The sequence below is a fragment of the Lampris incognitus genome, chromosome 19 (genome assembly GCF_029633865.1).
Source record: "Lampris incognitus isolate fLamInc1 chromosome 19, fLamInc1.hap2, whole genome shotgun sequence".
Classification (NCBI taxonomy): domain Eukaryota; kingdom Metazoa; phylum Chordata; class Actinopteri; order Lampriformes; family Lampridae; genus Lampris; species Lampris incognitus.
Window position 1 is genome coordinate 17,971,947 of NC_079229.1, and position 72,089 is coordinate 18,044,035.

Here is a 72,089-nt window from a genome sequence, read left to right on the forward strand (position 1 = left end):
CCTGTGTAACATGAGTTTGGCCAGGACTTTTCCAGCAACAGCCAGTAGTGAAATGCCACGGCTGTTGCCACAGAGGGACTTGTCTCCTTTGTGTTTATATATGGAGATGATGTTAGCATCCCTCCACTGCTGAGGGACAGTTTCGTTCTTCCATACGTGTGAGATGAACAGGAAAAGTGCACGGGTGCAGAGGTAGCCTCCCTGTTTAAAAATCTCTGCAGGGATACTGTCAGGGCCAGGGGTCTTGTTATTTTTCAGCGACCTAACTGCACAATGAACCTCTTCAAAGGTTGGTGGAAGGTCAAGGTCTTGGATGGTGGGGCGGACAGGTAGTTCATCCAAGATCGAGGGATCTGTTGGGGAGGGCTGGTTCAAAAGGGTCTCAAAATGTTCTGCCCATCTTTTTGTGATGAGTTTCTGGTCCTTTATGAGGGTGGTACCATCATCAGACTTCAGGGGGGAGACAGAGCAGTTTCTTGGGCCGTAGATGGTTTTCACTGCATCATAAAAGTTGTGCATATCATTTCTATCGGCATGGGATTGTATTTCATTTGCCTTCGATATCCACCACTCATTCTGCAGGGCACGCAATTTTGACTGCACCTCTCTCCTGGATGCTTGCCATTGTTGCCGGAGTGTAGCTGATGTGGGATTGTTGAGGACAGCACTGTGTGCTTTATGCATGCCTTTGAGTATGGAAGTTATTGTGCCTGTGTTGTCATTGAACCAGTCCTGGTGTTTTCTGCTCTTGTGACCGATGGATTGGGATGCTGCCTTGTAGAGTCTGGAGCTCACGGAAGACCATTTCCTTTCAATGGAATCATCCGTGCTCAAGAGAAGCTCAATGTCTTCCAGGTTTTCAGCCAGAGAGAGGCGGAGATTGTTCTGGACCTTAGCCTTTTCTAGCCGGGTACAGTCAAGCCTCTTCTTTCCTGACCTTTGGAGACGAACAGCAGGGCGTACCTCCACCTGGAGCCTGGTCATGATGAGCCGGTGATCTGTCCAGCACTCAGCACCTCTCATTGCACGAGTGAGTAAGACGTCTTTTGTATCAGCACGTCTCACAATGATGTAGTCCAATAGGTGCCAATGTTTGGAGCGTGGGTGCATCCAGGATGTTTTGTGCTTATTTTTTAATTGGAAGAGGGTGTTTGTGATGGTCAAGCCATGCTCAGCACAGAGGCTTAGGGGGCGCAGTCCATTTGCATTGACTTTCCCAATGCCATGCCCACCAATGACACCACTCCACACCTTGTTGTCTTTCCCCACTCTGGCATTGAAATCGCCCAGCAAAAAGATCTTGTCTTCCTTGGGTATATGACGGAGAGCCTCATCTAGTGACTGGTAGAAGCGGTCCTTTACGTCATCCTCTGATGGCAGTGTTGGTGCATAGGCACCTAGGAGGGTGGCAAAACGTTTCTTGGCCAGAGGGATCCTGAGCGACATGAGCCTTTCACTTATGCCAATCGGTGTTTCAGTGAGTCTTGGTAGGAGGCTGTTTTTTATTGCAAATCCCACACAATGCTGATGTTGTTCTCCTGCAGGGTATCCCTTCCAGAAGAAGGTGTAGGTGTCCTCCTTCAGGGAGCCTTCATCCAGGAACCTGGTTTCACTGAGTGCTACAATGTCAATATTGTAGCGATTGAGTTCCGCTGCAATTAGTGCAGTCCTTCGCTGAGGTCTTTCGGCATTAACGTCCAGCAGAGTTCTTATGTTCCATGTTGCCAGTTTAAAGGGATTATTTTCTTTTTTTATTTCGACCGCAGAGTGGAATGTCCCGATAGGTGCGGTAGCCTATCCAGGATGTTTTGAGTGGGCAATGTTTAGGCCACCTTTTCTAGGCCCCTCCCCAGTTGGGGTGAGCAGTGTGGCTCCTAAATAGGGCTGCTCAGACACACAGGGGTCTGCCGAGAGCAGCTGCCACTTAAGCCCAGCTGCTGGTGACCATGAATAGCCCTGTGCCGCTGGCGTGCAGGGGTCTGATTAGGAGCTTCCAGTGCATTCATACCTGCTCCCGTCACCAGACACCCCATCGCCGCCAGACTTTGATCCATATTCCGGTTGCTGGTCTCACCGAGGCAGAGGTGGATACCTGCGCAAAGGGATTATTTACAGTGCCGCTGGGGGTGCGCATGTCCCAGCAGCACTTCTTCACTGTGAGAGGGTGGGATCTGGTGGCAAGGGGGGCCCAAGACGACCAGCACTCTTCCACAGCTGCAGGAGGCTGCCGGAGCTCCAGTCTGTCAGAGGACCGCCTATCGTGCGCCGCCACGCACATTGCTTTTCTCTCAGGGTGTGTTCCCCTAGCCTTTGTCATCCTAGACTTACCCACAAGGCAGTGGGACAGTGGTTGGTCAATGCCAGGGCGTATCCACTTCACATGGGCCTGCGCATTAGACCTCTGGGGACCACTGTAGCTCCGAGATCCCCTACAGTTTAGCCAGGGACCGCAAGGTACCCAGTTACCGTGTGTGGCCACGAGGAGGCACTGCAGGAGTCTTGGCGGTAGAGAGGCTATGTACCGGCAGGGGAGACTTACGCACTCGGCTCCTCTTTTCACCCCCACAAAGAGGGCCAGCCGGCGGCAGTAGCTGAGAGCAGAGAGTAGCAAGCAGAAGCAGCATGCAGCATGCACTAACTACAAGCACTACTACCCCAGTAATACTGCACTGACGCATCACACACGCCCTGTGCATCACACACACACACACACACACACACACACACACACACACACACACACACACACACACACACACACATTCATACCTAGAGACAATTTAGTGTGGCAGATTCACCTGACCTACATGTCTTTGGACTGTGGGAGGAAACCGGAGCCTCCGGAGGAAACCCACGCAGAAACGGGGAGAACATGCAAACTCCACACAGGACGGCCCGGAACAACCCCCAAGGTTGGACTACGCTGGGGCTCGAACCCAGGACCTTCTTGCTGTGAGGCGACCGCGCTAACTACTGCGCCACCGTGCCACCCCTAATAACAATAAATTAATCTTATATATCACTTTTCTAACACTCAAACTTGCTTTGAAATAAACAGGGTGACAGATAAACATACGGGGGTGGATGGGAAGGGGGGCTACGGGAGGGAGAAGCGGCAGCCACACACGACGCCAGCGGTACTCTCCCACGTAAACACACACAAAAGGGCAAGGAAAACCTTAAGGGCTCAGGGTGCAGCCATGGTTATGCAGTGCCATATTGAGGCGGGGTTGTGAAAAGAAAAATACATGACACACGTTCATGCAGTCAAAGAGAGAAGTTGTTCGTTAATGTTTTCTCCCAACTTCCACAATATACAAATTATGTAGTGCTGTATAAAGACCCCCTGTCCATAATCCATAATATATAATGTTTCTTATCTGGATGTTGTGGATGTCATGGTGCCTGATGTGATTCTTCTCTGTTCCAACAGAATATTTCAAGGGCCATATACGGCACTAAAACCACATATGCAATATACATATTAATGTATTGTCAATCATATATATCCTACATACAAGTAAAACCTCATAAATTCAGATATGTAAAAACACTGGAAAATAAGGCTATTTAGATGTGAATGTCCTTCACATCTTTTGGGCACATGTGGTTTAAGTATAACGCTGCTTACCAATCAGTACAAGGCCATACTTCACTCATTTGCCCTTGCTAAGCGGAGCCCTAAGCTGCTTTAGCCAATCATGTAACAGCATACCAGAAAGCTGAATCAGTTCGTCTGGGCACAACTTTTACTGGGAGACATGTTTCATCATTCATCCAAGTGACCTCCTCAGTCTCAACTGACTGCAGGCATCCCCACCCTTATAAACAACACGGTTGCATAGCAACCGCAACCAACGATTGGTTTCATATGCAAATTACCCCCACCTTTCTCTCCCTTTACCCCCCTCCACCCGCTAGCTTGCTAGCTAGCGATGACTGAGCTGCCCGGCATTTGGTGTGTGAGTAGGCTTATCTCTTTCTCACCAACCATGGCTACCCCCAAACTGCTTCATTTTATCATGTGTTTGGAGTCAGTGGCGTGCTCAGTCCTCTCTGTAGTTAAGTAATATATTTGTTGGGTGCTCTTTGGTCCAAGGTTAGTAGTTTCAGATGAGAAAAAGAAAACAAATCTCTCTGACCAAGGCACTCCGTGTAATTAAAACTGTCTTTATTGAAACTTAGACATATCCACAAAGGACCTAAAAATGCCCACGCGTAGCGGCTTGGGCCTTCTTCAGGGCATAGTGGCCTACTATGTCTAAGTTTCAATAAAGACATTTTTAATTACACGGAGTGCCTTGGTCAGAGAGATTTGTTCTCTTTTTCTCATCTGCTTCATTTTATCTTTGTGTTTTTCTCAGCATTCTCCTCCACACAAGCACGGGTCAGTGAACTTTACAAGTTCGTTGGCACTTCTGACCATAGAGCAAACATTGTTTGTTTACACCCAGGGACACTGGCTCACTTTTTCCTACAAGGGCTTTTGGTTGAAATCTCAACTTGCTCTATTTCTCGGCATCGCTATTATCATGTCACATCTTGAGACTGTTTTTCCTAGACCAGGTCACTGAATATAAAGACTTGGGTATCTGGGTAGGCCAGGGGTTGGGCAATCTTATCCAGAAAGGGCCAGTGTGGGTGAAGGTTTTTGTTCCAACCAAGCAGTGACACACCTGATCCCACTAATCAAGCAGTAGAGTCTTTGCTGAGGAACTTGATTAGGAGACACAGGTGCGTACTTGCTTGGTTGGAACAAAAACCTTCATCCACACACACTGGCCCTTTCTGGATAAGATGGTCCACCCTTGGAGTACTCTGTCCTTCTCACACCAAATCAGCAGGTTAAAGTTTAAGGTCAAATCTAAAATCGGCTTCTTGTACAGAATACGCTCCACCTTGTCTCCCTCTGCTAAACTAACTCCTGTTCAAATGACCATTCTTCCAATGGTAGACTATGGTGATTTTATATATATATAGGTCAGCATGTAAGGGCATATCCGGCTTGCTACAAACGCCCCTTTCAAAACACACCACTGCACTCTTTTACTCCTCTGTCAACTGGCCATCCTTACACACCCGCCGTAATATGCATTGGTTCATGCTTATCTACAAAACCCTCCTTGGTCTAACCCCCCACCCGCGTCACTTGTTGCAAACGATATCTGCTGCCTACAACACCCATTCTGCTCACCATAGTCTTTTGAAAGTTCCCAAAACAAATACTGTATTCGGTCTGTCGTCATTCCAGGCTGCTGCAGCCAAAGACTGAAACGATCTGCAAAAACAATAAAACTGGACAATTTTGACAAAAGCTGACTTTAAACTTATTGTTGTCCCATGTACAGTCTTGCTCACTCGCTGCTGCTGTTTTGCCTTGCCTGTCTGTCTTACTTATGTATGTTACTCTTGTTCTGTTGTTGTATTGCATGATGCTGTTGTCTGCAAGCTACCTGCTCATGTTTGTGTGCTAGATTGCATGTCATGCTTGTTGTGACTGTATAGTATATAAAGTACTGGGTGTGCTGGAACCGTTTGCACGTGTGCTGCTGTCTTTTTAACTTTTGACGTTCAAGAGGCTTTGCCTTTTGCCAGGCCACCATTTTAAATAAGAATTTGTTCTTAATGACTTGCCTGTAGGTGTCTAAATGTTCAAGAGAATCTACCTAAGCAATGTAGTATAGGCCATACATGGTCAGCAATTAAAAGTAAGCAAACATAATATATGATATGGCAGACACGTGATCATCTCAGTACACAGGTCCTATATTCCTAAAGTTGCCTTCACAGATGTAAAATTTAATCTTGGGGAACTTCACATGACAGCTGAACAAGAAGGGGCTTGTTAAACCAGTGAAGTCTTTTGATTTTTTTGGTTTTCCCTCCAACATCGTAAGTGGTGTAGTTGCTTTGATTGCACCAAATTATTGCATTTAACCACTGAAATGTAAATATTTTCATTTCAATGTTTTATTACTTTGTCAGGGTTTAGCCTCCCAGAGAGAAACAGGGTATGTGTTTGTGTATGTGTGTGTTGAAGGGGGCAGTAATCGCCACACAATTGATGTTCATATGCTGATACAATGTTGTTATTGAAACAGAGAAAGTTTCCTCCTTGACTCAACCAATAATCAGTGTGGTACTTTATTAAACGCCACAGTGAATGATAACGACAGCGTAGCCTCCCTTGTTGGGTTACTCTACTCAGCTGGCTTTGTTTACATAGTGATTTATCAGTTTGTAATATATTGCCCAAGTCTATTTTGCCTACATATATATTAATTCTGTAAACACTACGGTACACTGAGCTGTTCTGATTTACATAAAATGTTCATATATAGACTACTGTCACCAAAATGACGCTCATCAGCTAATCCAGCTACGGACAACATCACATTTCCAGATTTAGAAAATAAATGACGGTACCCCATCTGTGGTGCCGTATGGACAAGATTTGCCAAATTAAAAATCAAAATGGATCACCACTTCTGCAACTGACAGAAAAAGGTAAAACTGAACCATTTCGTTCCCTGAGCAAGTTAAAACAAAGTTATAGCTGCAAAGGAATCCAAGTAATCCGCAAACAAAGGCTCACACCGCTTCAGCGCTAATGCAGAACAATGCTGCACCCTAGTGGCCGGTATAAGACACTACTAGTTATAAACCTAAAAGCGTCACATCGGGCCTCTTTGCCAAAGTTCTTGCCTTGCATCACAAATGCTCTCCTTCAGATTCAATAAATATTAGCTTTTCTTTTTCTATAAACAGTTTTTATTTGTGAATTTGTACTTGTTCCTTGGAGACTTTGTAATAACAACACAGATCAAGACAAATGAAAACTAGCGAGGTGGCCGTGCACAAGCAAGATGCAAGCAGATATCCACACAGTGGGCACAAAACACTGAGGCTGTTTTTGGGTTACACCGTCATCGTGTCAAACCATGGACTTAGAAGCGAGCCAGAGACAAAAACAACTGCAAAAAAAAAACAACCACACTAATTTCACTCTAAATATTTATTGACACCGAAAAATATTCTGCATATTGCTTCATTGAGGCAAATGGTATAATGTGAGTAAAATTAAGACAAATGCAGGTGACTTCATTTTCTCCTTTAAAATAATGGTTGGTCGGAACAGTTTGGCTCTAATGTAAATGTTTCCCTTCGCACAAATATTCCTGTAGGATACTGAAATCAGCATCTATTGGTTTATGGGCTCAATTCATTCAGCATCTTACACGTCCCTCGAGACCTCAATTCCTAAACGAGGATCAGCCTGGGATGAATTAGAAGGGATAGATGAAAACGTCATCAACCAAATATTTTCCCTTCTCCAATACATTCACTGGATGGGGGGGACGTACAGGTGACCTGTGACCCCCGCAGCTCAAACCTCAACTCTGCAAAACATTGAAAACAGAAACTATGCTGTAGCACTGACCCGGCTGGTAATTGCAACATGCTCTACAATCATGTCACCCACAATCTATCAACCCCTTTTTTAGTGTATCATTAATACAATTAAGTATGCATACAATGCAAGATGTTAGATATTGATATTTATTTGCGTCGTTCAAATTGTTATAAACTGCGCTGATTAGTATTCAAGTATCACTTCCCTTGCCAGACATTTGTATGCTGGGTGTTAATGCTTAACGTCTTTGCTCTATTATCACGTTCTCCCTCACCTTTATCTTCACGAGCTCCGTGTTACATTGGCGGCAGAGTACAAGAATACACTTAAGTTAAACATTATGTACATGTACCCAGAATAAAAAATAATTTAAAAAAAATGTAACAAACAGAGGAACAAAATACAACTTGCAAATAAATGTATGTTATTTTTGTTTAGTGCAATTCCCATGCAATACCACATGCAGCTATAGAGGGTGCATGAAGACCATATTCCATGCATGACCTTGTAAACCCTGCTGATCTCAATCCCTTTAAACGTCGTCCTCGTGGGTTTTTAATCAAACATTGACCGGACATCACATCCGCTGATATCGTATCCTGAGCATTTTGACTAAAATATACGTCTGTGGTCGAATCCAGCCGTTAGATGACATCCACCCCACAGGCCTGTTATTTTCCCAAACACATTTGCTTATAATCAGTCAGCGTTACTGAAAGGGGTCTTTCATGCTGCTGTACCTGACCAAACTGAACCGGGCCTGGGCGTGTTGGGCCGATTTAGTTAGCCGCAACAAGTGGGAACAGAACTGAGCTGAACCGTCTATGGGCTTGACAAGGAAACTCATTCGGGGAGTGCCACGCCATGATGGCACCATCAAGACAAGTCTACAGCACTGAGTGACTTTATACTCGCATACTGGCACAAGATTTATCCTCATTACCTCTTCAAATGTTTAAAGTGTAATCCTAAAAAAGACCAACGCAGTAGTACAGACACCTCTCCTCAGCAGGCTTGTTTCATAACTATGCCATCAAAGGCCTGACAGGCCATGTCAGATGAGCGTCTGAACAGGAAAAAGGTGAAAAGATGATTATAAAAGCGGCACATCTTTTCTAGCACTGTGAGGAGTAAGACGCAACAGAAATGACACGTGTGCAATCGAAATCCTAAAAAGGCAACAAAGCAGAAAATCAAATACTGAAGGCATGACCTCATGACACGAGTTCTTAAATTCCTATTTGGATGCGTTCAAATGTATAAAAATAAAAACTGAACGTGTGAGCATTTATAAAAATAAAAAACTTGAACCAAAACTCATGTCATAAGTTAAAAGCTATGAAAAAAAACTACTTTTATGACCAAACTTCTCTAATTCTGCGACACATTTGAACTGAATTCTCTTGTGCCCACTTCGGCACAAGAGAATGGGTTTGTTCAGCACCACATTGTGCAGCGATAATGGATGAAAAAACAAACAAACAACGGTTTGAAATCTTTCCCACAGTTGTACTCGATGCATCCTGACAGTTATGCGTTGATGCGACGGTACAGCCGTGCAACTGAATCTCATTTGGTGCAGATGCCGTATGCGTCAGATCCCAACAAAACATTTTTTTTCTCCCTTTTTCTCCCCAATTGTATCTGGCCAATTACCCCACTCTTCTGAGCCACCTCGGTCACTGCTCCACCTCCTCTGCCGATCCGGGGAGGGCTGCAGACTACCACATGCCTCCTGCGATACATGTGGAGTCACCAGCCGCTTCTTTTCACCTGACAGTGAGGAATTTCGCCAGGGGGACGTAGCACGTGGGAGGATCACACCATTCCCCCCCAGTTCCCCCTCCCCCCTGAACAGGCGCCCTGGCTGCCCAGAGGAGGCACTAGCGCAGCGACCAGGATACATACCCACATCCGGCTTCCCACCCACAGACACGGCCAATTGTGTCTGTAGAGACGCCCGACCAAGCCGGAGGCAACACAGGGACTCGAACAGACGATCCCCATGTTGGTGGGCAACAGAATAGACCACTACGCTACCCGGACGCCCACAAAACATGTTTTAGAGAAACGCAGCGATCGTTTGTCATCTAGAAGCATCTTTAAAGTCGGGGTTTTTTTTTTTTATTTAGATTTTCACATCTAAGCTCCAGATGTTGACTCTGAAGTGAAATTGAATATGCTTGCTAAAACATCCAAAATATTCAACATAACAATTAAAAAACAAACAAACAAACAACAGCAAAGAGCATGCAGCTAACCGGTGAACATTGCATGGGGGAGAAGTGACAGCATGTACCCGACAGTACCTACGTCAGGCCTATTTAGAAGTACTGACATAACAGAAGAATGTGTTATGCAAAGCAATTGATAACGTGAGATGAGGATTTTTATTTCATTTTTTTTGCAGTTTTGGAATATATTATAACCTGGGATCTACGACGCAGATTCTGAGACAGCACTTAAACTCAGTTTCACCCCGGAGCATGCGTTGCACAATTTTGCAAAAAGTAATGCCGAGTCCCTGTCGAAAATACAGAGTCCGTACTGGGGGTGCATACACTGACATTTTGTGATTTGTATGTTCGTTACATGAGATATCCGACTGTATACACTTTAACACCAAGTGGATGTATGAAGCCCGTTCAAATTGTTGCGGTAAAATCGGTCTTGGTCGAGCACTTCTTGCATTAACTCCGTATACAAACACAATGTTGACATTCAATCGCACTTTCAGAATTCTCATCATCGGACCACCGGATCAGCCTCATGACCCAAAGGTACAAGATACCAGAGAATTGCACATCGGTCTCCTTTTGATTAAAAACGGACATCTGTAACTGCCTGAGTCTTTGTAAAAACAATTTTTTCCTGTGACTCCATCTGGACAAACAGGAAAGAACTACATATAGAGTATGCTGATGCTCTTTCATCGCCACAGTATTCAAGTTTCCCCATATAAGAGCGTCGGAGGTAGGGACACGCATGATGTAGTTCAGCAAACTTCTCCGAGACTGGCTGTTGAAGAGAATATCTGGATGACTGTAGGCAAGTGATGAGTGCATTCGTTTCAGTCAGGCCTACTCCTTTTCTGTCATTCGTGCTCGATGTAATCCAGTCATGTCCAAATGCCTAAATCCCAAATTGCAATCCAGTCCCTGTTCTCTGGATTTCATGAGTGAAACTGGGTGCTGGGCCCTTCACCCCCAACAGGCATTTGAGAAGCATGATATGGCATTGGGCGACATGGTTGGTGTAGTGGTTAGCGCAGTCGCCTCACAGCAAGAAGGTCCTGGGTTCGAGCCCCGGGGTAGTTCAACCTTGGGAGGTCGTCCTGGGTCGTCCTCTGCGTGGAGTTTGTATGTTCTCCCCGTGTCTGCGTGGGTTTCCTCCGGGTGCGCCGGTTTCCTCCCACAGTCCAAAAGACATGCAGGTCAGGTGAATCGGCCGTACTATATTGTCCCTAGGTGTGAATGTGTGTGTGTGTGTGGACCCTGTGATGGCCTGGCGGCCTGGGTGTCTCCAGGGTGCTTCCCCACCTGCTGCCCAATGACTGCTGGGATAGGCTCCAGCATCCCCGCGACCCCGAGAGCAGGATAAGCGGTTTGGATAATGGATGGATTGGATATGACACTGTCCATTGTTGTTGGAATCATGGTTTTCCCAAAACTAGGTAAATTCGAGGTCCCCGGGAATTTTTTGTTTTGTCATGAACATGTCATCAAAGTATACATTACATAATTCAAACTCTGGGACTCAGGCAGCAGTAATAATATGAAAAGAAAACTAAATTCAAGCAAGAGGTCCGTTATGTTCTTTCTGGAACAATTTATTGTCTAACGTCTGTTAAAAGAATGGTAAACCTTTTGACATGTTGTGTTTGGGATCGAAGAACCCATTGTTCAGGCCATCGCTCACATTGAGTGGTAAATTTTTAGAAAAAGAAAGAAACTGGCCATGTGTACAGTATTGCTATTAGGCCATTTGATGGCTTAGAGATGGCCAGTGTGACGGTCCATCAGCTCACATTAATCAGTGCACTGCTCCCGCTCTTCAGAGAGAAGACATTCCCTCTTCCTCTCACCTATGGTTTGATGTAGGACTTCTCAAGTTTGCTGCCAGGGAAAGAAGGTGGTGCCCGCTGGTACACCAAAGTGTGCCATCGTATCGGCTCCATTGAGGCGTTCCCTCAGAACGCCTCCTGGTTCTCTTAGTCCGTCTTCCCGTTCTCCTGAGGCGCGTCGGCTTTGCTCCGTCGTCCTGAGCGCAGCACCTTGTAGCAGCCGCGGGTGATCTTGTGCATCCACATGACGTTCATGACGTCCAAGCAGATACTGGAGCAGATCCAGGCGACACGGCCACCCCAGGGGACCAGGTAGAAAGCGTCGGTGCCATAGACGGCGTACATGCGGCTGTAGTAAACCGGCATCACGGCGATGCGGACCAGGAAGAAGACTGCCGCCATGGCAACGCCGTTCGCCATGTTGGGCCGCGAGGACTTGGGGTAACCCAGCACCTCAAAGAACCAACTGAAACATGATGTCAAGACACCGCACACATCAGGATAAATGGATAATGAAAATTAGCATAATACTAATAATGTACTTGATATAATATCAGTTATACTGTATGCAAACCTGCTGACAAACCCATCAGTGAGTTTATGCTATCTATCTGTCATGACTGACACATTTCCTGCCAACTGCTTGGGTACATACAGATCATTTAACATTTTCTTTGTTAAAAAGAACTGGGGAGCTTTTTTTAAATATGCACTTGTGTTTTTTCACTGGCACAATAATGACTTCTAAAGCACTAGTTAGGGAAGGAGACTCCAAGTGAAAACAAAATATACAACACTGCAGACAGCATGGCAGGCTGAATAAACAAAGCATCTTCAGCAGTTAATATCTTTCATTGACATCATTTTTTATACATACATCTTGTTATCAATTTTATTTTCTCCCAAATTGTATCCGGCCAATTACCCCACTCTTCTGAGCCGTCCCAGTCGCTGCTCCACCCCCTCTGCCGATCTGGGGAGGGCTGCAGACTACCACGTCTCCTCCGATACATGTGGAGTCACCAGCCGCTTCTTTTCACCTGACAGTGAGGAGTTTCGCCAGGGGGACGTAGCGCGTGGGAGGACCACACTATTCCCCCCAGTTCCCCCTCCCCCCTGAAAAAGCGCCCCGACTGACCAGAGGAGGCACTAGGTCAGTGACCAGGACACATACCCACATTCGGCTTCTCACCCGCAGACAATTGTGCCTGTAGGGACACCCGACCAAGCCATAGGTAACATGGGGATTCGAATTGGTGATCCCCTGTTGGTAGGCAATGGAATAGACACGCCATGCCACCTGGACACCCTAGAGTTTCATTCTTAAAAATATCACTCCTGACCTGCCCTGCTCAGGAAATGTTGTAAACTGACCAACCCAGAGTATGATGTGACCCCAAGGCCACAGTTTGGGGGTTACCTACCGCTGGTTCACACATGGAGTGGAGAACTCGGCAAGCAGACGGAAGTTAGCAAAATAAGGCAACGTTCCTTGGCCCTGGAAGAACAAGGTGAGAACAGGGAAACAACAAAAACAGGAGAGGGACAAAAAGAAGAAAAAAAAAAACAAGACAGCAAGTCACTTGGGTCAGGAGCCAGTAGGATGACTAAGAGGCCGTTGAGGCATCTCTGCCTCACAGGAGAACACAAACACACAAAAACACAAATGCAAGAACCAACTAATCAATCGATCCCAGCAACAACAACAACAGATTTCATTTCACATGAAATTTGAGAATGAACATGGGCAAAGGAGCCTTGTCCTTTATTCCACTGCTTCTGGGGACATCACCTCATGTCATTTCATATTTCCTAATGCGGTGCTGAAGATTAAGGAGATTGGGGCTGTGCATGTGTGTGTGTGTGTGTGTGTGTGCATGTGTGTAGGTGGAGGGGTTGAGTCAATGCTAAATTTAGAACAGGCCCTGACTGGATATAGGCTTATGTTTTTTTTTCTTCAGATCTTACAAAAAAAGCTCCCTCCCTCGGGACACCAAATTATTTATTCAAGTTTGGCAGAGCCAAATTTAGATGGGCTCTCATAGCGTTCCCTACTCTAGCATCATTTGAGGAGAGCGGTGGAGAGCATTGAGGGAATCTGCAGGCATATATAGAGGGATCACACGAGGAATCGGTTACCTGCAAAGCAGTTCATTAGGGTTAAGATTTTAGAGATTACTCTCATTGACAAAACAACGGTGACATCACTTCAGATTTAAGCTGCTGTTTGTTTGTGGTCCAGGCTGGTGAACGGTCACATATTTATCCCAATTTAGGCTATCAAACCGATTTTAGGATGGGAATCAAACAGTGCTGATGGTATTTGCTAAGAGGCCTCCTTCCTTCCAAAGTGAAGTTTGTAACTGAAGGCAATTTGGCTCCATTAAGAATGTCTTAGAAATCTGAGCCCACCATACAACACATCAGCACAGCGACCCGATTTGCCCCCTCTTGCACCCAATGACACTCCCCAAACAAGCATGGAGCAAGAAAGCCAATATATACATGAAAGTATTTGTACTTTTAATGGAGAGTGAACATGAACTATCAGGGAAATGTGTGCAAAAAACAATACTGTCATATGGAAAATTCTCAGAGAAGACAGTGGACAACACATTTCATTGCCTATCAAAATTCAATTATAAAAAGGGAACAAATGTCAAGTGTCAACACAGCACAGACTTTCCTATTCACATAACCAGCCAGATACTAGTTGGGGGAGCAATTAATAGCCATGCAGCATAAAAGCATCAAGTTAAACTTTGAAACGTGTCATTGCTTTGAGGATCAAGGCTCAGTTTCCAGAATTTCTTAGGTGGGAGATCATGTGTGCAAGCAACTGGAAAAATTTGCAGCAGGTTTGTCTTCAATTAAGGCTGGGACTACACATGAAAATGGGTTGCCTAGCGAAAATAACCACTGAACCCTAATCAGCAACGGTCATCTTAAAATGGAGGTGCTATTAGCAGTGGCGTTTGCAACATGAAGAAAACACCACAAAAGCCTTGCAGCCTGCCTACCTTGGCCAGCTTACTAGACAGGCTTCATTTCCGCTGCTTGCTTTTTTCCTGCACTTTATCTCACAGTGAACACAGGAACAATAGGAGCATATAATTTTGGGCGGTGCAACTGTGACATTTTCAGGTCAAATTGCAGCCTCGCTGACGGCAAAACTGCCGGGAAGTCCTATTCTGTAAAACCGAGATGGTCTTAACACCAAGATTCTTTGGAAAACCCACCCTTGTTCTGCATAGCCAGTTTTTTTTTTCTTCTCAACCTGGCCTGCCTTGCCAAAATAAATAGACATTTTCAATTCATCAACACCAGACACACAGGCTATACAGACTTAGGCTTACCTTGAGGTGCTGAAACAAAAGCTGGGCATTGAAAAATACTTACTATGTGATTACAGACAGGTTACATCTTGGCTGGAGTGTTTAATACCATGTGATATGTGAACTTTCCACTGAGCATGAGCATGCTAATACGTCTAGGTACTGGTAAGTCCATACTGTGACTGGGCATCTATCTGCTCAGTGCAGCACAACAGCAATAACAGCAGACAAGACAGGAATAAAGAAAGTCCCCATCTAGGTCACAACCTGCCCTGCTTTGTTACACATGAAGTGTAACATGACATCATTTTTGGTAGTTTTTGCATGTATGGGGATGACACAATCCACCTTGAATATTGGTAATTTTTGCATGAAGGGTTTGAAAATGTACTATTAGGTCATATTAGATACTGTTTAAGTCGTATTAGCAGAGGACACAGAGACAGACAGACAGACAGATATATTAGAGAAATAAAATGCCACCACAGTTGGAAGCAAAGAAGAAGCAACAATGATCACACTGAAAGTAGAGCATGCATTTAATAATCACACAACAGTCCAACATTACATCTTCATCCCTCTTGACTAGTCTTGATCACTTTAAATGAAACTGGTATTTAAAGAAAAACGTTACAGTTGGCATAAAAGCTCACAAAAACAGATGATACCAAATTACGTAAGATGCCTCTGTGTGTATTGGTCTGACTGACAGACAGCTCTAACATGCCAACAGGTTTACTGAGGGTCAAAAAAATATATTAATAGAGAATTTTCGATATACATTGTTCAGTTAACTTCATCATACTTGCACACAGCTAAATCCACCTGAAGAGTTTCGAACTTGGTATAAAATATCTTGATGCATGCTCAATAATCCAGGTAAGAAAACCAAAGAAGGTTGCATCAGTTCATCTGGACACAACGTTTATTGAGAGAAACGTTTCATCGCTCAACTAAGTGACATCTTCAGTCTAAACTGACTGCAGGTATCCCCACCCTTATAAACAATACAGTGGCATAACGACCAAAACCAATCATCAGTTTCATGTGCACATATGGACATGACCAATAACTAGAGTTTCAATGGCCATGTGTACTATTCACAGAGGATTTGGGAATGTTTGTAATCACCACATCGTAAGATGGTGACAGATGTACTCTTAGCCCCCCCCCCCCCCCAGTTCAGGGATGGTCTTTCCCTCTTAACATAGATGGCCTCTTTGACTCCCCGTTCAAACCAGCGTTCCTCCCTATCAAGCATGTGCATATCCTCATCCTTGAAAGACTGGCCACTGGCCTGTAGATGGGTGTAGAGCGTTGGTTTCAGTCGTCATACATCTGTCGCCATCTTACAATGCTGTGATTGCAACATTCCCCAATCCTCTGTGAATAGTACACATGGCCATTGTAACTCTAGTTAAAGATCACACTTATATGAAACTGGTCATTGATTTCAGTTGTTAGGCAACTGTATTGCTTCTAAGGGTGGGGATACCTGCAGTCAGTTTAGACTGAAGATGTCAGTCGAGTGACGAAATGTATCCGTCGATAAACGTTGTATCCAGATGAACTGATTCAACCTTCTTTGATTAGTATAAAATAGTTTATCGGACCATGGACATGTCCACAATCACACTTAACACATTAACTAATGAGAGACTATGACAACAAATGACAAGTAGACTGGATACGAAACCAAATAGAAAGGGGAAAAAAAAGGCCTTTACGCAGCGTGTAATCATCATTAAATCTCTGCCAATCCGGTTTCTTCTACGGCAACTAGGCAACATAGGTAGCCCAAATGATTTCTTAATATTAGACTATCACAAAATATCAGCTCTGTATGCGGCACGTACTTGAGGCCAAGTGTGAAGAAACAGTGGGTGTCCAGTAACAGTATGGCCTACATCACAGACTTCATCTATCTTCTAACATACAGCCACGTCTTGCACCAATTCCACACTTATAAGGCTGGATTTACATGGAGATCTTTACTTCACCTCGCTGACACAAACTCAACGCTCTTATTAATGTGTAAAATGGAAGAGAAGTTCTTTTTCTCTGTGACATTAAAATCAAGGGACAACTAGATCCAAAATTGATGTGTCACTTTAGGGAGGACGGGGTAAATCCAGCCAGTGTCTGGTGAGAGGGCAGAAAAGAAAGGGAAGTGATGCGAGTCTGCACCGCTATACAGTTATAACTGAAACAAACCGTTCTAAACAATACTCCACTGTATTCTGCAGCTTTTTATCCGAAGATATCCATTTCTTTGCCAATGGCTCATGCTTGCTTGATTGAGCACAGTGCACAATTGTTCTTTTCTCCAAGAACACTGGGAAGCGCATTGAAATTGAAAGGAAGCGTTAAGTAATTTACACTTTAAACCTTTTTGTGTTGTTCTACATGAAATACATCAAAAATACAAAATAGACTTTAACAGCAGATGACTTGAGTAAAAAAAAGGGTTAAGGTGAGGGGTTCTGCAATATTAGGTAAGTAATAAAATAGGTGTTTTATATTTGTTTTGAAGCATTAAAGCAATTAAAGATACACTGGATGACACTCATTGTGTAAGAAGGACTTCATCTACAGCTCTATCTGAGAGTTAATGCACTTTTATCATCATGGAATCAAGCGGGAAACAATATTTGTCCCGCTCTGTCTGGGCCCATGTGTGGGGTCATTACTGTAGCAGAATCATTTGCAAATGTTTGTGGAGAGTTGTGTAACTGTCTCGATCCGTGTGTAAGAATCTCTAAATGCGTACTGAGATTTGCGAATGTGTACAGGAATCTGCAAACGCGTGGATGAAAAGTCAAAGTATTTCGCTCCAAGGACTGGAAATACAGGCAAGCCATCGGCTACAACTCAGGCGGGCCTCTCAATTGGCTGTCTTTTTTTTTTTTACACGTGATTTTTGCTTCACTTCTGCTGTGGCAGACCTCCGGCTTGGTCGGGCGTCCCTACAGACACAATTGGCCATGTCTGTGGGTGGGAAGCCGGATGTGAGTATGTGTCCTGGTCGCTGCACTAAGCGCCTCCTCTGGTCGGTCTGGGCGTCTGTTCGGGAGGGGGGGGGGGGGTAGCGTGATCCTCCCACGCGCTACGTCGCCCTGGTGAAACTCCTCACTGTCAGGTGAAAAGAAGCGGCTGGTGACTCCACATGTATCGGAGGAGGCATGCGGTAGTCTGCAGCCCTCCCACGATCAGCAGAGCGGGTGGCACAGCAACCGGGACGGCTCGGAAAAGTGGGGTAATTGGCCAAGTACAATCGGGGAGAAAAAGGGAGGAGAAAAAAAACAACAACAAACTTTTCCTCTCCATTGACACCCATTATAATTACAATGGACCTTATAATTATAAGGAAAAAGCTTAACGTGGCTTAATGTGCCAAAACAGCAGTCAATGATCACCAAATTTCTCTTGGACAGCTCTTGTCATAAAATCTTCCACCAGTCAAAAAAATCAAGACCAAAAACCCGTGAGTATGGACGTTATCTTACATTAAGCGTTTTCCTCTACATGATCAATAATTAATTATACATATATTATTTATACCTTACATTACACATTATTGTTATTTAGAAGAACATTATAAAATATAGGAAATCTATGCAGTTCAATTAGATTTTTTTTAAGATGGGAGAGAGCTCATAACAAGAGATCCCATCAGTAGACAAGACTGTTTCAAGGACGTCCTCTCTTATGTCAACTCTGTGCACTGCAGTCTGCCTACACTGGCCCCGTCCAGCAATGTCACACTTAAAATCAGTGGGTGCTACCGCCAGCTAGTGGTATGTAGGCTGGGAAGCTACCGAGGCACAGTGCGGGCAACGCGGTACGCTCACAGACAAATCTCCACACACATTTGCAGATCGCCACATGCATTTCTGCAAATGCATGTGGCAAAAATCACATGTAAGAAAGACAGCCAATCGAGAGGCCCGCCTGAGGTGTGACTGACGACTTGTCTGTATTTCCAGCTCTTGAAGCAAAATACTTCCAACTTTTCAGCCACACGGATTCCGAATAAACATTTGCAGATTCCTATACACATTCACAAATCTCAGTACGCATTTAGAAATTATTTTACACGTTTACAAATCTGATTACGTATACACGGATTGAGATATAGTTGCACAACTCTCCACACACATTTGCAAATGATTCTGCTGCAATAATGGCCCCATACCCATGGTTCAAACTGTACTTGCATGGGAGGAAAGCTCAAGAAAAGTGTAAGGAAGAGAAAGAGGGGGCAGAAATCAGCCATGGCACAAATCTGATAAGACGGTAGATAAATAGGCAGGTAGGTAGTTAGGTAGGTTAACAGGCGTTGGATGACATGCACAACAAGAACGATGGACCCCATCTGCTGTCCATAACCACTCAAGAACTTCACAGAAATGTAAGCATGCATACAGCGGTTACAGCTCAGCATTCAGCTAAGCTTAGCCCAGAACATAAATAAATAAATAAAGGTTGTTCAGATTCATTCAACACTGAATGGGTCAGTAGAACAAAATAAAGCAATAAAAGCACAGGATTTGTAAGGGCAAGGTAGGGTGGGGTGGGAGGGGACAATGGCCATTATCACCATTGAGCATTCCATGCAAAAAATACCATATTCATTCATCTCCATACTATTCTGCAACAGAACCTGGCAACCTAGAGGGTTACAGATGCCTGGAACCAAGAGTGAACAGCACCGGCCTTAAATGCTAGGCATACACATCTATTTATGAATCTGGATAAAAGCCTACTGTGTAACCTTCTACAAGTGGAACAATGACCATGCAACAGCTTGTACTAGCAATTACATGCTTTGCAAAATTAGTCTCCCTCACACAACATGGAGACACTGTAAGCAGAAGTAAAACTAGTATGACTGCCTTTAGTCTGACTTTACACTAGTAGGTTGTTAAGCCCCGAGCTTGCAAACCAAGACTACTCCAAGATGGTTCTTGGTAGTGCTTCATTGATTGAAATGCCATATTATGTAAATTATCCCCCTGTAAGGTCAATAAGGAGGTCTACTGTAACAACTGAACTCTCAAACTCAAACTCAAAATATCTAGAAAGACCAGTCCATACTACCATGCCTCATTATTTAAAGGAGTGCTCTGAAATTTTGTACTTGGTGTCAGCAATATGAGAAGAAAACAGAGACATCAACCAATTTCCATCTAAGTCCTCGCCTCCCTGGAAATACCAAGGTCTATAATGTAATTGAGACTAAATACTACATGAGAATGCTCACACAGACTATACCTACAACCCATTTACCACTGAGATGCAATGCAACAACAGTGGGTGGTGCGGACACTTCTCCTCAGTGTGGCCAACTATTGCTGTGCTTTTAACGCCCAGCCTCACCGGACACTGCTGTTCACCCTTGGTTGTCTCCTTCCCATCTTGCCTGTATGTTCTGCTATTGGACAATAGGAAACTCACCAGTACATAGTAGTAAGCATACAATGCTGCCAGATGGTGAACTACAAAAAACTTGTCGCCTATCGCCCTCCAATAGTAAAATATTAGCAGCAGATCTGAAAAAAATAGGGGAAAGAGAAGGGAAAAGAGAACATGTTAAAAGTGAATTTCTTCATCCACCAAAATATTCAAAAAGACTTATAACTTAAAACAGACAAGATATTCATACTACTTTTTTTTTCCAATGGATACTTTTCTTTATTACTTCAAACTTATTGGCTCACAATGTTAGATAATGGTTTAAGGTTTCAGCCAATCTTGCAAGCTTCACTTCCCTTAACAGCCGTCCTGATGAAGACGTATTCAATTATTTTCTTCAAACTGTATTATAATCAATGGTTGGCATGTAACGCTGACTGCATGGTCCTTATCTCGGATCACTGAGTGTACAAGACCCACGGTTGGCCTTTTTTTAGTGAGAAGGTGATGAAATCAGAACAAAAAGTCTTTTTTGGAGGACCCAGTTACATTACAGTATATTGTCAGCCTGGATTAGACAGAGGTATGGATCAAGTGATAAAATATTCAAGATTTGTTCCAGCACTTTTTCATTTAAATCCACTTTCTACACCTCAACATTTTTACTGTCTCGTGAAGAATTGACTTGACTCATTCGATATATATATATATATATATATATATATATATATATATACACACATACATACACACACACACACACTCTCTCTCTCTCTTTCACTTACTGTCATCATGTTACCAGGCAGTAAAAACTTGAGCGATTAAAATAAATGGAAAGTCAAGAAACCCATTCTGTCAAGAACTTGTGTGTGTGTTGTTTGGTAATCACACCAGTGAATAGACTATTTTCACCTCTCTTCTCCTTATCAGAGTGCTAACAAGCTAATCGTGCCGACCATCTTTTAGTTGGTCGAGCTTTCTCAACAGTTCAAGGCTAAACCCTCAGCTCCTCTCACCAGATATGAGGTAGCCTGTCGTGATGGCAACATTAATCTTCACAAGTGTAGGATCTCCCCTGTGGACACAGAAGCAGGTTGATAGCATTGAGTTATTACTGCTGGGCTACCACCAAAACACAATCAGACAGTCCACTTGGGGGGCTCATTGAACTGAGATTAGGTGAGAAAAACTTTGACCGAATACAATTTTTCTATATGACCCCATTTACACGAGATTAGAATGCGACTTGAGTGATCAGATAGCTATCATTCACAGAGAAATCCTAGCGTAAATGTTCCCAGGACCTATTGTGATTGGACTGCTTTCTGATCTAACAGCAACTGCAAGTTGGCTTGAGTATAAATTGATGTTTCTTACCATCAACATACATCAGCTCTTTACACCTTTCAAAACATTATGTCCCCTACTGTTGGCTTCCCGAGGACAAGTTTTCCTTGTCACTCAAAACAGGCTGCAGTTGCTCACAGATGCATGACAACATGTCCAGAGGTTAGTCACCCAATCACTGCCAGTGAAAATGCAAGCACTATGCCATCACACCAATCATAACCCTGCCCTCACACCCAAGTTGCTCTCCGAGACCTTACTGCAGTCAGCATAGCACACACGCTACTATGATAGCTGTATAAAACAACTGTCTCCCTGCTATCCTCTATATCGAGAGAACTGCTGGAACCGCATTCTCCCTCTGGCTAGTTCAAGACTCAAGAATGCGAAGAGCATTTCAGTAATGTCTGCAATCCCTACACACATCTCTACAATTCACCCCTGTGCATGTGTAGTCTGTCCTCCTCCCAGGTCTTCATGGTGCTGGTGGTTGCCAACTGGACACTGTTTGGCATCCTCCTCATCACATTCTTTATATATCTTATAAATCCATATATGCTTGTTGTCCTGTTTCAATGTTATATCCTTCTCTCACTCAGATGTGTGACTAATGTTTTTTTCTTTTCTCTTCTCCCACGTATGTGAATGATGCGATGTGAATGTTTTTTTCTTTTCTCTTCTCCCATGTATGTGAATGATGTGATGTGAGTCTCCCCCGTGTGCATGTGTAGTCTGTCCTCCTGTCAGGTCTACATGGTGATGGTGGCCGTGTGGCTCAGGTGCTAGGCTGTTCCGGTGGCATCTGGACACTGCTTGGCATCCTCCTCATCATATTCTTCATATATTATATAATTCTGTTATCCTCTTTCAGTGGTGTATTCTGCAAATTGTGTTCTATTCTGTACACACAACATCCATTGCATGTCTGTCCATCTCAGGGGAGTGATCCCTCCTCTGTTGCTCTCCCTGAGGTTTCTCCCTATTTTTTCTCCCTGTGTCTCAGGGGGGGTGTCCGCTCACCTCTGCTCTACTCATTATACACCAGTGACTGTATTTCACTCTCTGACATCAAAAATGACTAAGTTTGCTGATAACACAACACTGGCAGAACTGATTTCCCGTAATGATGAGTCAGCTTATAGAAAGGAGCTCTCCTCTCTTGTCCACTGGTGTAGCAATAACAATCTGGGACTGAACAAAACTAAAGAAGTCGTGGTTGACATCCATAAAAATCAGGGAGAGCTACTACCACTGGCCATTAACATCCAGGTGGTAGAGAGAGTGGATCACTTCAAATTCCTTGGGACTACAATCTCCTCCTCCCTGAAATGGGAAGACAACTTCACCACCATCCAGAAGAAAGCCCAGCAAAGACTATTCTTTCTGAGGCAGCTTAGGAAATTTGGAGTTTCAAGGGTTAAAATTGTACAGTTCTACAGGGCTGTAATAGAAAATGTGCTCGCTTTCTCAATAACTGTATAGTATGGCAATTCTACAGCCCACAAAAAAAAAAAAACTGTTGGAAAAAACGACTGGCTGAAAACTCCCCACCATTTCTGAATTATACAATACCCACATTCAGAAATGTCTTAAAATTTTAAAGGACTTCTCACACCCAGCACGACAACCCCCCATTCAATCATCTCCCCTCGGGTAAGAGACTCCGCAGCATCAAGACCAGAACATCTCACTTCCACAATAGCAGCTACCCTGAAGCAATCCGCATCCTAAATCTTTCACTGGCTGAACAAGTATAGTCTCCTTAAGCGCATGTACTTTAATTTGTCACTTTAAGGGTCTGTTCTTTATCTGAAGCGAGGGTCTAAGGACAGGATGTAATATTGCTGTAAAGCACCCTGAGGGAAATTTTTAATTTGTGATACTGGGCTATACACAGTGCACACTGCACTGTGTACACATTAACTCGGCAGATATTTTTCCTTTTCAGTCATCTGCTTGTCAACTTCCTGTTCGTTTAGATTGTATTATAGATGTTGTCACCAAATGATAATTGTTTAATGTTTGATTTACAGGTTTGGGTTTTGCTGCATGGTGTAGCAATAAAATGTGTGTGTGTGTGTGTGTGTGTGTGTGTGTGCGTGCGTGTGCGTGTGTCTGTGTGTTCCTTTACTTCTATCTTTGTGAGGACCAATTTCAGTATTTAACTATCAGAGTGAGGACCTATTTACGTGGTCCTTATATCTTCAAGTGTCTATTTCAGGGTTAGGTTAAGATAAGGGTTAAGCTTAGATATGTAGTTCTGATGGTAAAGGTTAGGGTTAAGAGCTAGAGAATGAATGTAGTCCATGTGGGGTCCTAACAAAGATAGAAGTACAAGAATGTGTGTGTGTGTGTGTGTGTGTGTGTGTGTGTGTGTGTGTGTGTGTGTGTGTGTGTGTGTGTGTGTGTGTGTGTGTGTGTGTGCACATGAGAGACCTAACAGGTGAAGTGTGTTTATTTGCACCATTGTGCATGCATGCATTGAGACAGAATTCCTCAGGCGCCACTGACATGAAGTAAACACTCGACCAGAAAGATGGTTAAAATATTGCACGCGAAAGTGCCGCGCAAGTGCAGTCGGACTTCTATCTGGCTAATGGAGATGCATTTCGGTAACACATGCAAATGCAATGTGGATAAAATCGCATACACAATACAATACAATCTGCACACAAGTCACAAAAACAACCAGATGTAAATGGGGCCATTGACTTGACTTACATATCAACTACAATTTTTTTTTCAAACAACTTACATCTCAAAAAACCCCTTTAAAGTCCTTCAAACATTAACGTTCTGGTGGATTATATAGCTTGAATGATTAAAAGACTACAAAAAAAAATCACTACAGTTCCCTGACTCCATAGTTGTGACATGGAAAAATAAGAGTTTAAAAGACTTATTGTAGTTCACAGCTCAGTTCTCACCAGACAGGGTCTTCATTTACGGCATCATCAAAGAACAAGATGTAGAGACAAAAAAGCCCGACCAGCAGTGCATGAAAGGTTGAAACTGTCCTGCATGAGAAACAGAGAGAGACACACACACACACACACACACACACACACACACACACACACACAAACACACACACAAATACCAGTGATGATTTAGTCCTCTGATTACTCATCTCTCGTCAGGTTTATCCTGTCTAACAAGCAAACCCAAAGATTAAAAAAAAGACTATCATCTTTATTCGCCAAGACTGCTGTAGCCCTTCGATAATTGTTCCTAAAGATGCATGAGCATCCTCTCTTCAATAAAGGATAAAGTGTGCAGATTTTTTTTTTTTTGTGTGCTCACAGCCAGTCAAGTGATTTTGCTTGTCAGGACCACAGAGCGATTCCGACCAATTAGACCGAGGGATTCATCACTGCTGAAGGATCAGACAGGAGCAAAGACAGTCCTCGTCAGTCAGGCAGTGAGACGGCCAAACAGCAGCCTTCAGCTAGTGAGACCCTGAGACATCCAGACAGTCTTTCACGTTCACTAAGTCTGAGTGACAGTCAGACAGCCTGCGTTTTCACAGTCAAGTCAGTCATCCCTGCTTGCACAAGGGTTTTCCCTTGGACTGGGAACATGGCTGTTGTTCATGCCTTCGCATGCTCATTCACATTTCCTCATTTATGACACGAGCGCTTCAATTTCAACAAATGCTTACAGGAGTAGTGAATGAATATAATGTCCAGCCTACACACTAAAGCTTTTACAATTCACACAGCACTAAAGGTTACTGAAACCGCCTCTATGTCTTACTCACACAGCACGCAAATACAGACACACACACACACACACACACACACACACACACACACACACACACACACACACACACACACACACACACACACTTCTCTATACTTTTGTATGAGACCTGCCATTTGAAGCCAGAGTCTACGAATTAATAAATCAACAGCTAAAAAACAACGTTGTTCAGCACCATTTATCAGGAGGTGGACATTGTACCTTCTACATTTATGATATGCCTTCACAGGCCGTGCTGATAATGACACATCCGTATTTGATGAAGGATGTGATAATATCTAATGATTTTAACGACCCTAACTCTTATGCCCAATAAATGTCCATGGTGCAAAGTGCACACCCATTTCTCAAGCATATAGACATTAGAAGTGGTGAGATAAGCAGGCTTTATTGAATGAGACCTCACTAGTGCTGACTTGCTATGACGAGTTCTAGAGAGTTCTAGTGAGCTACCAAATCAGGCAGGACTTTGCTGGACTACCAAAAATGTCTTTTCGGTTATTTTTAAACACTTAACTACACCAATGAGGATTAAAACAAAATACATAAAACACAAAAACGTTTCAATATGGTTGAAATTTGCTAGTGGCAAACTGGGACATCGGCCATAGAGGCAAATGTTATAAGAATTTAATGAGACAAAACATAGTCAGAGACCTGACAAGTTGCAACTCAACTTTCATAGCTGCTCAATGATGACAACAAATGACCGGCTTTAAAGCTTGTTTGTTTATGAACATTATTCTCCTGAGAGTCGACATTAAAAATATATTGGGCGTCTAACTCCACTGGGAATCTCCCTGTAACTCAAGGTATCCCTCCTTCCACCTCACTTTCTTCTCTTTGCTCTTTCCTCCCTACCTTACACACCAAGGTACACACACACACACACACACACACCTGAGAGATAACAGAATGAAGTCTATATCATCATCATCATTATCATCATCATCATCATCAGGTCACCTTGAGTTCCATTCCACCTTCTGCTTGTTGGTGAGCCCAGGGAAGCCGGGGCTGATGTGTATGGACACCCAGGGGCTGACCCTGTGGAAGAGCCACTGGAAGGTGAAGAAACTGGTCACCGAGATGGTGAGGATCAGCTGGCTGAATGGTTCCATGGCCACCCAACCTTACTGTTGGTAGGAAAGAGAGGAGGGAGAGACAGAAAACAAAGACAGTCAAGAGAGATGCTTCACCTCAAGACCTCTAACGTGCTCTACAATGTGAATGAAGTCAAAACACCCCCAGAGTGGTAAAACCTGCATCTGGAAGAACAAAGCTCCGCCTGCTTGTCTGTCAAGCGCAATGATTGATAAGGACACAGACAGCAAGACCACAACTCTAACTAGGTCAACAGAAGCAAACCATCCATCTCAGATTCACCTAAAGTCAGTTATGTATCACTATGTAAATCAAGCCATTGGGATCACATTAACTCATGGACCAGCCAAACCAGGAAAATAAATTAGCTCATGCTATATAGTCTGACTACCCAGAACAATAAATAGCACCGTGTCAGAAAGCCCAACCTGCCAAGAGTGGGTCAGTCAATGTTTAAACAAGGTCTGGTGGTGGAACTCTTGCTAACCACCTTTATGAGGCAAAACTACCAGGCACAATTTGGGATATTACAACAAAATACTCCCATTATAATTTGGCAGTGATTTATCAGTAACTTGACATGTTAACCATCTATTATGTTCATCTTTTGTTGCAACGCCGTTACTCAGTTTTACACTACGGCAATGTTCCTGTGAATGTGAAGCACTTTGTCTTGTTTGATAAGTGCTTTATGAATGGATATTATGTTAGAGCCAATTCTGTTTTGCTTTTAAGAACGCAATGCCACTATATTGCGAATTTGTTTTGGACCAAATGGACTAAAGAATATCCCCCTCTAATGTAAGAGAGACTACAATGGAATCATATTAAAAGAAATTTAATTCCTGGAGATATAGTACTGATTGTGGATTCGACTGCACCCCGAGGATTGTGGGTAATGGCATAGGTTCTGGACGACGACCTGGATCCAGAGGACTAGTTTGAGGTGTCATTCTCAAAACATGAACTAACGCATTGGACAGACCTATCAGCAAGATCTGCTTGCTGATACCTGCCTATGTCCCCCTAGTGAAACTCCTCACTGTCAGGTGAAAAGAAGCGGCTCCAGACTACCACATGGAGAGACATGTGGAGGAGGCATGTGGTAGTCTGCAGCCCTCCCCGGATCGGCAGAGGGGGTAGAGCAGTGACCGGGATGGCTCAGAAGAGTGGAGTAATTGGCTGGATACAATTGGGGAGAAAAGGGAGGAAAAAAATCCACAAAAAAAAGAAGCTAGTAGAATATAAAAGAAACAAACGTAAAGAAAGGAGTGTTTACAGGCAAGATTCTTTTATTTGAGTCACAATAAGTCACGATATAAGTTGAGAACTTCTCGTTAAGGATATTACTGTTGTATATTGGACCCGCTGCTGAGATGACTGTTATCTGGATGGATGGAACAAATGTGAAACAGAGAATTTGACGAACCATTTTGTGTGAATTTGTATGTGAACGTTGATGGACAAGCACTGGATCGACGGAGAATTGTGATAATTGGAATCAAAGTGGAATGGTGAAAGCCGGATAGTTGTGGATATAGAAATACGTGCAAAGTCCAAATGCGTGGATTATTCACTGAGAACGCTGTGTGGACAAAGACGATGAATAATCCGTATGCAAATATTTGCTGGGCATACAGTTTGTTTGCCCTCCATTCATTTCAATTGGCAACCAAACTGAACTATTCTATTAATAGTTCAGTTTGGTTGCCAATTGAAATATGAATAGAATATATATTCACAACAGAATATTTATTCATAACACTGGTTAACAGTATTAACCAGTGTTATGAATAAATATTCTTGAGTTTGACTATGGATAGAATGGCTGACAACAAAGCAGCACATTTTAAAAAGCCTGCCGTGGTGTTCAGGTGGAATTAACTGAAGAAGAACCCGATAAGCCCGAGGGTGGAAAAATAACCCGTAAAGGAAAAAACGCAAAGTAGGCTGACAGAGAAAGCTGCTGAAGCAAAAGCTGCTCAACTGATCAATAAAAGAAAAGCGAAATTGGCTCAACTCACAAGTAAAAAATAATCCAATAGGTTGACTAATGATACATTATGGAAATATAACTGAAGTGCAACAATGTTTTAATGTATTCAAATTGTTCATCAAGGAATTTACAAACCTGCATTACTCTTTGCAAGAAATGCTGACAGAGGAAGACCAAGAGAAAGACCACCTAGAGTGGTGTTTTCCTAAAATTGCATATTTCAATACGCTTCAAGATGTGATTAAAAATGGATTGTTCAAGCTGCTCCAGAGCTAAATTAAGTGTATTTGAGGAGAAAGCAGTATCAGCATGATTTATTAGCAGGAAGAGCTCAAAAAGCTATTCCAGTGGTGGTAGTAGCTCTTCTACAGCCTCATCAGCACGTTGAGGCTGAGACAGCACCACTAGCGGCACATGCAGCTGCATTACAAAAGAAACATGGACTTGAAAGACAAGAATTAGAACTGGGAGGGAAAAAAAAGCATCTCTCAAAGCTGAACAAGAAACACTTTCTCTTAAAACAGATATTGAAGCTGCAACAGCCAAAATAAAAACTGTCGAGGCTTTGGAGGAAGCCAGACATGAACATACTGTGAATGAAACAGATGATTTGAATTCAAAGCAGAGAACTTGAAGATGATGATTATCGGGATGATGATGAAGATTTAAGGTCAATTCATACTTTCCGGGTCGGCGAGGGTCTGCATGACGTAAATGTCGTCATCCGTCCATGTCCACCAGGGTCCGCACGGACCCCTATGTGGACGTCCATGCACGGCCCAAAATTTGGGATCTTGCGGACTGTACGCGTCGCAAAAGCGCTGACTGCGCATGCGCCAGATAAAGCGGACGCTTGTTTTGAAGAGGTAGTGCGAGGAGATCCACGTTACCCGTATTTACATAATTCATCTTTGAAAGAATACAAAGACAGCCAAATGGCATTAAAGTCCTGGTGAGAAATTCTGCAAACGCTTGGGGAGGGATGAAAATGCCTGCCGTCAAAAGTGGAAATATCCGAGAGACAGATATGTAAAGGCCAAGAGAAAGCTGAGAGGCAGGAGTGGTGATGCGCATGCGTGGAATGCCATGAACGGAGCGCTCCTGTTTCCTTGGGCTCCTTTCCCTCCTTTGAGCCTCTTGGTTTTGTGTTAAATGGTAAACTTCTCCTCCTCCTATCTGTTATCATGGCAAGATATGATGGTCTTCAAGTTTGGATGATTTTGATATTTGTGTATGTTGCCCTTTAAATGCATTGGTCACTAATTTTCTGCATCTTATCGATTGTTTTAAACTAGTTCAAACTGTGACCTGCCCAACAATGTAAAAAAAAAAAAACATTTTGGACCTAGTCCTTTCTTTTGGGCTCTCGCTCAGCAATTTTACACTACGTAATATCTGTGTTTCTGACCATAAAGTAATTCTATTTGAAACCGAGCTCCCTTTATCCACAACTGGCTCCGATTTGCTCCCATGTTATCAATTTTTATCACTCCTAGCGTTTTTTCCGATGCTTATGGTGCTGACCCTACTTGCCTCTATTATTGGATCCTCCTTCACCTGCCTGAAAACTGATCAATTAATACGTATTTTTCATAACTCCTGTCTGTCTATCCTAGGTTCTATTGCCCCCGTAAGGTTAGAACTAGAAAAACCAAAGCAGATCCGTGGCTGAATAAATCTTTAAGCAGGATTAGGAGGGACTGCTGAGCGTAGATGGATCAAAGACAGACTCCAGGTCTCCTACGAATTATACAAAGAGCTTTTAACAATTATCAATCCTCTGTCAATCACAAAAGCAAATTACCTTTCTAACATCATCACCAAGAGTAGTCATAACTCCAGGGCCCTGTTCAGCACCATTAACTCCGTAGTTAACCCCTCTGATATAGCCCCTTTATACCCCGCCCCCCTTCATCACCTGGGAGGGATTCAAAGATTTTTTATTTTCTTCTGAATAAAATACAAGCTATTCTGTCAAACATTTTAACCCCTGTCAAAGACTTCTCACTAGATATTGGAAAACCTCCATCCATCCATCCATTTTCCGAACCGCATATCCCGCTCTCAGGGTCGCGGGGACGCTGGAGCCTACCCCAGCAGTCATTGGGCGGCAGGCAGGGAGACACCCTAGACAGGCCGCCAGACTATCACACAGGGCCGACATACACACACACCCACCTCCCACCTTCAATAATTTCCATCCGGTCTCTCCCTCCCTGCTTGGGAAGATTATTGCTGCATTACCTGCCAACTTGACATAATCCCAACCAGACTCTTAAAACAGTCTCTTGAGGAAATTGGCCCTATCCTATTAGTTTTTTTTAACAGTTCCCTAGTTTTAGGCCAATCTCTGAGCTTTTGTTTTTATCTGAAGTTTTAGAAAAGGCTGTTTTTAGTCAGATTTTGTCTTTTTAAACAAAAATGACATTTCTGAATAATTCCAATCAAGGTTGCGTGAACACCACAGTATGGAGACAACTCTCCTTAGAGGGAAAAATGGCCTCCTTCATGCTGCAGATGCCGGTGACTGCTCTGCACTAATTCTTCTGGATCTCAGTGCAGCCTTCGACACTGTCGACCACCATTTGCCACTATCCTGCTTGATCACCCAAGTCGTTGGTTGGGTATTTCTGGGACTGCCCTTGTCTGGTTCCGCTCTTACTTAAACAGTTTCTACAGGCAGCTCATACTCCACTCTTGCAACTATTGCATATGGAGTGCCACATGGTTCAATTTTAGCTCTACTTCTGTTCTCTCTTTACATGCTCCCATTAGGAAAAATCATTCAAAATCACATTCTTTCCATTGTTATGCGGACAACACCCAGATCTACTTCCCCCTCAATTCCACAAATATGGCAGGCCTCACTCAATTAAAGACTATCTCCAAGATGTTAAAATATTGATGGCCCAAAATTTCTTCCAACTAAATGAATGTAAGACTGAGATCTTACTCTTGGACCCCCAACATGAACCTCAAACAACTATCCATCTACTCCAAACCATTTGCCAAGAATCTGGGTTTGATAGGGTGTCTGGGTAGCGTAGCAGTCTATTGCATTGCTTACCAACACGGGGATCGCCAGTTTCAATCCCCATGTTACCTCCGGCTTGGTTGGGCATCCCCACAGACACAATTGACCGTGTCTGCAGGTGGGAAGCTGGATGTGGGTATGTGTCCTGGTCGCTGCACTAGTGCCTCCTCTGGTCAGTCAGGGCACCTGTTCAGGGAGGAGGGGGAAGTGGGGGGAAATAGTGTGATCCTCCCACGTGCTATGTCTCCCTGGCAGAACTCCTTACTGCAGTGTTTCTCAACCCTGTCCTCAAGGAACCCCTATCCTGCATATTTTCTTTGCAACCCTGAATAGGTACCTGTTTGTAGTTATTCAACCAATCAGCAATGAATTTTGTCAGATGTTGCACACCTTGCATAATTAAGTGCTGCGAGATGATTGGTCGAGTAAGTACAAGCAGGGCTACCTATGCAGGGTTACAATCAAAATCTGCAGGATAGGGGTTCCTTGAGGACTGGGTTGAGAAACACTGCCTTACTGTCAGGTGAAAAGAAGCGACTGGCGACTCCACATGTATCGGAGGAGACGTGGTAGTCTGCAGCCCTCCCCAGATCAGCAGAGGGGGTGGAGCAGAGATCAAGACAGCTCAGAAGAGTGGGGTAATTGGCCAAATTCAATTGGGGAGAAAAAAGGGGGGAACAATCCCCCCCCAAAAAAGGAATCTGGGTGTGATATTTGACAGTGACTTAAAATTTGATAAACAAGTAAATTCTGTTTTAAGGTCCAACTTTTCCAATTTATATTTCCAAAATTAGGCATTTACTATCACCCTTCAACCAAGAAACAGTCATCCATGCACTGATTTTATCCAGACTGGACTACTGTAACTCCCTCTACTTTGGCATTTTCTTAGACTTCCATTTCCCGGCTACAATTAGTTCAAAATGCTGCCATCTGGTTATTAACTACTACTACTTTTGACTGCTCCCGTTAGGGGTCGCCACAGTGGATCATCCGTTTCCATCTCTTCCTGTCTTCTGCATCTTCCTCCGTCACACCAGCCACCTGCATGTCCTCCCTCACCACATTCAAAAACCTCCTCTTTGGCCTTCTTCTTTTCCTCTTCCCTGGCAGCTCCATATTCAGCATCCTTCTCTCAATATACCCAGCATCTCTCCTCCAGACATGTACAAGCCATCTCAATATTGCCTCTCTTGCTTTGTCTCCAAACCGTCCAACCCGAGCGGTCCCTCTAATATAATCGTTCCTAATCCTGACCTTCTTTGTCAGCCCCAGTGCAAATCTTAGCATCTTCAACACTGCCACCTCCAGCTCCTCCTCCTGTCTTTTCGTCAGTGCCACTGTCTCCAAACCATATATATGCCACCCGGTTATTAACAAGATCCAAAAACGAGATCACATCACCCCTATTAATCCAGCTCTTCACTGGCTCCCTGTTCATTTCAGAATCAATTTCAAAATCTCTCCATGGTCTCGCCCCTCCCTATATTTCTGAGCTTCTCACTCCCTACAACACCACGAGGTCCCTAAGGCTCCCACTGCAGATTGTTGTTCATCCCCCGTTCACATCTAAAAAACAAAATTTAAAAAAAAGCGGAAGATAGCGCTTTCTCTGTAGCGGTTTCTCAGCTCTGGAACAGCCTGCCAGAGACTATTAGACACGGCCGAGTCAATGGACTTTTTAAGATGCATCTTAAGACCCATTTTCATTCCTTGGATTTTAACTTTTGTTTTCATCTTTTAACTGGTTCCACTGTTTGTGTGGTTTTTTACTCCTGCTAAACTGTTTTTACCTTATCTGTTTGTACTGCCTGTATGTATTAGGATAATTAGGTGCCATCGGCACCTATTCTATTTCATTCTCCTTATTTATTCTGTTTATTTGTTCTCTGTGTGAAGCACTTTGGTGCAAAACTTGTTTTTGTTTTAAAAGTGCTATATAAATGAAATAAACTTGAAACTTTACTGCATGCTTTTACTAAGCTCAAAAGACAAAAACAATAACCATGTCATGCTATTTTCTTATCAAGCTCTAGAAAAGAATGGTCTGGATTGGAACCAAACAAGGTTAGGTATCATGGGCGATTCTCTAAAGAAATCAGATTAAATTATAAGTACCAAATCAGGACTCTAAACAAAGACTCATTATATCCTGCCGACCAGGAACAGCCAATAAAAAAGGTTTGGCAATGAAGATCTTTCATATCAGGTATACTATAGCTGTTAATAGGCGCTTGGCCAAAGAGAGACGGCAGTGCTTTTTGTCTGTTTAGAGTACATAGGCCCAGACCTCAATGGGGCATACTTTAGTGCTTTTGTGGTGTTATTAGTAGGGCGGCACAAAAACATAGATACAGCTCAGTATTGCAATTTTTTTTCCACGATACTGCATCGATTTTCCAGTATTTATAAATTTGAAAAAATCATTCCTGTTTCAAATGGATTTCAGTTCAATGTGTTCAGTGACACAATAAGAATACTTAATGTGTACTTTATTTTATGATGTTATGGCATCTAAATTGCAGTTGAGTTCAGTGTGTTCTGTGACACAACAGACGCCACTCTAATAAATTGGAATGGACATTTTTAATTAAAGAATTTTGACTCAATTTGCCCGTAGTTATCAAAATACACCGATTTAAATATTAGACTACCCAGATGGTACACAGCAACTTGTATTTTCAGCTATATTTTTTTAATTTCAGTAAATTATGTAGAGTATTACAAAGTATCCCAATATGTATCGTATCGCAAAATATCGTGACACAATCGCATCGTGATCCATGTATCATGACACATATCATATTATGAGGTCATTGCCAATACCCAACCCTAGTTATTAGTGTGGGCGTACAGGTTTTTCTTGAGTTGCCTCCTTGATTTGAGATAGGTGAGACTTAATGAGTAATGCCTATTATATTATGAATGAAAATAAGCATTTAAATCATATGGAAGACACTTTGACTTAGCTCTTAAACTGTGACCATTTAACAGTAGAATTCTAGGTTTGTTTTTTCTTCTTTCTTCTTCTGCCGTGGATGTGGTGTGATGTGAGTCTCCCCTGCGTGCATGTGCAGTCTGTCCTCCCGCCAGGTCTATATGGTGATGGAGGTCACGTGGCTCAGGTCCTGGGCTGCTCCGGTGACATCTGGACACTGCTTGGCATCCTCCTCATCATATTCTTCGTATATTTTATAATTCCATTATAATTATGTTATCCTTTTTCAGTATCCCATTCTGTAAATTGTGTAAACACAATGTCCATTGCACGTCTGTCCATCTTGGGGGAGAGATCCCTCCTCTGTTACTCTCCCTGACGTTTCTTCTAATTTTTCCTCCCTGTTAAAGGCCTTTTTTTATAGGGAGCTGTTCCTTATCTGATGCAAGGGCCTAAGGACAGGATGTTGTATTGCTATAAAGCCCACAGAGGCATATTTGTAGATCACTATTAAAAATGAACATAATATTTTTTTAAAGATTGATTCGTGGATAATTCCTGGTTTAATGGATGTGACCAGAAAAGCAGATTGAAACGATCAGCCAGAGGTGCGAAATTAGACATTTTCCTGCACATTCATCTTGTTCTCAACACTTGCTCTGATTGAACTGCATGTCACACTTGCTCATCAGTGGGCTGCATGAGAAAACCATCTGGCAGCATTAGTGTAGCAAAAATTATGGTACAAAATGTTTTTCAAGTATGTTGATAGAAAAAAAAACAGCTAAGTACAAAGCAGAAATTAGCAGAATTTGAAAGCAACCCAGAATGATATGTGCTGGGGGAAAAATGGTGTTGCTAAGGCCTCACCATGGTTTGAATTCAGTGTTTTCAAACTACCATGTGGCAGGTGGTTAACATGACTACTATAGCGTATTGTCCATCCATCCATCCATTATCCAAACCACTTATCCTGCTCTCAGGGTCACGGGGATGCTGGAGCCTATCCCAGCACCCATTGGGCGGCAGGCGGGGAGACATCACAGGGCCAACACACACATTCACACCTAGGGACAATTTAGTACCGCCAATTCACCTGACCTACATGTCTTTGGACTGTGGGAGGAAACCGGAGCACCCGGAGGAAACCCACACAGACACAGGGAGAACATGCAAACTCCACACAGCGGACGACCCAGGATGACCCCCAAGGTTGGACTACCGCGGGGCTCGAGCCCAGGACCTTCTTGCTGTGAGGCAACCACGCTAACCACTGCGCCACCATGCCACCATAGCGTATTGTATGTTTACCATATTTTATGTAGAGTATAGGGTATGCACAAAACAGAAATTGGATATAGGAGCCATTTTGTAGTCACACATAGCCAGCACAGTCATATTCTGTTCAGTGGGCAGCATTTGGACACAAAGTCATAGTTCACTTCCTGTATATGGATTCAGTTTCCTGTCATTGATTCAGATTATGATTACTTATCTATGCAACAACAGTCAGAGAGCACCAAACACAACTTGGCAAGTACTGAAGTAGGTCGCCTCGGTCTCGTCAGTGATGCTGCACAACTAAGCACGAAAACATGAATTTATGCCCACACAAATATTTCAAAATGTAACTATAAACTAACTTGTGCAGAGTTATTTGTGTTCCACAGCCATAACAACGATGCCATACACAATGTTCTCCCAAAGGATGTGTGTGTCAGTGTGCATACATGTGTGCATGTGTGTGGTGCCGTTTGCTGGGGATGCAATGTTAAAGACTGCTCATCCATCTGCACTGGAGCAGTGGGAGTACACCAGACTTACCAGACCTTGTTTATATGAACCTGAATCAAGTGAACCTGATTGTGTTACCAGTACATTAGTTGTACCTTGAAAAGTACCTGGATAAAACATGTGTACCTGTGAGCATTTTGTCCATCCTTGTATTAACAGGGAGAATATGGGTGAAATTTAAATAGTCCATGATGATTTGCACTGTTGTAATACATGCTAGGTAACATGAAATTAGTGAATGGAGATGATGATGAGGTGGATACTGAAGGTCAGCATATCTAACTTGACAAGTACGTAAGCCACTATGAGGTCAACTAGTCAGTATTGTCGAACAAATTTGGCTAATTCACAGCAGTCAGCTAAGTTGTCCCTCCATTACAAAATGAGGGACTTTAAAATAAGAGAGGGAGGATTTAATGCCAGAGATTTCCATTGCAGACTAAATTCATTCAATTTAAAAGGCAAGTATAAACCTTGCATAATTTAAATATAGCATGGAGCCACTGTTAGCCCCCAAAACTGTCAAGCCCATCTATATTAATATAATGATATAGATGATAAGCCATCTATATAGGCATCATCTGAAAATGTTGCTTAATCTCCAGAGGTCACACTAGCAAATAGCAAATACCTTGCAATGGCAGGCTCTGCCATCAGTGTATGAATGTAAGGCATACATTGTAAAGCGCTTTGAGTGGTCGGTAGACAAGAAAAGCGCTATATAAATGCAGTCTATTTATTCATATTTGGACCAAAAAGAAAGATTTTGCCATATAACAACCATCCATAATTAGCAACAGCATGCAAGCCAGCCAATGTGTGTCAGTTGCAACAGCCCCATGCTGCAGGTGAGGCCTGACTGTGGCACTCTGTGTTTGTGTACGTGTTTTCTGCTAATCTACTTCGATCTGGTTTGCTTTGACAGTATGAGCCCTTAAGTGTTAGACCACATTAAGGCTAAAGACTACTTTACTGAATACTTAATATAATATGTATGTATAATGCATCCCAAAGAATAAACTGTAGTGTTATCTTCCAGCCCAGATATAAAGAAATATAATAAAGACACACCTGGTTCCTGTTGTGTCCATAGCTTGCTGTTGTTCTAGATAATGTGGATTCCAGTTGAATTTCAAGTCCTAGGCTCACGCTAGTTCTTTTCTCTGTGTATGGCTCTTGTACTGTTCTTAATGCCTGAGGACAGTGTGTCCTTTACTCAAACACAGTAACCAGGAAACAACAAAGAGAGTGAATTCACTGGGCTATTTCACAGAGACCTTTCACTGAGGCCTGCCTATAAAGTGCATTAGCGGATATAAGTAATTTTATGAAACAAGACTGAAGGGCAGTGAGGCCTGGCTTTGTTGTAAGACTTTGTTTCTTTGATTTTAAGACACAACAGTGTTGCCCCGACAGCATACATTTCTGAATAGCACGGTAGAAAACCAGCCAGCTTATATCACTCAAATCAATCAAACTTTGTTTATAAAGAACATTTCATACATTACAATGCAATGCGTTTTAAATTAAGTGAAAGCGCACAGATTAAAAAAAAAAAAAAAACTTGGAAGAAAAAGGATGAATAAGAGCAGTGACATAAAAGGATGTATTACACGCACTATCGACGTGTCCAGGGGATACACCCTATTTATTCCCCTGATAGTGCCACATTGTGAACAACAAATCCGTGTTGAAATCAGAGAAATAAATGAAAGAAACCTGGCCACCCGTCAACATTTTCTCATCGCGACATGCTACTTTATCTGCAACGAGCTCGCCACACAGATTTCATTTCAACAAAACTGGCTGGACCCCGGCTACATTTAAAAACTGGCTGTTTTGACATCGGTTCCGAACAGCGGGTGTACTAGACAGCAGTTTTCAAACCCTTCATTGTCACTCTGCATGTGGCTATTAGCACCGGTGTTTATGAATTGGACTTTTTTTTTGGTAATGAAGCATCTCAGTAGTATAAACGAGCAGCAATATATTATGTTCGGGCGGAATGGTGGCGCAGTGGTTAGTGTGGTCGCCTCACAGCAAGAAGGTCCTGGGTTCGAACTCCGCGGTATTCTAACCTTGGGGGTCGTCCCGTGTCATCTTCTGTGTGGAGTTTGCATGTTCTCCCCGTGTCTGCCTGGGTTTCCTCCGGGTGCTCCGGTTTCCTCCCACAGTCCAAAGATATGTAAGTAAGATGACTTGGCTGTACTAAATCATCCTTAGGTGTGAATGTGTGTGTTGGCCCTGTGATGGCCTGGCAGCCTGTCCAGGGTGTCTGCCCGCCTGTTGCCCAATGACTGCTGGGATAGGCTCCAGCATCCCCACAACCCTGAGAGCAGGATAAGTGGTTTGGATAGTGGAATGGAATATGTTGTGTTCGTTAGAGTGCAAACTGCTGTGCTGAGTCACAGCCCATGGGTAAACTCTCACTTCTGTGTTTACCAGTTGCTGGTCAGCCGATCAATCGTGTAACTTCAGTGACGACGCTTGTCACCTGATCCAGTGCCCCAATCGTGTCAAACTGATCACTCAGTCAGTCACACCAAACATGATCACTCAGTAAGTCGGGGGACATTCGCGTTTGTAGGTCTGGCCCCTATGGTGCTACATATACCATTTTGTTTTTGTTTGAATAATGTTTTGTTCACATGTGTTATACTCAACTCTCTTATTTGATAACTGATGCTGGTGCTATTATGCAGTGACAGACACCATTTTGTTTATTTGAATTTTATACTATGTCATGATGATGTGCCGTTGTTTTGTAAATAAAGTTTTCAGATTTGGGATTTTATTTGTTTAATTTTCAGATACATTTTCAACACATACATTAATATAACTACAAATAACAACAAACAAGTTTAACACTACAATTTGCTGGGGACCCACTCAAATGGCCACCTGTGGGGTCCCAGGGACTCCTCACTGTAAGAGGTATGTTCAAATCTCGAAATACAAAGCGTTGTTTTCTTACTCACGCTGGCCTGTGTTCAGTGAGCTCCATATGGGAGCCTGTTGCCACTCAGGTCCGCTGAAACACATGGCGAAGAGACAGCTGAGGCATAACGAAGCCCAGGACACCTCAGGTGTTTTCCAAGGCTTTCTAACAACTTGACATATCCCCCCCCCCCGCTATCTTGCACGTCCCTCTATATGGCAAACACCGATTCTTCATGTCAACGCCACACAGTTCAACAGCCCCGCTTGAAAGCCAAACAGACCCTGTGCCCATATTTTCCTATGGCGTTATTAAACAGAATGTAAAGGTCGCGTGTGAGGCGTGTCAACATGGGGGCAGAGACGCCTCGGGGCAGAGACGCCTCGGGGGGAAGAATCGGTGCGCGCACGTTAAGCGTTTATTTGCTCCGGCTGTGCGGGGTTAGAGGGTCGGTTGGGGTAAAACACAGTTCGGTTTGGTTTAGGACCACGTCGTTTTCTCTCGTTTATCCTTCACTCCAAAACGTACCGATTCATTGATTTCGTACGTGCGAGTGAATGAGACGCGGAGTGGCGTAGAGAAAACCTTGGCGCGCCCTCTCTGCTCGGAAATCGTGCGCGTCTCGTGAAGAGCCGCCCGCGTGTCTCTGTAATCATTTGCCAGACAAGGCGGCGTTAATGTTTAGCGTGGAGCGTTAACATGCGCTGCTGTAACCACGGGTGGGCTTTCTCTTTCTTTTTTTTTTAACCAGCGATGAAACGATACGAACCCCGTTTCACCATGTTGCAGCCCCACGACGTTGTATAATCCCGCTGAAACGTGCTTTCTATAAACGAAAAACAATCTCGATCGCGCACACGCACGCACGCACACACACGCAAGGCCAGCTCACGCCGCATTGCCTTGCCTGCCAGCAGCTCTCTGCTGTGACTGCTGAGGGAAAAACTCTGGCCTTGGTCACCGACACGAGCTATGCATTAAAACAATCAACACGGTAGACTTACCTTATAATCTTCATTAAGGTGATCTGCGCCTCACGCTCATCCGGTTATGATTCGAGCTGGACTTGATTGTGTCGAAAAGCCATGCTGAGTGAGAGCCAAAGCCATGTTGAGACGTTTTTGATCAACAGACTTGACGCCTGCAGCGATGTGAACAGCCACGCTAACTTGCCAGATCGGAGTGGAAAGAGGAGGTCTGTGCTCTGTTTACAGTGACTTCCACGCAGCGCAAAACGTGCATGACTGCGGCGGCGTTGATCGTGCTGCTGGACGCTCGATTTTTGGAAATGATGGGGGAGGTGGTTACTGTGGGATACCTCGCTCTCGCTCTCTCGCCCTCCCTCTCTCTATGTCCTATAGGGATCGAGTTACATCTGAATTTTTAAAGACACACACACACACACACACACACACACACACACACACACACACACACACACACACACACACACACACACATGCACATATGCACACGCACGCACGTACAGCGGTCCACTAAAAAGACTCAGATGTGAATGTGCCTATTTATAGCCAAGGCCTCGTCTTGCTTAACTGATACAGGCTAAACCAGAAAGACCGCCCAGTGGGGTTTTTTTTTTATAACCAACTGCTGCCAAGGTCATTTAGTCCGAAAATCAATTTATCAGTTGACCTCATGAACTTTACCTCAATTATCTGAACAAACCGTTTGTATCTTACTTAAGGGATGATTCAACCTGGGGCCACATTTTTGTAGTTTTTGACGTTGTGCGAATAGATCTTACTCCCCATCTTCATTTTGGAGATTTGGGATATGGGACCGCTGCTGGACACAGCTTTACAATGGAGTCTTGTTGTGGCAGTTAAACACAAGCCTTGAACTTGTTCTTTCAACAGCAATGATTAAAACAACCCTGGTTCCTCAGTTGGGCTGTGTACATTATTTCCCATTACCTAAGACGTCTCATTTGTTCTGGCTGGGTATCAGTGGTTACTGCTATCTACGGTATGTAGTATATGCAAGTTGAACCCAAAAGTAGATCAACCATCTGACAGGAAATCTTTCAGATAATGACTTCGAATCTGCACTTTCATTTTCCCTTCCAAATATGCTGTTTAGACAGCTGGGTAAAATTGGACTTGTCGAAATATGTCTGATGATTGTGTTCCGTTGGCCCCGTAAGACACCATTGTAAAGCTGTGTCCAGCGGTAGTCCCGTATCCAAGGGTAAGTAAAATGACATCATAATCGATATGCATTTCAAAAACTATGCAAATTAGACCTAGGTTGTAAGAAGAAATGGGATTATCCTTTAAACGCTAAGTAAGCCATCGTGTACCAGCTAGATCAGATAGTATTGCTACATCCTTGCTGAAATGGCCTGGCTTGGAATAGCCAACATTACACGGTCACATTTAGCCTGCTGTTTAGGCCTGTCTTCGACTGTCTTAAGGTCCTCAGCGTCTGCTCAAGACAGCTTTACAGAACATGTGGTGGTTAATTAAGACACGCTGTACAGGGAATTAGAATTTGAGCTGTGTGGCAATTAGGCCCAACTTTTACAGGATGGTCTCTGTAATCAGGCAGTGGACACTTCTGCCACCTAAGGGTGGTCTCTTTGTATTGAAATCCATTTAAAAGCCCATGCCCAGTTGAGATAAACCAAGCTAGGGGAATAAACCTCACCATTAAATACCAAGTAGTAAGCCTCATGTGCTGCAGTGTTGTCTCTTTGTTTGATACCTGGTAATGCATGCTGGAGTACACTGCCTGGTATGCTGTTTCTAATGATACCATGTTTGCATATTTAGGCGCATTTCCCCCCTAACCATGTAAGTAGCAGTAAGGGCATATATTCACAAGGTCTGAACTCTCAGGTGAGCTACCGTTAAAGTTCTTATAGTTACTAGTTTTCAGTGCTTTTATACAATACCCAACAGTCAATATAACATGCTGCTTAAGCTCTTAAAAAAATTGTACATAATTTACTGAATAATTTCCCAGTCTCTTTCGTCTCTCGAACTGACAAAGCCGTTTCCTGTGCCGGTGTATTTTTTTCCACATATTTATGATTCGATTTCCTGATTAAAAGCCTGCTGGGTGACAGGCGGCCTCAGCAGAGGACTTTGATCGGGGCAGTTGAAGGGGGCCTGTGATTGGTGGGGGTTTCATCAGAGCGAGGCTACTGCTAGCTTCTCCTACCTAAACTGAGTTTTAAATCATATAATGTTAGCATGTAGCTTTAACGGCTCTCAAATAAGTTCTTGGATACCTATGTGTTAACGTAGATGAACTGCAGTAGGCCAATCCATGACAGCCTAACTGAACGTGTTTTGTTTTTTTCTTTTTAGTTCATAAACATTGGATATGAGCTGGCTTCAGGGCCAGTTACGAGCTGCTACAAACGAGTGAAACTTTTCAAAGTGTTCATTGGCTGTTAATTAGCTTGTATGTTAGAATTTCCGGACCAGTGAAAAGGTTCTTTCCTACATTTGGTGTAGTCTCTTTAATAATTGTTTGTAATAATGTTTCAGGCTTAACCTTCAAATGCTAACTAGATGATAGCCTCTTTTTTTCACATCCGGTTTAAATACGAAAACCCATTTTGGCCAGGCTCAGTGTTGGCATCAGAAAGTGAGGTGCACTTTAGGGCAAATGGGTGGCACAAAGTGAAAATGAAAACGAGTTTTGTTACAACCAACACAAGAGCCAATGTCCAATTTAAGTATAGAACATTTGCATTTATCCTTAAATTCTAAGATGCAAGGCAATGGTCATGCAAGACATGTCAACACTTCTGTTCGTAAAGATCCACTCATTTGAGACAGCCCATGCCTGGCCGTGAACCAAGACGAATAGATATATTTAACTGAACTCGATTGGGCCCCAGCTAAATTGATTTGCACAGCAAGACAATCCACAGCATCAGCAAGAGCACAAAAAACATTGTTAGATGAGGCACATAGATTCATCAACCCGCTTTGCATGTATGAATGACAAATGTTGATAAAAAAAATCTGGTCAAGAGAAACTAATATTGTCATTAATCAATAAAAGTCAAAAGGCTGGTCAAGGTCGGCAGTGGGAGAGATGAGGGTAACCAGTATTTCTGAAACTGACTGTTGCAATCATTAGCAAAGACCACAGCCTTCGGACCAGCCGACAGGGAAAGTAAACTTCAGAATATATATAGCATCTTTTCCACATGCAAAAGTGGGTAATGGGTTGTCCCTTTTTATTTTTCTCTACGTCCCTCAAGATAAGACTCGTCTTACGCTCGCTGATAATCAATCACGAGCGCAAAACGATGTCGAAGTAAACACACTTATTCTTTATCAGCTAAATCGCATTGATACGTTCGCAATGCACCATGGGTTATCTGCGTAGCAAGGCCAGAAGGGTGCGTTACGCATTACAATGAACGTTGCTGTTTCTTATTTTGTCAAATCAGCCCCCCCCCCCTCCCCCATTCGCGTCGAGTTAATTCCCCGCTGCGTACTGCGACTTGTTCGGTGCATTTATAACAACCTTGTGATCTCCAGCGAGACTGTGATTGACGGGCGTTGTGCTTGTGAAACACCGCTCGGATTGGACAGTGAGCAGCAAGGTGTAATGTACAGTCATTTCATTATTTCCATCATCCGAGCCGCTTATCCTGCTGCCGGGGTCGCGGGGAGGTGTCTCAGTCTTGGTTTTCCGTTGTCAAAGACTTGATTCCGATGTCGTATCAAAATGATAACATCGATGTACAGTTGCTATTTATGGACTTTGGATTATTTATAGATACTCTGGCGTTTACATATTTGCAAAGCATGATAGGATAGTGCAGATAATGTCGGAAATCAAATGTTCAATATTACTGTCTTTAAAAAAAAAGAGGCAAAAACATATATGTCTGCCAAAAAATAAATAAATAAAAAGCTACGTGAAGATTAAAATGCAAGCATAGTAAAATAATCATTTTGTTCATGCAGAGGTTCGGCATGATGTAGGATAGACGCCTCAAGTGTCTTTACCTATGTCTACCACACAGGGGCGCCCTGTCACTATGTTGCTCCGTAGCGCAGATCAGGATGTGCTGTACACAGGTTTCACTTTCTTTCTTTCTTTTTTTTCTCATTTGGATTGCTTTGTTTTTGGTTTATCAATCTTACTCTTAAAATAATTCGATTGTTCTTATTCAGCATTCTTTCACTGATACAGCTGTATTACATTAATATTAAATATTACAATATTTATACGTATTAACAGTAATATACAATATAAAACACAATATAATGTGTAATGTGTGTCTGTGTGTAACCACTAGGGTGGGAGTGGGTTAGCTGTATGATTTGTGGCATCATGAGAACTACAACATACAACTTGTTTTCTGTTTGTTTTCTGTGTTTCAGATGAAGCGATAGATGAGGAGAGCTTTCTTCTTTTAAATGAGGGCACCATTGCCAGTCTAATCCCAAAAATTGGCCTACGGTTGAAATTCCTCAAACGCTACAGAGAATTTGTAAGTCAATGTCACCACAGTTGTACATAGTGGGTAAAAATGGGGTATGTTTGTTTTCATTGCAGAAAAAAATTCCAAGGGTCTTTTTGCCCATTTATGTGCAGTGCACAGTATCAATTTTGCATCAGAATACTTTGAGTATTGTGAAAATGGCTGTGCCAGAACTTTTTCATATGTTAGGTCATACAGAAGACACCTTTTTACACACAGTCCTGGAACTGAGCAGTTTAGTGGGGTATCAAATGATCCAGGACAGCCATTTTACTTCCATGATGCTGAGGGGGAGACAGCACAGGAAGCAGATTGGGATGATTTGGACAGTGAGGGTATCATCCAAAGGGTAGCCATGTTTTTAGACAGTTTGAAGTCCAAATCCACCAATACACTTTCATCGATAAATCGTGTAATGCACCACACACCCAATTTAATTGGGGACATTGTGGGCAGCCTACAAACAAAAACGATGGCACTCTAACAAGTTTGGCCATGACCAAAGCTCTGAAGTGGAGGAGCTCAGGCAGGTCTTTGTGGACTCAGCTCAGCCTTTTAGGGGTCTGGAGACTGAGTTCAAACAAATGCAGTATTTTGCACAATCAGGACATTTCATTCAGCCCACTGAAGAAATATTTCCAGAGATTTCCTATGTACAACAAAAGGACTCTGCCACTGGTGCGGTCAGACAGGTGGCTGTCCAAGACACATACCATCATGCACCATTAAAGCCTCTGTTGACCAAGACTCTTGGTATACCTGGTATTTTAGAGTCCATCATTTCTTGGCAACAAAAACCGAATGAAGCCCTGCAGGACATATATGATGGAGACTTTTGTCAAACTCATCCCCTCCTTTCAAAAGAGCTCTCCATCCCCCTGATACACTACACAGATGACTGTGAGACTGTAAATCCATTGGGTTCAAAGACAGCCATACACAAATTGGGGTTTTTATACTTCACCATAAAGAGTCTCCCATCTAACCTTCTCTCGAGCTTGTGGTCACCATTTCTGTTGGCTGTATACAAATAGGATGACGCCAAAACATACGACCTCGATGCTGTATTGCACCCCATAGTTGATGAGGTCAAATGCCTGGAAGAAGAAGGCATTGTATTTGACACTGCACATTTTAAAGGGGTGATCAAATTCACAGTTGTGCAAGTGATAGGAGACAATTTGGGCTTAAACGCCATTCTGGGGTACAATGAGAGCTTTGCAGGGAACTATGTGTGCCGGTGGTGCAAAGTAGATCAAGAGGTCCTGCAAATGTAAACTGAAGAGCAACCTGAGCTTATCCGTAGTACCCATACCCACCAAGCAGATTTAGAACTGGCCAATTCATCCATGACAGGACTGAAAAGGGACAGCGCATTAAACTCCTTGTCCTTTTACCATGTAACAGACAATGTTGTGCCCGACATCATGCATGACATTTTAGAGGGAGTGGGACCATATGAGGTCAAGCGTGTTTCGAATGCACTCGTTGAGCAAAAACACCTAAGTCTAGACAAGCTCAGTTATAGAGTAACAAGCTTTGATTATGGGTTCTGTGACAGGGTAAACAAGCCATCCCTGATCAGCAAAGCTGACCTGAAAAATGTGGATGAAGCCATGCGGCAGTCAGCTGCACAAATGTGGTGTTTGTTGAGGTTATTGCCGATAATGATAGGTGACTTGATACCAGAGGGGAACAAGGAGCGGGAACTTCTGCTGATCTTACTACTGTGTATGGAGTATATATTCTCTCCATCCATAACAATTGCAGGGACATCCTTCCTTAGCAAAATTATACAGGAGCATCACGGCCTCTTTCTGGAGCTATTCCCACATTTACATTTAAGGCCAAAACACCATTTTATGCTGCACTACCCAGGGGTCATTAAAAAGCTGGGACCATTAAGACAATTTTGGGCAATGAGATTTGAGGCCAAACACCGTTTCTTTAAATGAGTCAGCCACATCACGTGCAACTTCAAAAAACATATGCAAAACCATGGCATTTCATCATCAAATTATGCAGTGCTATAATTTCATGTAAAACTGTCCTATCCCATATTCCAGAGGTTGGTCCAGGGCATAGCACCTTTCTTGCCACCATTGAGGGCATCAAAGACATCCAGGGTGCCCTCAAGGATGCTCCTCTTTTCAGTGAGATTTCTCTTCCAGCATGGGTGACCTACAAGGGCACTCAATACAGATCAGGAATGACAGTACTCCTGTCCTCTGACTCAGAGGGTGAGTCACAGTTTGGGCTCATTAAAACAGTATTAGTTCTGAATCAAACCACAACATCACCTGTGATTAAACTGGTCACTCAAAAGTGGGAGACATTAGGTTTTGAGAGGCATTATTTTTCATATGCCGTCATCCCCTCCCCAAGCTTAATAGCTGTTGATGTAGGAGACTTGCTTGATCACCACCCACTGCATGCTGTCAAGTCTTAGAGAGAAAGATGACAAACTTTACATTTCTCTCCGTTACAGAGTTTTTGAAATTTCTTGCATTTCTTGTGTATATTTGTTGCATTTCATAAAGTTCTGTTCATAGTTTAGTCCTAGTTCAGTCACGTTGCCTAAATCCCCTTTGCCAAAATGCCATAATTCACTAAACAATTACACTATTACTCTAAGGTGAGTACTGCCAGAATACTAGTACACTAGTAGTGGTATATATCACTATATATCATTAGTAAATAAAAGTTGTCACATGTCTAAACTGTCTTTCTTGGTAATCTCTGCAGAATGACAATTCTGTGCCAGCACCAGCACCAGCACCACCCACTACTGAGCAACAACAAACAGCAGAGGAACACCAGGCAACAGTGGTGGAAGAGACTATGCCTCCTATTCCTATTGTTCTACAAGTTGTTCCTGTGTTTGTAGGTATATTTTCCAAACTCATATTCTTTTTATTTTCTACTTTTTAGGACAATAGACAAGTTATGATAGCCACACCTGAGGGTAGGGTCATTTTTGAACAACTTAGACGATAACAGTCCAATTACAAGTAAGGAGAGAGCGAGACGTTGCCTTGTGAGAACTTTAGTATCTCATCTGATAGAGAAATTTGGAGAAACGTGAGTACAATAAATGCAGATGTACCTTGGTTTCAAGTTTTAAACGTAATTGTCATTCAGTGAAGTAGACAGCAGAAGAATATTAAAGTGCGGGTGTGTTGAGTAATCTAAGAGGAGACAACTGAGTGGAGAAAAAAGGTGTTTTGCCACAATCCTATCGGACTCCTGTCTTATGCTGCATTATGTGTATACTTCCTGTATATTACAGACCAACAGCAGACACAAAGAAAGCCTTGGCCTCTTCCTTGGTGCAGACATTCCCTTGTTTGAGCGATTCCTCTGACAGTGGCAGTGTGAGTACTTCGCTGCCTCTAAGGCACTCTCTTTCTCACCTCTTGGCCACTGGGTAGCTCGGTATGAGTTCAAAGGTCATGGGTGGACTGCAGTGGCGATTGCTTTAAGACTGCATGGAATGCACAACTTTCCCTTAATTTTTATGAATGCCGATTGGAAGATTTCACGAGGGGGCTGGACTAAGTAACATCGCAGGGTTTAGCTGTCAGTTCGTTAGTTCAAACACGGAGGTAGCATATCAGTATCAGCAATATCAGGTTAACTTGATCAGTCTATTGCCTTATTTTGTCCCCTAACCCCCTTAAAACATTGATTCGCTGGCATCAATGACAGATGACTTTGTATTCATTAAATTAATGATGAGTACAATGATGAAGGTGTTTGTGTTTGCAGGACACATGGTATGCCAAGGGACAAAACCACTGGCCAGCCACTGGGTTCCTCGAAGAAGGGGCTGAGGTGCATGCAAGCCCCTCAAAGAGTGGAGGACTCTGTGGCCTACCCCATATTCTTTTCATATACATAGAGAATGCACGTCAGTTGCTACATAACACCTAACTTTAGAATAGCAGTAAATGGCACTTGCATTTGCATTGCATTACAAAAATGTGGACAACACATTGTTACGCAAATATGTGTCAAACCCCCCCTTGCATAGCTTGATGCGTTCAAATTCACATTCACGTCCACATAGCTTTTGTAGACTCTGAAATGGCCCTTACACTCCATTTGGGCTAAGGACCATAATGATTTTGCAAAGCTAAATTCTTAATTCTACCATTATACAACTGTTGTATATCCACACATTAATTTTATTTCACAAGTTAATTGTGTCTTTCGTCATTACAGCATCGCCTATATCCCAGGAGAGGGCTGAGCAGCTGATTGGGTGGCTAAAAAATAACACCAAGCCAACCAACCAGGTCGAGGAATATATGCGGGCCACGGCAGTTTTCAGAGCTCAATGGCTGAGAGCAAACAGCTCAAAAACAATTCAGGAGATCCTCCATGACTTCCCAAGACCCACACATCCAGGCATGGTAGGTATTACCCAGTACCCCAACACCCTATCTGAAACCTTTCTGACGAGGTGCGAAGAGAATTCTGCAGCTAAACCATAAGACCATATATTTCAAATAAGTTTAATTTCCACATTATCTATTACTGATGTAATAGTTACATCACTAAAAATAGAATTTCTCCTGATTTGTAGAAGAAAAAAAATTGGCTATTATAAGAGAATATGCTACGGACATCCATGACTTCTCTTTGTACTTCTTAAGTTCTGTCATTCTATTAATGTTGGAATATTCAGTGTAATATCATGTCTGTGTGATAATAATTATTATTACATTTCTAAATAAGTCTGATTTGTCTTTCTGTTAGATTTCTCAGGACTTCCAAATATTATATGAAGAGGCTGCACCAAAGTTATTTGAGCAGTGGCTTCTCATGTATGCAGATAAAGTCCTCCACCTGGCAAGGCGGGACAGGAAACTTCTCCTGGACACGGACACAATGACATGAGGTATGACTGTTTTTAGCCTTTTAGGTTTTCCAGAGAGGAAAAAAACACTTAACTTGAAAGCAGACAGAGACAATATTCAAAAAAAAAAAAGAAGAAGAAGAAGAAAAGAACTAGTTACTCAACACACTGTTAATAATCTCCCCAGTGCTTTTAATCAACACCAAAATAGATGTTTTGAGCAATCAGCTCTTTATCAGATTGGTCTTCCCTTTAGTAAGTTGCCCCCATTTTCCTCCTGGTTTCTCCTTCTTACAGATGCCAAAGGAGATTTGGCACTGAGGCTACTGGCAATTCTTCTGCCACCCCCAGTGCATAAAGTGGGGGGAAAAAACTATGCACCCAACTCTTCAAGAGGCAAGGAAGGCCTTCAATGACCTCCAGCCTGTAAGTAACTTTTAGAAAGTAGCATCTCTTTAAGAAATGATAACCGTAACCTTAAGTAACATCTCTTTAAGAAATAACTGATTTAGTTTTGAATTCATCCTTATTCTGCATTTTAGTTGTCCTTGGGTTGCTGAAGCGTCATGTGATGTAGGCTGAAAGTTACAGGCTACCGATTCCTGCATGCGTGACAAACCCCGGATAGGCCCCTCCTCGCGGTATTGACCGGACATCACTTGTGGAGTTCGCGTAACCTGGGCAGCACTCAGCTGGCTAAAGCCTAACGGGACCGCGTACAGGCGGTTATAAAAATCCCACACATCCCTGGCTCGTAAGTGCCTAACACAAGTGGGCAGTCCGGATTCCCAATCCAACCATCACGTGGGTGCAACCTGTGGCGGATCCCATCGTCTTCACTCTTGTGTTGCCATGGAACTAGATCCTCCCAGGCCAAGCAATGTGGACCAGCGTCGCAACCTGATCACCACTTTAATTTAGGCTTTAGCGAATGGCTCCAAGTTTTTAAGCACACACCTTAATCTCTTGGAATGGATCCTCGGACTTGAGAGACGCCAACAACGACGACGACGACGGTTGTCCTTGTGTTGCAAGTTGGAACCAATATGGTGGAGTACCTCCAACAGGCAGAGGTCAACAGGCCATACCCCTATGTCCTTGCCCTAGGAGATGAAGGTTTTTGCTCACAGGCTTTCATTGTCCTTGTGGGTCAAGCAGTGGAGCAGAACTCCTTGCTAGGGGCAGTGGATGTATGCTTTAAAAAAGTTTATGTTTTTGACATCAATTTTCCAAAATCTTGTGCCTCAGCCTGGGAGTTCCTCCAGGAGGCTGTGTATGGGCTGGGGACCAAACCACCCTCCCCTACAGTGGCATTTTTAAAATCAGCACTGGCATGTGCATAACCAATTTATTTTGAGATGTGTGCTAGATAACTGCTGCACACAGGATGACCTCACACACTGAATATAAACTAAATGAAATAATCTAGTAGCCTATGTCTTGAATGAATGAATGTACAACTAATTAAATGTTATAGAATAAAAAGGTTATAAAATATGGTATGGCGCATTTTCTTACTTATTTTCCTTGTTAAATTGTTTAAATGTATATTGGTTGATACCATCTGACCCTATTTCACTATTATGTACTCATAACATGTAAATAATGTAATTTTGTACCTGTGTAAAAACCTGGAAATAATAACTTAATTGAAAAGTCAAATAAACCCAACAAAGAGGTCAATATAAACCAGTAATGGGTTGATAGGTCAGACCAAATTTCTGGGTCATTTTAACCCAGCATCCTTGTCAGAATGAACCTATATTCGGTTTGGTTGAGAAACCCAGCTTCTGGGTTAAATTAACAACCCATCTTGTTGGGTTCTTTAGACCCAGTGTGTGTTCTGTCCAATAGTTAACCAGCACCTGGGTTAAAAACAACTGAATTTGTGTTGTTTTTAACCCAGCATTTTTTTAAGAGTGTTGCTTCCTCTATTCTTAACTTGGGCTGATGAACACAGAAAACAAAATGAAAATGACATGTTTGTTGGGAGCTGAAACAAACTTATAGAAAAAAAATTATCAAGTGCATGAGCATATGACAATGATATACAGAAGTAACTAAAATAGGCCTACTATATAGTACGCTGTCATGTCACAGTCCCATCCTGTCACCTCACTTATACAAGAACTTGGCAGGCCAATTTTTCAGATGCGCAAATTTACTGATCACAGCTTTATTGACAACATTGTCAATGCATTTAGTCTGTCCTGTGACATGGTATTGCTAAGAAATTTCTTTATTCCTTTGAGTGTGGAAAAGCATCGCTCAGACTCTGCGGTCGCCATGGGTGTAGTGACCAGAATGCGAAGTAGTTTCAAAGTTTCTGAAAACACATCCTGTCAGTTGTTATGGTGAAAAAATTAAACAATGCCATTGTGCTGCTCAATGTCCTGAAGTCAAGGTTCTTGTACACGAGTGAAAGTTCTGCTCGCAGACGTGGTTTGCTTAACATTGAATATGCATCGACTGCCGTCCTTCATGCTCCTGTGAAGAAGTCTTTTGAGTATTCAGGAAAACGTTCACTTTCAAACAGGATAGCTGCAGCCAAGTGCTCAGTAAAAGCAAACCTATCCCTCGCATTGGCAATTACAGTGTCACACACCTCGTATGCCATTCGCTGCAAGTTTGCAGCGTTCCCTTGTCTAGACCAGTGTTCCCCAACCCAGTCCTCAAGGAACACCTATCCTGCAGATTTTCTTTGTAACCCTGAATAGGTACCTGTTTGTAGTTATTCAACCAATCAGCAGTGAATTATGTCAGATGTTGCACACCTTGCATAATTAAGTGCTGTGAGATGATTGGTTGAGTAAGTACAAGCAGGGCTACCTGTGCAAGGTTATCATAAAAATCTGCAGGATAGGTGTTCCTTGAGGACTTGGTTGGGGAACACTGGTCTAGACCCTGCATCAGCATCGATGTGTCGAACACAAAGAGAAGGCACGGAGTCGTGAACTTTTGAAATAGACTATGATGTGTTTGCACAGCATCAATATTTCTCTTCTGAAGCTGCGCAACAAGTGCGTCTACACGGGACATGATTTGGTGGAACAAGTCTAGGAAAAAAATAAATTCTTTATCCACCAGCATACGACAGAAACCTTTAGTCTCTCTGACTGTGGTTGAGTCAAAATCTCGAGACGCTTGAATAGTGTTGAAGCATTCGAGCAAAAACCACTTGTTCTCATAAACTGTGCTGAGTCAGATTCAGATTCAAATTCAGACAACTTTATTTATCCCAGAAGGGCAATTCAGTTTTATAATCTACCCAAACTCACAGACATGTGGCAATCATCAGTATGTCAGAGCCAATAGACAGATCAGTACATGGGCAAGAGATGCACACTGTCAACCTCGTCTGGCCTTGCATGCAGACTCACACGAGGACCAGGCGAAGAATAAAAAATTCACATAAGTTAAAAGAAAATAATAAATAAATAAATGAAGCATCCTAAGATGCATTGCACGTTACATTCCTATACAACATTCAGTGAACGTACAGGCCCACAAGCCATGCAAACAACCAAGTTATAAATCAACTACTGTGGTTTAAAACAGTATAAAGCATTCATTAAAAAAGACTACTCTCAGCATTTAACAGCCTGACAGCAGAAGGAATGAAGGACTTAGAATAGCGATTTGCTTTCCTAGGGGGCGCTGTATAGCGCCGGCCTGAGGGCATTACAGTGAATTTACTAGACACGACGTGGTCAGATTGGCTAATAATTCCCTCTGCTTCCTGGGCCACATGTCTCCCCCTGAGGGAGCACAAGATCTCTGCTGGACTCCGATTGTTTTGGAGCAGACCTTAACGATACTGTTTAGGCTATTCCTGTCCTTCACAGGCAGCCCATTAAAGCAACAAATAGAGGAGAAAGTTAAAAGACTCTCAATAAATGACTGGTAGAAAATACATGAGATGGTCTTACAAACATTAAAGGAGTGAAGCTTCCGCAGTAAGGGAATTCTTTGTTGTCCAGGCTTGACAATAGAATCTGTGTTCACGTCGAACTTGAGTTGGGAGTCGAACACAGTTCCCAAGTGCTTATAAGCGTCAACAATTTGAACACCCTCGCCATGTATAGTGCTAGCTTTGGGTTGATCACTGTTCCTCCTTAAATCAATGACAAGTTCCTTAGTTTTTGACACCAATCAACAAAGGCAGGTAGGGCACAACCGTGATCTGACCCTGAGCCCTGGAGAAGAGACAAAAGTGCGGTATCGTCAGAGAATTTCACCAGGTAGCTACCCTCTTCAGAAGACCTGCAGTTGTCTGTATACACAATAAAAAGCAGGGAGGAAAGAACGCATCCCTGGGGCGAGCCCGTGTTTGAGACCGGGACACTGGGTAATGCTCCATTAACTAAGATCTGCTGGATTCTGTCTGTTAAAAAGTTTAAAAGCAACATTAAAAGCTGATCAGGTAAATTAAAATAAGAAGCAAGCCGCTCGATCAAAATGTGAGGTTGCATCTTGTTAAAAGCCGAAGAGAAGTCAGCAAATAAAAGTCTCACATGACGGGGTTTCTCCAGGTGCTTGTACTTTGTCGAGGACGACAGCACGACTATGGAAGTCCCAACGCGTCTGTGATGCGCGCGGTATCTTGTCCAAAATGGCAGTTCTCATCGGAGAACGTGAGAAATGGGTAGACAAGCCACTGATATCAGGAAAGAAAGAGAGAAAAAAGCAACACACTGGCGTTATCGAGGAAACGGCCTGTTGCATCGCCAAGTTCAGCTTTTGTGCATAACTATATTGTAGCCAACTCAGGCGGCAACCACAGGAACTGCCGCGGCCGGGACGCGAACCCGTATGGCCCGCACCGCGGGAGACTTCGCTAACCGCTCGACTAAAGGGTTTAAGTCAAGCACCAACGTGTCTACTTATCCATGACCGTTATACTACGCCCCTTCTTCGGGAAGCGCTTAGGCATATCAGCTACTTTACGCCTCTGGGCGCATACGCTTCCGACGGCCTTACGGTCTCACCATCCCACTTCTGACGCCAATGTAACGAATTCGGGAGGCAACCACAGGAACTGCCGCGGCCGGGACGCGAACCCGTATCGCCCGAACGGCGGGAGACATCGCTAACCGCTCGACTAAAGGGGTCAAGGACTAACGTGTCTACTTATCCATGCACGTTACAAACGTGCGTTGTGATAAACATCCTGAATGTTTCTCCTCACTCCACCTGTTGCCCCTCGCATTAAACTAGCCCCATTAAATATCTGCGCTATTAGCCTATTCCTGTCCGTCTCCTTCTCCGGTGAACAAACCACATTCGGCTGCTCCAGATGCACTTTGGAGACTGACTGCAGTCGTGCCTCCATCAATCGCTTTGAGAGAGAAAAAAGAAAAGCTCTCCTGTACAGTGTTAGCCGAGCCTGTAACGCAATACAATAACGAGGTGGCAGTGTGTAGAAACATCTGTAGTTTCGTCAGCCTGCACTGGCATGAGTTCTGCGTTTCTCAGGTCCTGCATAACACATCCCAATGTAACCGGTTATTTTCTTGCCCGGTGCGGGATTCGATACGAGTGTACTGCACCACAAGGCGTCATCACTAACCGCTCGGCTAAAGGGTCAGACTCGTTAGCTTGGGACTAACGGGTCTTATTAGTAGTTTACACCAGCATGAAATCGAGCAGCTCGCTCGGGTTACTTTTGGACGTACCTTCGAGAACCGCTGCCTTTTCTAGGCGCTCCTGCATTTGCATTTGCAGTACCGGACGACCAGACTAAATCCGCAAGGCCACGGAAGACGCCGGGGTTATCGGATGATTCCGTCTCGTCGTGTCCTCTAAGTGCTAGTTCAAATGCTCCACAGAATGTTACGCAGTCGCCAGAATGTGCCGGGTTTTGCCCGCGGCCTTCTTGTGATTCCGCACACTCACACGGCAGCTCTCTCGTCAAGCTGTGCTGTGCTATGTTAGCTTGACCAAGCGTGGCTGGTTTCATAGCGCAGCGCCATGTAAATGTGCCTCGTGTTTCTTAGCCCGTTCTGAAAAGCGCTTCAAATCACTCGTCTTACTCCACATGCCCCCTTGTCCTGAGCCTGCTACAGATGACCGGAACAGGAAACAGAATACTGTATTCCGCGTTGAGCAGCCACATGGCCATGGTTTTTCTTACCATGTTCGCGAAAATGTCCTGTTGTAGGTTTTCCCTTTGTCCTTCGTTCGCTGAGTAATGTTAATGTCCGGGCTATCAGGACAAGCTGCTTAATTACTAACTTGTCTTGTAATTGTAGTCGTTCAAACCGTTTTTTTTTAAATAAATTCTACACTGTTAGAAACAGCAGGTGCAACAGCGCTGGTCACCATTTCTGCAGTAGTCTAAAACTCAAGAAAACGGTAGAGGGCTGCAGAGTATTGGAGTTTAAAGCAGACTAATTTCGGCCCCAATGAGCCTTTATTGGCGCTTATTGCAGTTCCCATCTTTGACCACAAGGCGCTATAATAAATCTGACAGCGAAAGTGGGGCGCTGAGGTCTTCTGCCCCAGTATTGCGCAAAGCACTAAAATGAGACCGAACCACTTAAAATGACGATTTTAACTTTCAAGGATCAGAAATTGTGACTAGTTTGACTCATTTATTGCACAAAAACTAGGTAATATTTATTGAAATGTAAATTATGTAAAAAAATAGTTTATGAGGAGGAACTATGTTTTTGGGTGAATGCTTTTTTTTTTTTTTTAGTGGGGCCGCCCCACCTGCCCATATGAACGGGCCGCGCCTAAGAGCAATATAGCGTGACTTGTACAACGAGGAAACCAGACAGACGCTGGCCACAAAGATGGCACAACACAGAAGAGTAAACACGTCAGGCCAGGACTCTGCAGTCTACACCCATTCAGAGGCCAGTGGCCACTCTTTCAATGATGAGGATGTGCACATCCTTGATAGGGAGGAACACTGGTTTGAACGGGGAGTCAAAGGAGCCATCTGTGAAGAGGGAACAACCATCCCTGGACCCGGGGGGGGGGTACATCTGTCACCATCTTACAATGCTGTGATTGCAAACATTCCCAAATCCTCTGTGAATAGTACACATGGCCATGGTAACTCTAGTTAATGATCATGTTAATTTGCATATGAAATTGATCATTGTTTTTGGTAGTTATGCCACTGTATCTTTTATAAGGGTGGGGATACCTGCAGTCAGTTGGGACTGAAGAGCTCCCTTAGATGAATGATGAAACATTTCTCTCAATAAACATGCCCAGATGAATTGATTCAACTTCCTGCGACATTCTTTCCTGAATTATTGAGCATCCATCAAGACATCTACTCCAACCAGTCACCCCCTTCAGTAGGTCATGTGTGTTTATCAGTGAAATCAGCTGGTTGGAATGGAAGCACACCTGTTTTTGGTCTCCAGTGCCATATTGGAGACAACTGCTCCATGAACTAGCCCAAGACTCAAAAAGACAAAACTGAATGAAAAGCATGGTAAAATATACGCTGCTGTTGATTTTCTGAGGTAGTAAAAGTGCATTTGTAGAAAGGTAATTTATTATCTTTGTTTTCAACAACTGATGAAGTTACACACACATTAACCTTGTTTCTTTTCTAAGTTGGGAGTGTTTGCGATAGCTTTTCTTGTTTGTAAGAATAAATATTACTTGGTTGAGTCCTGCAGGAGTGCAGACCAAATGGGAGCGGTAACAGCTAGCAAATACCTACAGAAGATCAGGCATCACTGAGATTTGCAGAGCTAAATGAAATACAAGTAAAATATATCACTTTATTGGTTGTATAGAAATACAAAATTAGGGTACATGCATGGGTAATAGCATAAATAGATTATAATCTGAATAGAGCGGCCATTTTACACAATTGTAAATTAGAAAAAAAAAGTTTTACAATATATGGGAATATAACCTTCCCTGGTAACAGTCTCGTCTGTTGGTAACAATGAGCAACACCGTGCTTGATATGTCATGCAGAGCAACACACTAAAAACACAATCTTAATTTGATACACCTTCCATAAAGTCGACATCATGGACAGTCAGTCAAAGCAATGAGACAAATATAGAAGTTTCTGTGCATAAAATGTGTTTTTGGTCAATATGAGAAATGAGAATCTGTTCCAGAAACCGAGGAGGTGCACTGCAGACTAATGTTGTACATGTCCTCCATTCCTCAGACATCTCTCTTATTGCTAGAGCAGTACCGGTCAACAAAAACCTACCAGAAAACGAAAAACTCATTGTATCTTATTGATACATTCAAATTATATTACTTCTACAATTGATGCCAAGCTGTAAGAAAACAGTCATTTACAGCTGATTGTTACACCGTCCTATTAGCTGATCCATTGGAGGAAAGAAGTCATCATAAAAACAACAAAATCAAAAAGGACAAAAGCAGCAAAAGGATCATCAGTCTCCTTTTTTTTTTCCTATGGTAAAAGTGGGATGAACTGAAGCGTCTTTGTGTCCCATGGATTTTACCCGGTTGACATCTTAAACGCAGACCTCCTCTTATTGCATGTAGCTTTTCCTTGTTTTCATACTGAAATACAAATGTTCCATGTTTTCCTTGCTTTTCTTAGCGGAGGAAGCTTGCCGCTATAGTTAAGAGATCTGGCTATGGCTCTGATAACACAGTAAATACAATACATTAAAAACAGGATTTGACACAAAATATGAAAAACACACAAAACAGAATTGCGATTTGAATCTGCATAGGAGTCTGTAATCTAATTTAACTAACTGGAAAGATCTATTAAGATTCTGACCACACTGTACTGTGAACCTAGAACAATATATTGAACTCAATCATGAGTTTAGTATATGTTTACGGTGAGGAAAGGCACTCATATAAATCTTACTGTAGATGAAGGTAATACCACAGTATTGGCTTGGGGTACAGTTCCCTACAGAGGAAAAGCATCTTTTAGCTACAGTATGTGACATAGTCCTGGTAAAAGTAAATTCACATATCCACCAGTAGGCACTTCTGAGCACACATGCCTATGATAATATATACAATGCATGCAAGCAGATGCATGCACACACAGTTATGACCTGAGGATGTGACTGCAATGCAATCCAGCTGGAAAAGGCATATTAGAATACACTATTTCAGCTCGAGCAGTACGTATTCAGCCCACATAGAAAACCATTGAAGCATAACAAATGTCATGTGACCAGTTGTCTCTGGACATGTCTTAAGAGGAACCTGTGTTGTCTCTTAGATTTTCAGACTACAATAAATTTACACTAACGACTGACGATAAAGTCACATTCTGAGTATACTGTCAGCACAACACAAAAGTCAAAGAAAGTTTAGCATAGCTGTGGTCAAAGTCATGTTGGCATGAAAGAAAAACACCAACAAAAAAAAAACTACTTAGTGTAAAAATCACAGATAAGAGTGGTGACAGTCCCAGGCAGAGGTGTCATACCAAAAGTGATGCATCATCTGAATCAAACGACCCTGGCAGGTGAGATACATGCCAGTGCTTTCCCTTGAAAAGCCCTTTCTCTTCTGAAACCCAGCAAGACAAATAAAATCAAAGTCAAGTAAATGTTTTAATATTGATTTCCTTTACGCGTTTAAGGACAGGATGTTGTGTTGCTGTAAAGCCCCTTGAGGCAAAATTTGTAATTTGTGATATTGGGCTACACAAATAAAATTGATTTGACTTGACTTGACTACAGCAAAATCTCTAGTTATGCTTGAGCTCTCTCCAAGGCACACTGTTTCAGAACAGCAAGGCTTGATAACTTTTAGTGCTCTGCTTGGCCAGTCGAAAATATTATTGTAGCAAGCCGCTGCAGCTAACCGACTCGGTTTCTGTTTCTTTTCTGTTAAAAGTTCCATCCAAATGCATCACGTAAAATGGCAACCTGCATCTTGCAATCCAGGAAGGCACAAGCGAACGATGAACATGGCTTTATTTATCGAAGATAGCCGTAAATCCCGGGGGGTGGTGGTGTAGACCCTACTATCCACACAGGTACTGCAAAACAAAACACAAGTCAGTCACAGACGAAGGCATGGGAGGTAAGCCCTGGGTGAACTGGTCTGACCCATTTTACGCTGGTCATATTCCACTGGCCCTGGTCTCATCACTACACCATGAACTGTGTGTATCCCTCTGCGCCGGTGACTATGACGTCCATCCAGATCCTCATGGCCTCGGGAGAGGGAGCGACCATGTAGTAGACCCTGTCATGGGTCTTTACACTGAAGGTCAAGGAAGGGTTCGGGCTCTAATGGAAAGAAAATAAGAGGAAAGGAGTGAAGGAGGGGACAAAAAGGAGGGTATAAGAGATGGTGAGAGATTAAGAAAGAGAAGGAAACAGGGGTGTGAGAGAAATGAAGGAGAGAAGCCAGGGGAGGAAGATTTGGTGACAGGGAAGAATGGAACTGGAGTTAATGAAAGAACATACAGAAATATTTCTATTAGATGGCAGCATTGATTGCTTCTCTTCCTCTTTATCTCTTACACATACACACCTTATGTGCATTCTTCAAGTGGTCATAATAAACTTCCTCAATGGCTTGGAAATAGATTACTCCTTTCAGCTTGGCTTCATGTTTGTCTGCAGGAAGGGAAAACAAAAATGCAACAGCTATAACGCCAGTCACTATGATGGAGAAAGAAAGCTGATCTGCACTGTTGCTGTTGTGTTTCTTTGTCTTTGCGTGCATACACGATGTATATTTATAAATTTGAGTGTGTATGTGTGTTTGTATGTTGGCTTGCATTCACTTGCATACACCCTCAGTGTGTGTGTGTGTGTGTATACCAGGTTTTTTCTATCCTAATGGGGACCAAATGTCCCCAATAGGATAGAAAAACCTGAAACCACCTTCCTTGTGGGGACATTTTATGGGTCCCCATGAGGAAAAGGGTCTATTTTAGGGTTAGGACTTGGGTTTAGGGTTAAGGTTAGGATTAGGTTAAGGTTAGGTTAGGCATGTAGTTATTGTGGTTAAGGTTAGGGAATTATGTAGTCAATGAGGGGTCCCCACAAGTATAGGGCGATATTGTGTGTGTGTGTGTGTGTGTGTGTGTGTGTGTATGCCACTCTCTGTTTCACTATGTGTCTGTGTGTACATGTATCTTCTATCCTCTCACCTGCGTAGTAGGACAGCGTGCGTCGGTTGCGATCGAAGACGAACCAACGCTTCTTCCACGTCTTGATCTTGCCGCCCATCTTGATCAGGTAGCCACGGCACGTCTTCTCCGTGATGGAAAGGTGGAAGCAGGTGTCTGCACTGTGGCCTGCCGACTCAATGTGTGCTCGCAGATCAAAGTCGTCCTTTCGCACGGGCAGATAGCGTGTCAGGGGACGGGACTGGAGAGGGAAGCGTTAGAGAGGACAATGAGCTGGAAACGGTGTCAAATTGAAAATCGTGAAATGGCCATAATATTGGAGAAATGGAAACATAACCCGGATCAAATGTGATTACACGCTGGTAAAGGCATGTCATTAGATGTCTTGAAACTGGTGCAGGACTTTCTTGAATATTAGTATAATGAACATTTTCATGTCTGATAATAAAATCAGATTAAACAATATGACAATATATGTGTGCTATATTTGTTTTCTAAACAGCATAACATCAGGAGGATAATATATATCTGAATGGGCTGAGGAATCTGATACTGCAGTGTGTTTATGTTACCCGTTAGCGCTACCCAGTGCCCATGAAGGAAACTGCAGTCTCCTCCAAGCCACCCAGACACACCTCAGGTCAGCTAGCTTGTTAAAGGATAGGCCCGTCACTTTAACAGCAAACATCATGCTGGATATTTGGAACAGACATTTAATTGAGTTCAAGTCTATATTTGAATTTTTGTGTCAAAAATGTCTCAAATTTCAAGGTTAAATTAAGTATAGTGAAAAAATATAGGCCTACCCAGTGGCCAGTGATTAGTTGTCTTACAGGTTTTTCTATTAGTATGGGGAGGTGGAGTCGAGATTAGCAGAGAGAGTAATTTTTCAAAATAATTTAAAGGCGAAAGGTGCAAAATATGAACATAAACATTGTGCGAAGTTCTCAAAAACACTTAAGAGTTGGCTACTAAAAAAATTCTTGATAATAATACACCTCAGTCCTAAGATTATTTGGCATTCTCTCTGGGCAGTCAGGCTCCTTGTTGCCCTCCATTTCACAAAACGCTACTCTTATTTTATAGTTATTTAATAGTTTCCAACTCTCTTCTTGTTTAACAGTGAACTGCAATGTCTCTTACTTTGTTTCTGCCTTTGGACTAAACAGCGTGATTTGAGTTTTCAGTTCTTGCCACACTTTCAGCATTCCCTTGTTATGCATGCATATTTATATTTGTGTGCTCATTTTTTCAAAATATCAACTCCTCCTTTCATCTTGGAAACACTTTTGTTGGTATGCAAATTCAAATTTAATTTGATATGATATGAGAATTCAGAGTGATAGCGTAACAGACAAGATGTCCCAGTTTCTTAGGGGAAGAAACGCAGTTCTGTGAGTTGTTTGGATGTGACACTAACTGATGGGATTGAGGCCTCCTTTTGATTTGCTTCGCGTTGAGAACCCCACCACATGGCCTGCCATGGTTGACCTTTGGCCACTTCTGTTCTTTCGCTCTGAATAATGGCCATAAGGTCAACTTCACACTCCTGCCATCCAGTCTTCTATGACTGCACAACCCCCAGCCTCTCACCAATGACCCACACTTCTTGCAGTATGCAGCTTGTAGTGTTTGTGGTCAGTAGGTGTTCAGAACACACAATGTACACAGAAAAACACTTATCAGATGCTCATCATTCACACCTTCCTTTCTTCACCTCTCTCTCACCTGCGCTCTCTGTTTCTCTCGTAGTTTCACCTCACGGTCGATGAGTTTCTGTCGTCTGCTGGTCTCCTCCTGCAGCCGTTTCTCCAGGTCCTCCCTCCTTCTCCTCTCCTCCTCCAAGGCCTGCTTCCGCACCTCCATCTCTCGCTCCTGGGCACAGATCCAAGCATGTGAATATTAACGCAAACACACATCATAACACACACACACACACACACACACACACACACACACACACACACACACACACACACACACACACACACACACACACACACAGATCCATCCATTATCCAAGCTGCTTATCCGAATTTGGGTTGCGGGATGCTGAAGCCTCTCTCAGCAGTCACTGGGCGGCAGGTGGTGAGACACCCTGGACCGGCCGCCAGTCCACCACAGGGCCGACACACACATTCACACGTAGGGACAATTTTTAGTAAGGCCGATTCACCTGACCTACATGTCTTTGGACTGTGGGAGGAAACCATAGTACCCAGAGGAAGCCCACACAGACAAGGGGAGAACATGCAAACTCCACACAGAGGACGACCTGGGATGACCCCCAAGGTTGGACAACCCTGTGGTTCGAACCCAGGACCTTCTTGTTGTGAGGCGACCACACTAACCACAACACCACCATGCCGCCCATATACTATAATAATAACAATAAATAAAAATAAATAAATAAACACACACACACACACACACACACACACACATATAGCGTTTTTTTTCAGAAACTGTCAATGGTGTAGATAAAAGTGCTCAACAACTGAGGAGCGGAATATTAAGATAGATGTAGGAAAAAAACTTTAATTCATGGCAGTACAAGCTTGTACTGCTATGAATCAAAGTTGTTTCCTACATCTATCTTAATATATATATATATATATATATATATATATATATATATATTTATTTATACACACACACACACACACAGAAGCAGGGTGAAGGAAGATTAACAACAAAAAAAGTATAGAAATGAATAAGAGTGTACTTGTTGATATGTGCCAATTACCAGTGTGTTATGGCGATAAGAATAACTTTGCTACTCAACACACAACATGCTTTTAGCATTGCTCACAAGTTAGATGTACACTGCAACATCCAATTGGCCAACATAAATGCATCGTTAACAACAAAACCTTCAGTCTTTTTTTTTAATAATGTTTTATTGGTGAAAATCAGTTTTAAATGGTAGGTAGTAAACAACCCACTCAGGGTGATTTTGCAGTGCCTCACGACATAGCTGTGTCTGTACATAAGCCAAACTCATTATGCATGGACACAATCTGTGTGTGTGTATGTGTGTGTGTGTGTGTGTGTTTGTGTGAACGAGTTGATTTGAGAAAGCAAAGAGTGATTTCATTTGAATAGTTTAGGCACGCAAACGATACACATTAAAATATCCATAAACATGCCTTCACCTTGAGGAAGCATGTCAAGTGACAATGTACATGAAAGGCAGGGGGAATGGGGAAGGTGGAGAGAGAAGCAGTGTGAGTTTCACACATGTATAGAAATGTGTATGTGTGTGAATGTCTCTCTTAGTGACCTTGTTTTCTAGGAGGCGGCTCTTCTCAACCTGGGCCTCCCTTAGCAGACGCTCCATCTCCTCCAGCTTGGCCACATTCGACGTACTGGCACTGAAACACACACACACACACACACACACACACACACACACACACACACACACACACACACACACACACACACACACAGAGAAACATGTTTAAAAGTTGTAGTACAACTAACAGCTTGGCATGTGGTCAGCACAAAACAACTTTCTGTCACACAAAGATGGGTGCAAGCTCTGATCTACTCTGATGTTATCCAGCAGGCCTGAATACTTCAGAAAATGTGTGTGTGTGCGCGTGGGGGGTTGCGCACGTGCCTGCAAGCTTGTATATGATGGCGACAGTAAAAAGGACGGCTGCTTCTCATTTTCACTTCAAAAAGTAACACGTGGATTGAGTCGAGGCTGTAACCTCCTCAACTCTTTCCATTCACCACTCTGTTCTCTTCCATCACACCCTCTCCACCACCTTCCTCTCCCTCTGTTCACCCCACCCAGCCTCACCTTCTCCCTCTCTAAATTAGTCCACCCAGTCTTTGCCTTTACCATCTTTTCTTCAACCTTACTACAAGGTCCGATGGTGGAAAAAAGGAGCACTCAGGCTTTGGGGACCTTTTCTGAAGCCTCCAGCGATTCAGATTCCGTTTTCTGGAAGTACACTGTGTTTTTTTTAAGCTGTTAGCCCAAAACCTGTGCTTGATGACAGGAGATTTTTTTTTTGCTAATCATCCTGTAAATATACATGGTTATTGGCTCCCGTAGCTTATTTGTCTCCTTATCATCCATCCATCCATTATCCAAGCCGCTTATCCTAACTAGGGTCGTGGGATGCTGGAGCCTATCCCAGCAGTTATTGGGTGGCAGGTGGGAGACACCCTGGACAGGCCACCAGTCCATTACAGCTCCTTACCATAAAGCATCAAAAAAAAAAAAAGATCCAGATCTGGGGCGTCTGGGTAGCGTGGCGGTCTATTCCATTGCCTACCAACACGAGGATCGCCAGTTCGAATCCCCGTGTTACCTCCGGCTTGTTCGGGCATCCCTACAGACACAATTGGTCATGTCTACAGGTGGGAAGCCGGATGTGGGTATGTGTCCCGGTCGCTGCACTAGCGCCTCCCTCCAGTCGGTCATCAGTCGGGGCGCTTGCTCAGGGTAGAGGGGGAAGTGGGGGAATGGTGCGATCCTCCCACGCTCTACGTCCCCCTGGTGAAACTCCTCACTGTCAGGTGAAAAGAAGCGGCTGGCGACTTCACATGTATCGGAGGAGGCATATGGTAGTCTGCAGCCCTCCCTGAATCAGCAGAGGGGGTGGAGCAGCGACCAGGATGGCTTGGAAGAGTGGGGTATTTGGACAATTGGGGAGAAAAAAGGGGAAAAATCCACGCAAAAAAAAAAGATCCAGACTTCAAAGATTTAACAGCAACCCTTTTCCTTCTCTCTTGCCTCTCTCTCTTCTTTCCTCTCACTCTGCATGTCTGTGAGTGTATGTGTGTGTATTGTGTTAAAGGTATACTTTGCAGCCACAATGACAAATTGCAAGCATGCGTGACTCCTTTGTTGTGTGACAGAAGTTTTAGTTTCTGCGCTTGTCTTTACACTAGCTTCGATATACACATGCATGTTGGTGAGGTGACGTTTGTAAACAGCAACTTGTAAGAACTGAGCAGCGTTGGTCCTCGAGATCAGTTCAGCATCCAAATGACTACAAAGCAGCAGCTCTTGTCAGCCAACCATCCGGCTGTTTATATTACCCCATACTCTCCAAAATGTCTTTCCCCAGTTCTCTAACAGCTCCACCATTACGCTTTCAAATGTTCAAACTATCACTGCTGTAGGACATACTCAAGGCTCAGCGTTTTCGGTTTTTACCGAATTTCACCAAAAAGTACCCGGATTTTTTAAAAGGAGCAGATCAGTTTAAACTGATTTTCACCCGGATTTTATGTTTCCACGGATCCAGAAGTTGTTCCTGTTCGTGTGAGGTTATGTAACAGTGTCCTCTTGTGTCAAAACTCGGCATGCTGGATGGCTTTGAAAAATAAAAACCAAAAATGTTGAGCCTTGGACATACTTAGTCTCATGACAAAGATTTTGGTAAACTTTGAGAAAGATTTAAAGTCACAAAAAAGCCTGCCATTAAACTAAAAGCAATATGTGTGACCTTCTGAGTAGAGCTTTGATACAAGTTTGAGGATACACTTTGGTTTAAGAAAGTACTGTCTGAGAAACTCTGGCGTTAACTGCTTCATAATTTAGCACACACATGCACACACTCGAGCAGTCATGCCCCGAAGAAACATTCTGGTTCCAGCCCCCAGGTTACATAACATCTGTGTGTGTGTGTGTGTGTGTGTGTGTGTGTGTGTGAGAGAGAGAGAGAGAGAGAGAGAGAGAGAGAGAGAGAGAGAGAGAGAGAGAGAGAGAGAGCGAGAGACAGTCTATGTGTGTGTGCGCGTGTGTGTGAGAGAGAGAGACAGTGTGTGTCTGTATGAGAGAGACAGAGTGTGTATCTGTGTGTGAGAGAGAAACAGACAGTGTGTGTGAGAGAGAGACAATGTGTGTGTATGCGAGAGAGACAGCCATTGTGTGTCTGTGTGTGTGTGAGAGAGAAAGAAAGTGAGAGACAGACAGAAAGAGTGTGTATGAGAGACACAGTGTGTGTTTGTGTGTGTGAGAGAGAGGGAGAGAGTGTGTGTCTGTCAGTGTGTGTGAGAGACAGAAAGAGAGAGGGAGTGTGTGTGAGAGAGAGGGAGAGTGTGTGAGAGATAGAGATAGAGAGACACAGAGAGAGAAAGAAAGAGAGTGTATATTAGAAAATCTATTGGGAATGGCACTCAGGATGTCAAGACATTGTAAGAATCACATCTGTCTTGCTCTCTTTCTGTCTCTGCTATGTCCTTTTCTATTCAAGTCCCTGAGCAACAAACCTAGACTAGTGAGTTCCAGACTGTTACAGATGGTAAACATATGTTCTGTCTTCACCACTGACACTGCTTCACAAAGGAGGTACGTGTGCTTGTGTGTGTGTGTGTGTGTGTGTGTGTGTGTGTGTGTGTGTGTGTGTGTGTGTGTGTGTGTGTGTGTGTGTGTGTGTGTGTGTGTGTGTGTGTGTGTGTGTGTGTGTGTGTCTTTGTCATAACAAATACATAACAAATATAAATTTTTCCCCCTCAATATGTTTCTCTCATCCAGAGCCAAATGTAAGTGGACTCAGTGTGTTTCTGCGCCATTTAGACGATTGGTCCACATTCGAGTCAATCTAAACAACCCAGGGGAGGAGGGAGAAAAAGAGCAAGAAATAGAGATTAGCGAGGGTTCGAAGGAGAAAAAGGGCTTCTGACTCCACGTCTTCTTAATTGACTTAAACAGTCAACAGATAAGACAAATCATGCCAAAACCTTTAACTCTATCCACATCACAGAGTAAAACAAACACGGGTCAGAGATCGGTATCTTGTGTTTATGGGTGGTCTAGTCTTTCAATTTTATGAGCCAATTTTTGAGGGCTACTTTGGGTGCAGTGAAACTCGGCATCAACATCATCAATGTTTCCTGTTGAGTATAAAGCAATCTAAATGTTCAGAAGAGTACTGCTTGACCAGACGTGAGCACCGAAACATCAAGCGAGAACACCAAAAGAACTGGACTTATTTCAATTGTTCATATACCCAGCAAAAGTAGAAATGGCTGCATTTCAACATGGATTGTGTCGACGAAGAATTTGATCGCGCTCTCTTCAAGGCTCACTGGACTCACGAAATTCAGTTTACTTAAATGCTTGCCATCAGTCGGCATTGTTCTGGCTCAGCGTTCAAGTCTGGTGGTGGTAAAATGTTCCCGCAACATTGATTTCCATCAATGAAGTCATCCTCTTCGTCTCCTTTTCATAGCTTCTGGATTTATTAAGCAGCGCTCTGTAGGAGCTTCACGTGGAGGTAAGGGCAACGCTAGCTGTAATGCGCCCGGTTAGTTCTTCCAAAGCTTAAGCATATTGCAGTTTTACAGCACCATTACACTGATTATGCATGTTCCCCTTGTTGTTATGACAACAGCAAAGTTCACTAAAGTCAATGTTGTTGTTTTTTTGTTTTTTTTTTCGACAGGAGGCTTTTCTCTTGTTCACGTCAAATCACTAGCACGTTACCATGCGCTTAGGTTCCACATCAACGATTTGCCCCTCGACACTGAAGAGCACAGTCCTTCGAAGCCCCGCCCATCAGAACAGCGGTTGGTCGCTTCAAAATGCAATAACCCCGCCTGTTTCTTTCATTTTCTGAGTTTGGTAATGGGCTCATCCACACATTACTCCATGTGTGCAGTGAGGTCAAGGTACCAAGACCAGAGGAGAAGTAGTTAAAAGAGTGACGTAATCTTATCAAAAATGTCGATGCAGTGTATTACAGCCACAAAAACAAAAGTATGCTCATTAGATATTAATCCATATACTTGTAGATCCTTTTTGGGACAAAAAGCCCGATAACTTGGAGGATTGAATGAAGAGGTTATAAGAGATTAGGGTCAGGAACATTTTAAGATAAGAGATGCCTGCACAGTTTAGATAATAATTAGTGTTTTCAGGTGTTAAATTTAAAAGTTAAATTCATTCGATAGTACCTGCAAGTATCAGGAACACCTCACTATTTCAATTAGAGAATTCAACCCCATCATCAAATTGATCGCAATGATAAGTGGTCAGGGAGTCAGCAATTTGTAATGGAGGATATTTTTTGAGCCTTCTCAGAACGGCTAGTCTGACTACAAAATTCCAGTCACCATCTTCCTCCACTCTTCATCATTTAGCTGTCCTGTCACTCAAAATAAAATGCCTTTCGCTCTACCTCCCACTCTTTTCCCCCCTCATTTCCTCACGGTCTTCCCTATAATCCTGTTGCCATTCTCTTACCTGTATCGACGAGAGGGAATTGCACTCATAGTCATCCTCGGTCAACCCAGTCAGTTCAAATCAAACCAATATGGCTTTAAATATGTTCTTCACTATGGAACTTAGTCCGTCACATGGCAAGACGCATCACTGAAGAGACTGAAGAGATAAAGAGCATCGAATGCTTCACGTCTATATTCAAGTACTCCAAAAAAAAAATCTATTCAGCCTCTTTTTTTATCCAGCATTGTCCTGCCTCCTCCACACATATACATAATGCATTCAAGTCCAATATGATCCAATCCAACCTTATGGAGCCTAAATGAAGCCACAAAAAGTGTACCAGAGGCCAGTTATTCCAGCCAAACTTTTAACAATGCAGGAGACAACCTTCAAGTGGTTTGAGACCAAACAAAATCAATTTGCAGAAATAGACTGTACCACTCAGAGAAACAAGAGAAGGGGAGACTACAAAGTGGACTCAACCACTGTATACGGGAGAGAGGGAAGAGCACCACACATGGTTTGAGTCCAGTTGGGGGGCTGGACCCTCAAATCTACCTCCACATGCATGCCAGTTCGTTCAGTTCATCTGAACCTGAGGGGATTGAATGATTGAATGCCACACACACACACACACACACACACACACACACACACACACACACACACACACACACACCTTCTGTTTTAAGTTTTTCTCATTTTGTAATTTGACCCCTTCAACACTAATCAAGACTCCCCCACAACACAGACACACATACATGGGTTTACATATACCATTCTCCGGGGAGGAACCATGAAAGGCGGGAAACCTTTGCTTTGCAGCGCCACACACTTTTTGCATTAACTCACTCTTTCCCCTCAAAGGCTCCCTTCTCTCCCTCTCTCTCTCTCTCAACAGACCATGTTTGACATTATGAAAAGAAAGGAAACGTTCAGCTTAATGTTCTGTCCTTATTCTGTCTGTCGAGGAATGTGGTCACAATGGGCTCAAGATTTTTAAGGAGGGAAAATACTGGAATACATCTTCTATTCATTTCCAATTGAAGTGAAAATGGCAGTTCTCTATTTTTTGGTCCTAACTTTCCCAACACACACACACACACACACGCACCAGAAGAACACTCTCACGGCTGACACAAAGTAGGCCCTCATCTCTCCTTCTGTTAATACAAAACCTCCATAGAGACACATGCACACAACACAGGCACTCACCTGGAGATGTTGTCAGGGGAGCAGGCAGAGATGCTTGTCTCTATGGAGTCGGTGCTGTCCACGCTCATTGTGTCAAAAGCCTGGTTGTCACGGTAACCAAATGCATCAAGGTAGACATTGGTCTGGGAGGCTGCTCGTGAGCCAGGCTGACCTGAACATGTGCGCGTGCACACACACACACACACACACACACACACACACACACACACACACACACACACACACACACACACACACACAGAAAAACAACTTATTTACTGGCGGTAGTGGAGTAACTAAGGCCATACAAATATCTAAAGTTACTGTGTGTGTGTGTGTGTGTGTGTGTGTGTGTGTGTGTGTGTGTGTGTGTGTGTGTGTGTGTGTGTGTGTGTGTGTGTGTGTGTGTGTGTGTGGTTTTGAGTGTCCATGTTAGTTACCTGTATGTACCCCTCCCTTGGGGACTACAGTCTCCTCACAGGGCACCGACCTCAGCTCACAATGCCCCGCCACCGTGAATACACACACACACACACACACACACACACACACACACTAGCCTAAAATGACCTGTTCTCTGCCCTCCAAAGCCAAACAGCAGTAATATGTTTTATATGTTTTAAAAGTCAATGACCATAACCAGGGTTTTCATTCAATGTCACAAATTTCCTATAAAAATATTACAAATCAAACGAGCAACTTCTGCTCCAGTTTTCAGCTAAGAGCAGAAGATTAACCTTTAAATTGGAAATCAATGGTTTACCTACTTACACAGTTACTGCTTTTTGGTTCTGTAGGCAAAATAAATGATGCTACCTGCACCAGAAATATGCAGCTGCTTGTTCCAATCACATCCCAAAGGTAGGGCTCCCAAAAAGATGCACTCCAACAAAAAGCATGAAATATATGACTCAATAGGTAGGAGGGAAATAGGATACCGTGCAAGTACAAAAAACAAAAACAAAAAAAAAACCCACATGCAACAAAAACACCATGAGGTCCAAAAAACACCCTAGGGCAGCAAAAAAACATCTAACTTAGAACTAACCAAAGAGAGGCATAACACATGACAATATCGAGATTTTTATAAATGTGACTGACTGTCTGACTGACTGACTGGCCCAGATGCTTTTACCAATTCATATAATGACTGAAGGAAGAATGCCCCCCCCCCCAAACACACACCCACACACACAAATACACTTATCTGGTACCATCGGCACTAGACAGTAGACCCACCCATCTGATGACCCAACTTAAGGGTCCAAGGGGACTGCAGGTCCGGATAAACTCTTGGCTAAGATAAACTTGCACATTATTGCAGCTAAACCCACAACACAAAATCTTTGAGGTACTAAACCTAACCCCGCATATCTGTCTGAAAGTGCAATTATCGAGTAATAAAATTATGACATACGCAACATCTTTGCATATCGTCCACTCATAATTCAACACACATATTAATGCCAACATAATATGTGAGATATGGTAAATTTAGATTGTCATCCAAATTATGCTACATAGTTGGACCAACTGGGGTATTAACAGTGACCCACTGGAGAGTTTTGGTCCATGTTTGTGGCTTCAACTTACATTTAGACAAAAACAGTAATTTAAGTACAGTAAAATAATATAGTAGTACACCACACAACCAAATGTGAATCTAAGTGCTTGAGAAAATGGATGACATTTGCAATTTGAAAATATCTGATGGTGAAAGTATCTGATTTTTCTTCTTTACAATAAATGTGAGATGCAACTATTTTTCTAATCTGATTGACAGGTGAGAGTTTGGGTTTAATGAGAATACATGTCTCTGCTCTTCAGTGGTTAAGATGAATGGGACACACACACACACACACACACACACACACACACACACACTGAACACCACGTCATGGGATCATTCCCCTTTATTCACATTCCTACTTTATCTCCACTGAAAAATAAACAAACAAAACACCATATAATCCACCCAAACACACACAGAGACAGACACGTGCATACATTCGCACACAATTAAGATTTGTATTAGGATGACAGGACCTTATATGGCGTTTTAAACACTGAGTGAGGGTGTATGTTGATAGGGTTACAACAGCCAACCAGAGGAAGGATGTAGGAGTGTTTCTGTGTAGAAATGC

General features: G+C 43.1%; 2 protein-coding genes and 2 long non-coding RNA genes across 8 annotated transcripts in view; 2 read left to right on the plus strand and 2 right to left on the minus strand.

The window, feature by feature from the left end:
* Positions 1-9,384: 9,384 nt before the first annotated feature.
* Positions 9,385-40,577, minus strand: LOC130129805 (TLC domain-containing protein 4-B-like). The gene is made up of 7 exons (XM_056299459.1): positions 40,148-40,577; positions 26,306-26,475; positions 24,502-24,591; positions 21,244-21,302; positions 20,270-20,364; positions 12,902-12,975; positions 9,385-11,943 (listed from the first exon to the last, which is right to left on the minus strand). The coding sequence occupies exons 2-7, from the start codon at positions 26,458-26,460 to the stop codon at positions 11,625-11,627; spliced, it is 792 nt and encodes a 263-aa protein (XP_056155434.1). The 5' UTR covers positions 26,461-26,475; positions 40,148-40,577; the 3' UTR covers positions 9,385-11,624.
* Positions 40,578-44,540: 3,963 nt separating this feature from the next.
* Positions 44,541-47,919, plus strand: LOC130130085 (uncharacterized). The gene is made up of 3 exons (XR_008812098.1): positions 44,541-44,628; positions 47,365-47,506; positions 47,909-47,919. It is a non-coding gene; the product is annotated as an uncharacterized LOC130130085 (long non-coding RNA).
* A 1,495-nt stretch (positions 47,920-49,414) lies between these two features.
* Positions 49,415-51,052, plus strand: LOC130130086 (uncharacterized). The gene is made up of 3 exons (XR_008812099.1): positions 49,415-49,522; positions 49,778-49,906; positions 50,023-51,052. It is a non-coding gene; the product is annotated as an uncharacterized LOC130130086 (long non-coding RNA).
* Positions 51,053-57,036: 5,984 nt separating this feature from the next.
* phldb2b (pleckstrin homology-like domain, family B, member 2b) overlaps positions 57,037-72,089 on the minus strand; it is a 61,473-nt gene continuing 46,420 nt past the window's right edge. For 4 of the 5 annotated variants that reach the window (XM_056299283.1, XM_056299284.1, XM_056299282.1 and 1 more), the window contains 6 exons: positions 69,967-70,117; positions 63,841-63,931; positions 62,286-62,432; positions 60,579-60,798; positions 59,954-60,039; positions 57,037-59,706 (listed from right to left, as the gene is read on the minus strand). In XM_056299283.1, the coding sequence (XP_056155258.1) occupies positions 59,566-59,706; positions 59,954-60,039; positions 60,579-60,798; positions 62,286-62,432; positions 63,841-63,931; positions 69,967-70,117 (836 nt within the window). In that variant the 3' untranslated portion in view covers positions 57,037-59,565. Of the gene's footprint in view, positions 59,707-59,953; positions 60,040-60,578; positions 60,799-62,285; positions 62,433-63,840; positions 63,932-69,966; positions 70,118-71,835; positions 71,885-72,089 lie in introns of those variants that run through there. The other variant, XM_056299286.1, reaches the window with a different exon arrangement.

What these genes read in the sequence shown, in the direction of transcription:
- LOC130129805 (XM_056299459.1), bottom strand. Translation starts at nt 26,460, where the DNA reads ATGGAACCATTCAGCCAGCTGATCCTCACCATCTCGGTGACCAGTTTC. An exon ending in AAGGTGGAATGGAACTCAAG is followed by an intron (nt 24,592 to 26,305) that starts GTGACCTGATGA and finishes TTTCTCATGCAG; the next exon opens with GACAGTTTCAACCTTTCATG. An exon ending in GACAGGCTACCTCATATCTG is followed by an intron (nt 20,365 to 21,243) that starts GTGAGAGGAGCT and finishes TATTTTTTTCAG; the next exon opens with ATCTGCTGCTAATATTTTAC.